Source organism: Conger conger, chromosome 5 (assembly GCF_963514075.1).
Source record: "Conger conger chromosome 5, fConCon1.1, whole genome shotgun sequence".
Lineage (NCBI taxonomy): Eukaryota > Metazoa > Chordata > Actinopteri > Anguilliformes > Congridae > Conger > Conger conger.
The window spans coordinates 2,797,517-2,850,537 of NC_083764.1; the positions used below are offsets into that span (position 1 = coordinate 2,797,517).

The 53,021-nt window shown below is 48.7% G+C and overlaps 3 protein-coding genes across 4 annotated transcripts; 2 read left to right on the forward strand and 1 right to left on the reverse strand.

The window, feature by feature from the left end:
• The first annotated feature begins 2,253 nt into the window (after window positions 1-2,253).
• On the forward strand, window positions 2,254-27,371 carry lpgat1 (lysophosphatidylglycerol acyltransferase 1). 2 transcript variants are annotated; one of them, XM_061244047.1, is made up of 9 exons: window positions 2,254-3,001; window positions 3,334-3,550; window positions 4,208-4,470; window positions 10,206-10,324; window positions 11,213-11,308; window positions 12,129-12,402; window positions 14,433-14,559; window positions 22,403-22,509; window positions 23,355-27,371. In XM_061244047.1, the coding sequence occupies exons 3-9, from the start codon at window positions 4,233-4,235 to the stop codon at window positions 23,504-23,506; spliced, it is 1,113 nt and encodes a 370-aa protein (XP_061100031.1). In that variant the 5' UTR covers window positions 2,254-3,001; window positions 3,334-3,550; window positions 4,208-4,232; the 3' UTR covers window positions 23,507-27,371. The 2 variants fall into 2 exon arrangements, with proteins under 2 accessions (XP_061100031.1, XP_061100033.1); XM_061244049.1 differs by lacking the exon at window positions 3,334-3,550.
• A 5,974-nt stretch (window positions 27,372-33,345) lies between these two features.
• Window positions 33,346-38,857, reverse strand: nek2 (NIMA-related kinase 2). The gene is made up of 9 exons (XM_061243278.1): window positions 38,527-38,857; window positions 37,951-38,168; window positions 37,251-37,491; window positions 36,744-36,826; window positions 36,501-36,627; window positions 35,803-36,049; window positions 35,152-35,206; window positions 34,437-34,516; window positions 33,346-33,750 (listed from the first exon to the last, which is right to left on the reverse strand). Exons 1-9 carry the CDS (start codon window positions 38,620-38,622, stop codon window positions 33,542-33,544), a joined length of 1,356 nt encoding a protein of 451 aa, XP_061099262.1. The 5' UTR covers window positions 38,623-38,857; the 3' UTR covers window positions 33,346-33,541.
• Window positions 38,858-44,278: 5,421 nt separating this feature from the next.
• slc30a1a (solute carrier family 30 member 1a) lies at window positions 44,279-52,235 on the forward strand. The gene is made up of 2 exons (XM_061244064.1): window positions 44,279-45,364; window positions 48,843-52,235. Exons 1-2 carry the CDS (start codon window positions 44,758-44,760, stop codon window positions 49,754-49,756), a joined length of 1,521 nt encoding a protein of 506 aa, XP_061100048.1. The 5' UTR covers window positions 44,279-44,757; the 3' UTR covers window positions 49,757-52,235.
• The last annotated feature ends 786 nt before the right edge of the window (window positions 52,236-53,021 follow it).

The window sequence follows — 53,021 nt, forward strand, 5'->3', positions numbered from 1 at the left end:
CTCGGTGGAATTAAATAAACAAGCAATAAACATAATGCTATGTTGAAATATATATTTATTATTTTCTATACTTTGTCTACAAAGGTGTTGTATGGGGTCATAGTTTTCTCATAGATTTGTAATATTTGGGGGTAAAATGCAAATTATGTGGGAGACATTAAGAAGGCAACACACACAATTCTTCTATTCCAATAATTCTGTGTCGGTTTGCACTGTTGCGGATGATTTGACCCCAAACATAAAAGGTGTGAAATGTTCAACAGAAACAAATTAAAATCAATATTATGAACTGAATGAGAATTAAAAGGCATGAATCCGATATTTAAGTCTGTTTATGGTTTGAATGGAAATCATTTGACTGCTCTGCCAGAGCGAACAAAGACCTGGCATGGACCTGGGATGGACCTGGGATGGAGCTGGGAGCCAGTTTGACCCAGACAAGGAGCCGGGAGAGCGAGTGAGGAGACTTCAATTGATGACAGACAAGTAAAATTACCCGTCAAAGGCGTAATTATAGTCTGTCTGAGATGCCACAATACCGTTCTTGTTGACTCCAAAAGTGAGCTGTTGCAGAATAAATATGGCCACATTCATGACTAAACATCCTGCTATTTTAAACGCTTCCTCTTTTCGTTGACGTAAAAGCCTCTCAATTGCTCCCATGAAAGGATTTATAGTAACGCTTTACAATAAGGTCCATGAACTGGCATGAACTAATGTAGTTGTTAACTCACTACTACTGAGAAGTGCATCAGTTCAGCTCCGTGAATGTATTTGTACATCATTAATTCATGTGAACAACGACATCAGTTAATGCCAATTCAAAAAAAAAGTCTGTTAATGTGTTTGTTAATGGCTAACTAATTAATCTAATTATTAACTAATTATAGTTAATCCTATATATATCCTGTAAAAATATCATGTAATACCTTAGTTAGTTTACAAATGCAGTGACTAATGTTTAATTTCATGCTTAATTAATGTATTTGTCCATCATTAATTCATGTTATCAACTGCGTTAGTTAATGCCAATTCATTAACCAAATTATAACCCGTTGTGACCAGTTTTATTAATTCATTGAAATGCATATTTTCATTTTAGTGGCATAATGGCCGACACTGGTTGTGAATCAATCCCTCAAGTCTACTTCAGCGAAACATTCTCTGAAATAGGTGAGCGTAGTTTTCAGTAGATTTATATTCATTTGTGCATGGCTGTAATTAATCGTGGTAAATCTGGGGATTCCCACCCACCTTTTCCGCTCACCAACCGCCAGTATTTACTGATTAAAACTTGCGATTTGATCTTTGGCACGTTCCGACTGATTATCAGTTCAAAGGAAAGTTTTGGACCCCACACACGTTCCGCTCAGCTGCTGTTGATTGACGTACATCGCAAACTACGGCGTGACCACAGCTTGGGGAAGTACGAAATATCACCACTGAACAAGAGGTCTACAGACAGCCGCGCTGAATAACTTGAATTGGGTAAATGTCTAGCTGAATAGGAAAGATGATAATTTGTTGAGGTCGCAGTGAGGCAAAGCGTCAGAAATAACCAAATTAATTTGGACAAAATAATCTGTCATACCGAGATAGTCCAGCGGATGGCAGTATCCAGTCAACTAATATCTACAACAGCAAAAGTGAACATACCCATACAATTGTCTCTCTTATAGTAATAATAATAACAAAATAAAAACATTAACAAATAATATTATTATTATCATTGGTATAATTATTTGTATTATCCCTACTATTATTGTCATCATTCTTATTTTAATACCACCAGGAAAAGGTGCATTCAAGGTAGTTTACAGTTAGACATGCTAATAACCTGCGATTATGTAGTGGGTCTGAAATAATAATAATTAATAATTATAATAATAATAATAATAATGATTCAGAAAGTCAGACTGTCACTGTTGTTCTACCCCAGAGCTATCGGAGCTGACCTTGAAACTAATAGACTTACTCCTTCTAGGGGCGCCTGCTACAACAAGGGCGTGCTCAAATAGAAATCATTCCTTGCAAATGTTCCCACGTTATCTCACCGAGGAGTCGGCCCTGCTTGCTGTCATCGCAATGCTAAGGGGGAGGCTTACAACTCGATCGAAGAGCATCGTGCAACCACAGGTGGTCCTTCTACGGTTGAAACGCCGCGGTGAGCGGTCCATGTGCGCGCATCGCACCCGGGCCACGGCGTCTGCGCACCGCCGCGCTCCCGTTTCAGCGGTGACGTCATGAAGAATCTCCTGGGGCGGCTGCAAGAGAAAAGATAATCGAATCTCCCATATGAGCAACTATCTGGCAAATTATTACACTGCCCCAGCCGTCGGACTGTCGCCGAGGTCGAACTTGCGATAAAAAAGGAGTTTGACATGGTGTCACTGCCAATGCACCTTTGCATTCGGGTCAGATGCGACAGAAAACGGAAAGGACAACTTTAAAACCCGGACTGTTAGCCCAAATGCTTAGTCGTCTAGCTGGATGCCATGAAGAATCATCCGCGGGTGCACGCATGAAATAAGCAGCTAGGCTGCTAGCCAAGGAATCGCAGTCTGAATTAGCTAACGGAAATGTGGTCCGTTTGCATAAGGAAATGGTAGCTATGATGACTAGGGCCCTGGATATGATACAACTAGCTAGCTAGCTACATATATGACAGGCTGTAGCTAACGTTACTGTCTATTCATATTTTAAGTAGTTGGCTGGTTACTATCATTTGCTGGCTACATCTGCCGGCATTTTCACGGCGGCTCGACTATAAGTTGGATTTAGGGTAACGGTAGGTAGCTAACAGCAAGGTAGCCGTACCGTAAGATATATTTTTTTATTGACGGCACTGGGTCATTTTGTATGCAAACGGGAAATTAACCATTCCAGATTAGCTACAATCGAGAAAGGGAGTTCTTTGTCATGGGAGCCGTTTGGAAGCGAATGGACAACATGCGGAGGAAAGTGTGAAAGCTTGATTCGCCGTTATTCCAGTCGCACCACGGTGAGTAAGTTGGCTGCTGTCCCCAAATCCGAATTTTAGTTGACCGTTAGCTGTACCGGGAAAAGTTGGGGTGAAAAGCCCCGCTGGTGTTCCTTGTCATGTAGCGTTAGTTGGACATTTTAAGCCGTGTCTGGCTGGGTGTCTGACTTGACTAATCCGCACAAATGGCTGGGCAGCTAACGTTAGCCAGCTAGGCAAGTTAGCGGATAACGCTAGATATTTTCAACTCGCTAGCTAGCAAGCCCAGTTAGCGCCTGGGAATGGATGATATTGTGGTTAGCGTCTCTCCTGCTGGCACATATTTAGCTAGTGCACGTCTGTTTGTCCAACAGAGCATCGGCTCTCATTTCCTCGCCGTTTCCCGGTTATCGCCGCTCCCACCATGGGCGCAGCCCCTGCTGCATAGCGCCGGGCCAGGAGACACGGTGTATGCGCCCGGGACCTCCTCGCCTTGGACGGTAATGCGAGGCTTGGAAGAGACTCGATTTGAACCCGGCGTCGGCCTCCGTGCGTGATATTTAACGGCTCTGCACAGACTGCAATATTCAGGTAAATTCCCAAGCTTGTTGTTTGCAACGTTATTTTCGCCTGATGTCAGGTAGCTTTTTATTATCGTGCGTTGTTAGCCACACATGGATTAATCGCGCCGTTTTAATTGAACACATTATTTCCTCGTTTATTATCAGCCGGCAAGTTAACGTTTCTCAACTTAGCAACCAGACCATTTCCGTCACCCACCCAGCTAGCTAGCTAACGGTAGTTTAATAGCTAACGTTTGCTAATAAGCGTTAGCCAACATGAATGCTGACTTTGTGGCTAGCTGAATTACTCTGATTTTAATGACAATTTACAATTAATGTCACTGCTATTGGCAGGATAGTTCTCCAGCTGCGAATTTCTTATGGGCCTTTGATATTCACTGATGGCTACATCCTGCCTAGTAGCTATAACCAGCAGAAGCGCACACGGAGGGCATCTTTCCTCCGTTCAGTCGGTCTGCATTAGCCTGGCTGTTGGGGAAACCGCTGACTAATTATCTATATGCCAGCAAGAAAGTAACGAAAAGGTTGTAAGTGTAGCTGACATGGCGAGTTTAACCCTGCGCAGGGATACGCAGAGCAACGTTTGTATTGACGGCGAAGGAAGGGTTTGTTTGCATATGCAAAAATGTCCTTGCTTCTGTTAACGGTGTGTTTGTCTCCACAGGCGGGGAGACTTCGGGCGACACAGCATGGCTCAGATTTTCGAAGAAGCCCGGAAGGTGGGCTGGATTCTGCTCCGGGCCCTGATACGCTTCGCCTTCATGTTCATAAATAACTGTGTAGCCATACCTTCATACTGCCTGTACCTGCTGGTCCTGCAGCCGCTACGGCTAATGGACAGCCGCGCTTTCTGGCAGATCGAGGGGGTCATGTTTAAGTGGATGCTGGCCATGGTTTCGTCCTGGGGATGGATCGCCGGTTATACAGGTACGGTCTGCGCACGCTGCAGAAACACATTGCCTAGCTGTGCTACCTGACGTGGGAGTTGTTCGTGAATGCGGAGCTTTGAAATGCACTTTGGATTCGGATTTGATTGGCTTACCTGTAAATGCATGTGAACTGCATTGTCTGCAGTGTGTAATTGCTGATAAGAACAGTAATCTTGAGGCAATGACTAACGCAACTGCCATTACCTTGTTTAAAAAGAAAAAGAAAAATCCAAGCCAGGCAAATTTAAAGTACCCCATCGCTGTTAGAATACGTTGACCTTTTGTGTTTTATGTACATAGCCTGCGCGAATGTCTTTCCGTAACAATGGTCCTGCTTGAATATCTGACGGAAGTTGTTTGCGAGTTACTTCAATGGACTCTAATCTGCAAGGGTAGTAATCACTGCGAGTCTCCCGTTTCAGAAAAGGAGGGTTTGAGTTTTGTATGCGCGGGGTGACATTGGGCACCTGTAGCTAATGCGGTGAGACTATGCAGCTTCCTTTCCGAGTCTTAATCTAATTCAGCGCAGACCTGTGTGTCCTCTCCGGGATGTACGTGTTCGACATAACCAGAGGAGGGAGGGTGAATTGGAGACACATGGATCTTGATGTCTGAATGTAGCTCGTCCGTTAAACCCCGTTAACACGGCGCTAGGGCATGGCTTTGTGGTGGTGTTGTGAAACGGGATTATTGTAATGACCAGGCAGGCCTGGTGCTGTTTAGTGGTTTTTACAACCCCAGTTGAGTTTCTCCAATCTCATGCCGTTTTTCGGTGATTATTTGGCAGCGCAGGTTGCATGTTTGGGACATTGGAATGCAGTGGTTTTCTGGACTCTGTGACTTGTTTGATCTGGCTCTCTCTGAACCACAGTGTTCTGTTCCTGGTAATGTGCAGGTGTGCCTGGTTGCATCACTTGTCAGTGTCCTAACTTCTCCAAAAGCGCCATGCCCTTTGTGTGTGTGCTGCGGGCACTGGCATTGCTTCACTCACTCTGGACGAATGGGGCTCTGTCACTGCAAACATTGCACTCATTCACATTTCATTACAGCCATTTAGCTGAGGCTTTTGTCCAATGTGACTTACAGTTGATTGGACTGAGCAGGGGACAATACCCCCTGGAGCAATGTGGGGTTAACACTGGGGCTTGAACCACCAACCTTCCAGGTTCCAGTCGAGCACCTCAGTCGCTAGGCTACCGGCTGCTCACACACATCTTTGGCGTTGTGTTTTTACTACGGAAACATTACATTACGTTATTGGCACTTGGCAGTCGCTCTTATCCAGAGGGACGTACAGTTGATTCGACTAAGCAGGAGAGAATCCTCCCCTGGAGCAACGCAGGGTTAAGGGCCTTGCTCAAGGGCCCAACGGCTGTGCGGATCTTATTGTGGCTACACCGGGATTAGAACCACCGACCTTGCGTGTCCCAGTCATTTACCTTAACCGCTACGCTACAGGCCGCCCCCACATTGACTCCGACACTCCTGAACTGCAGGAGTGAGAGGGAGAAGGCAGGAGAGGGAGAGAGTTTGTGCAGAGAGGCGCTCCTCGCTGCCCCGCGGTGGGTTTGGGACGGCCCCGCGCCCGCTCTGCGTTCCCGCGCGGCGACAAAACGGCGGCGTCTCGGAAACACGGTGCGAGGCGGCGCCTCATTCATCATGCAGAGCCGTGTCCCGTAACACGCGGGGGGGGAGGGTCACCTTTCCGTACTCCGAAAAGTCTGAACTTCTGCCAGAACCTTGTAAAACGAGCTGAGCAGTGGCGGGAGGAGTGTTTTGTGAGGCGCACGTGGAGGGGTCAGAGGTCACCGTTGTTTAGCTTCTCTGCTAGCGGGCTGCGTCTCGAGCGCTGTTGGGTTCTGCGTGCCGCTGCTGGCTGGAATAGCCGCGTGTACGATATATTCGGCAACACGTATGTACGATATATTCAGCCACACGTATGTACGATATATTCAGCCACACGTATGTACGATATATTCAGCCACACGTATGTACGATGTATTCAGCCACACTTATGTACTGTATTCAAGTATTTTCTGGAAGAGTCCATGTTCTGTTTTCGTAGCGGGTTGCTGTTTGATTTCCTCGAGGGGTCGACGGGTCTTTGGAGAGCGGTTGTGAATTCTTCCTGGCGCGGTTGCCGGGAGACGATGTGGGAGGTATAGGCGATAGGGAACGGACCGTGTGTGTGTGTGTGTGTGTGTGTGTGTGTGTGTGTGTGTGTGTGTGTGTGTGTGTGTGTGTGAGAGAGTGGCATGCTGCTGCTAAGCAGTAAAAACCAATGACCCAGCCGGTGATCAAGGCCTAACGGAGAGCCAGGCCATGGTCTCAATGTTCCGGAAAGATTTTGGTCACTGGGCCGTCCCGTCCCGTCCCCAAAATCCCCTTTTAGGAGAATGACAGTCGCAGACTGTTTCTAGTCCTATTTTTATTATTATTATTGCTTTTTAAAATTGGTGTACCCATGGTAACCAGTGATAAACTTTAATAAACAGCAGTTGTGGCTGAAGCCACTGACCACTGCGCTAAACCTTCCCTAGCGCTCGCACTCCTGCTCCCGCCCGGGGTCTGGAGGTGGCAGGGCTGAGCGGGGGGGTGTTATGGGCGTGGGCAGGATACATCCCCCTCTTAGCCAAACAGAACAAGTGTCTGAACATCAGGATTTTCAGCCTAATACCCGCATATGACTCATTTTTATAATTTTCTCACTCTAGAAGCCATTCTTTCTTTCTCATGCAGGTTGTGTAAGTTAATATTAAAGGGGAAGTTCACCCACAATGCGATGCTGGTATTGTTTTACGATCTACTGACGTCACACGCACATACATACACAGCGTGATCAACGTTAAATCACCATTATTTAGCTGATGCTTTTATCCAAAAGGACTTACAGTTGATTAGACTAAGCAGGAGACAATTCTCCCCTGGGGAAATGCAGGGTTGAGGGCCTTGCTCAAGGGCCAAATGGCTACACTGATCTTATCATGGCTACACCGGGGCTTGAACCACCAACCTTCCAGGCCCCAGTCATGTACCTTAGCCACTAGGCTACAGGCACTGGCACGTTAGCCGGTAGGCTACAGGCACCTTAGCCACTAGGCTACAAGCTGCTCCAACGAACATTCTCTTCCCTCCCACTAAAAGCTTCTCCCACACATCTTTGTGTAAAACATTTTTTGTTTTTTTCTTGTGGTAAATGTTGGTCGGTGGGACAGTTGAAAGAAGCTGCAGGGTGTTTGGCTGTGGGGAGGAGGTGCTGGCTGTGGGGAGGAGGTTGGAGGAGGTGCTGGCTGTGGGGAGGAGGTGGGAGGAGGTGCTGGCTGTGGGGAGGAGGTTGGAGGAGGTTCTGGCTGTGGGAAGGAGGTGGGAGGAGGTGCTGGCTGTGGGGAGGTGCTGGCTGTGGGGAGGAGGTTGGAGGAGTTGCTGGCTGTGGGGAGGAGGTGGGAGGAGATGCTGGCTGTGGGGAGCAGGTGATGATGGCTGGATTGTTTGTGCTCCAGGTTCTCTGTGTGTACTCCTCTGTACACGGCTAATCCTCCTGCAGATAAAAACACACTCCCTCCCCCCCCCCCCCCCCCGTTAGCCCCGTACAGACATGTTCCTTTAAAAATGTAAAACACGCTCATTGTGTGTGCGTGTGTGCCTCTGGCTCTGTGCCAGTGCAGCTTAAACACCTCTCTGTTGTGCTGTGGAATTGTTATTCAGAAGAGATCACACCGATGTGCATCCCTCAAACCCATCCTGTTCATATTCAAATCCACCTCCAGCCATATGCTAACGGTGTAGCATTCACATTGTAATTAATCCAGGTCTAAGTGCTTTACTGGCATTACGAACGCAAGCGCTTTTGTCAGCCAAGCATAGATCAGGGAAGAGAATAGAATCGTGTCAATTTCTTATAAACCCGGGTAGTGTCTAAATTATAAATATCATTTTAAAGACATGGATGTCACCAGTGTGTTAGTATTACTGTCCTATTGCATTACACACTGCTCCTTTTGGCCATTGTGACATTGGCCTTCTGACTGTGACATCACTGCTGCGCTATTGGCTCTGCTCCCGTGTGACCCCTGACATGACGACATGATTGGTAGTTGTGATTTCCTGCAGAGTTTGAGTAATTGCTGCTTGGCTCTGAGTTGCGTAACTTAATATTTTCTTAGTTTGGTTTTGGCGGCTTTGTTGACGGTACGCTTATTGACTTAATTCCCGCTACGCTGCTCACAATGTTTTCGCAGACATTAAAACACGAGTTAAAGTACACAAGCGGGTTCATTAAACGCTGAATAAACCCGCCAAATTCACCGTTTGGTTGTCAAAGCTTGGTAGAACTGGAGGTAGAAGTGATTGGTGAAATCCTCAGACTGCGTGGGTGGGTGGAACGCCTGGCGGAACGTTTTCTGAATCGCTTATGACGGACAGCAGGGTGTATCTCAACACCCAGAACATGGAGTCTACACGCGAGGGCTTCTGAAGAAGGTTCTTGTCCGTGGCACGTCCGGGAACGCATGGAACGCTGTGCGGTCACGCCGTCGCTACAGAGCAGCAGCAACAGCCCCTCCTGCCCGGTGATCTGATCTCTGTGCTGTACTACGGGGCGTACGGTGGTTTGGGGTATGGTTTCGTATGGTATGAGGTCAGATAAGATCAAGATCAGATAAGGTCAGGTCAGGACAGGTCAGGTGTTGAGAAAAGCCCAAGTTTTATTTTGAAATCATGTGAATGACGTGCGCACACAGACACGTACACACACTCTCTGTCTCTGGCTCACACACACACACACACACTCTTTGTCTCTCGCTCACAGACGCGGATAATTCAGTTTCCTCTCAGGATCGATGTAGGCCCTAACAGACAGATGATTAGATTAACACGTCCGTTTATCATCAGAACACACGCACCCACAATGCACTGGGGGGGGTTGAGCCGTTTCCCCCTGGGGCTAAACGTCACACCTGTGTGACCCCCCCCCCCACCCCCCCCAGTGCTCTTAACTGTCACGCTGTTGGACTTCGCTCTGTTTGCGGTTAGCAGAGCAGGTGAGGCGTGTTATTAGCAGTGGAAATGACAGTCAGATGAGTCGAGGGAGAGAGGAAGTCAGACAGACAGACAGACAGACAGACAGACAGACAGACAGACAGACAGACAGACAGACAGACAGACAGACAGACAGACAGACAGACAGACAGACAGACAGACAGACAGACAGACAGCGGGAAAGGGGGAGGGAGAGAGAAAGAGACAGAGTTTGCATTCACTTTTTCAGGTCTTGGTGCAGAACTTTGCATAAATGCTGCATGTAAATGCTATGAGAAGTGGGGCTGTGTGACAAACTGGTTCTCATGTCATGCCCTCGTAGTTTCAACTCCCAACAACATTTTCATTTTATCTATTGTTTGTGTGCAGTGATTGGTTGTTTTCTTGCAGTGATGAGGTGCGTTGATGTAAACTGTGTTGTGCTTGGTTTTATGCAGTGATGAGGTCATTCGTTTTTGCAATGATAATGTAAACTCTGCTGTGATTGGTGGTGGTTGTTGTATGCTGCGGTGGATGTAATCTCTGTGCTGTGATTGGTGGTGGTTGTTGTATGCTGCGGTGGATGTAATCTCTGTGCTGTGATTGGTGGTGGTTGTTGTATGCAGCGGTGGATGTAATCTCTGTGCTGTGATTGGTGGTGGATGTTGTGTGCAGCGGTGGATGTAATCTCTGTGCTGTGATTGGTTGTCTCCGCAGTGACTGAGTGGGGAGATGACGTGAGGCCCATCTCGGAGGAGGAGGCGATGGTGCTGGTGAACCACCAGGCGACGGGTGACGTGTGCACGCTCATGATGTGTCTGCAGAACAAGGGCACGGTGAGGGCGGGGCTTCTGCTGCTGGGGGGCGGGGCCTCTGCTGCTGGGGGCGGGGCCTCTGTGCAGTTTGGGGGGGGGGCCTGGTGGAACCCTTCAAGATTCTGACACGCTTGTGACTTTGAAAGTGATCTCAAAAAGAGACTGTACTTTATTTTATTTTTTAATTGCCTGTTCTAATTTTGTAACCTGTAATCCTCAGTTTGAGTTAATATCCAACGATCAAACCCAACGGGGTCAGTTAAAGCCGGTGTCTCTCTCTGCTGATAGACTGTTTGGCTCCGTGTGCAAGCTCTTTGATTTTCTATCGGGCGATGTTGACCCCGTGACCCCTGATTGGGGCGGGCCTCCTGGCCATGTCACTGGTTTCTCCTGATTGGCCGGGTGTCTGATCTCCCTTGATTGGCCGGGTGTCTCTGATCTCCCTTGATTGGCCGGGCGTCTCTGATCTCCTTGATTGGCCGGGCGTCTCTGATCTCCCTTGATTGGCCGGGCGTCTCTGATCTCCCTTGATTGGCCGGGCGTCTCTGATCTCCCTTGATTGGCCTGGCTGTGGCACAGCGCCTGGGCCAGCCTGGAACGGGTCCGAGTCCAGGTTCTGGACAGCTCCCTGGCGTTGTGTCAGAGCGCGCTCAGTGACTTTCCTTCAGGCTGTAAAACACTGGCGGTGACTTCCTCTGTACACCGAGCAGAGCGTTTACAATCCCCACTTCCTTATTCCCCTGTGCAAACAATACGCAGGTGTGTGCGTTAAACTAATCAGCATAAGTGCATGTTTATCTGTATGTTTTGAACTTCCAAATCCAAGCTTATAGAGGGTGCGCATGCTGGGGATGGCTTTTGTTTGGGGTTGAAGGGGCGAGGTCATGACCTCTCTCTCCTCATTGGCAGGTGGTGAGGAAGATGATGTGGCTGATGGACCACGTGTTTAAGTACACAAACTTTGGCCTGGTCTCCCTCATACACGGTGACTTCTTCATCAGACAGGTGTGTGTGTGTGTGTGTGTTTGAGGTTGTGTGTGTGTTATATGCAGGGGAAGGCTCAGTGTGTGTGTGTGTGTGTGTGTGTGTGTTATATCCAGGGTAAGGCTCAGTGTGTGTGTTATATCCAGGGTAAGGCTCAGTGTGTGTGTTATATCCAGGGTAAGGCTCAGTGTGTGTGTTATATCCAGGGTAAGGCTCAGTGTGTGTGTTATATCCAGGGTAAGGCTCAGTGTGTGTGTTATATGCAGGGTAAGGCTCAGTGTGTGTGTTATATCCAGGGTAAGGCTCAGTGTGTGTGTTATATCCAGGGTAAGGCTCAGTGTGTGTGTTATATCCAGGGTAAGGCTCAGTGTGTGTGTTATATGCAGGTAAGGCTCAGTGTGTGTGTTATATCCAGGGTAAGGCTCAGTGTGTGTGTTATATCCTGGGTAAGGCTCAGTGTGTGTGTTATATCCAGGGTAAGGCTCAGTGTGTGTGTTATATCCAGGGTAAGGCTCAGTGTGTGTGTTATATCCAGGGTAAGGCTCAGTGTGTGTGTTATATCCAGGGTAAGGCTCATAGTGTGTGTGTTATATCCAGGGTAAGGCTCATAGTGTGTGTGTTATATCCAGGGTAAGGCTCAGTGTGTGTGTTATATTCAGGGTAAGGCTCAGTGTGTGTGTTATATCCAGAGTAAGGCTCATAGTGTGTGTGTTATATCCAGGGTAAGGCTCAGTGTGTGTGTTATATCCAGGGTAAGGCTCAGTGTGTGTGTTATATCCAGGGTAAGGCTCAGTGTGTGTGTTATATCCAGGGTAAGGCTCAGTGTGTGTGTTATATGCAGGGTAAGGCTCACAGGGACCAGCAGCTGGTGATCCTGAAGGAGCACCTGGAGAAGCGCTACTACAGCCGGGACAGGAAGTGGGTGGTGCTGTTCCCCGAGGGCGGCTTCCTGCGCAAGCGTCGCGACACGAGCCAGACCTTCGCCAAGAAGAACAGCCTCCCGCACCTATCCCACGTCACCCTGCCCCGCCTGGGAGCCACGCAGGTCATCCTCAAAACGCTCGGGCCCCAGCAGGAGAACGGGTCGCTGGGGGTCGGCGACACGGAGCCCACAGGTGAGCCCCCGCCCCCGACAGGAGTTACACAGTGATGTCATTTCCTGTGCCGCCAGGAAGTCTGAGGGCTCGGGAGTATGCTTGTGCTGTCAGAGCTGAACATACACTTAAGCTGTGGCGTGTGTGTGTGTGTGTGTGTGTGTGTGTGTGTGTGTGTGTGTGTGTGTGTGTGTGTGTGTGTGTGTGTGTGTGTGTGTGTGTGTGTGTGTGTGTGTGTGTCTGGATTCTTACTGATGCCCGTGTCTTATGGACTGAGCTGGTTCACTTGTGTTGTGAACTCAGTTTCTCCGTGTCAGAGACAGACATCGTGACTCAGGCAGGCAGACGGCTTATTGAGTTGGTCGGCAAATCACTCAGTCTGGTGAGGTCATGTGACCAAAATTCGCTATGGAGCTTTTTCGCTGTAGCCGTGAGAAATGAATCAAACAGTGTTGTGCTAACTGAGGGTGTTTAACAGCAGCAGGTTATCCAGCGGAATATATCATAATGCCTCCTTTCTGTTCTGTTTCCATCGTGGGGCTGAAAGGCGGAACTGGCAGGTATATTAAACAGATTCCACAGAAAAAACACAACTGCACTGTTACAGAGACCAGGCAGGAGGGAAGAAGTGTCTTTGCGTAATGATCTGATATGTTGGGTATGGCAGCAGGGTAATTTCATTTAAAGGGCTTCTAAATGAACAGCTCAGACCATTAAGCAATATTAAATTTCATATCGTAATTATAAAATTGAATATCCAGGTGCAGTTTCAGTCTGTGCTGCTCTGTGGTATTGTGTGATGCGTGTGTGCATATGCGAGTGTGTGCATTTTAGTGACCTTACATTTAAAAAGCTAAATCTGCTATCTGGGTCCTGTCTCCCTGGCAGTGTGTGGGGAGGGTGTGTCGGGGGGGGGTGGTTGCTATGGGGGTGTCTGTGTTGCTGTCCAGTGCTTTAGGATCACAGAAAGTTTCCTTGGGCGATTTTCCCATAATTCATCCTGAGCAGAATTGTGCAGGGATTGAACTGGGGCAGGCTGGGTGATGGTGTCTCTCTGTCTCTCTCTCTTTCCCTCTCTCTGGGCCGGGGGGTGGTGTTTGCATGTGGCTCAGGGTAACGGGTAATACAGGAATGTATGTAAAGCAGGGGCTGATAGCTCCGCCCCCCGTGAGGAGCCCCGTGAGAGCTCTGTGTTCCGGCACAGGAGCGGGAATTCTGTACTCTGTGTTCTGGAATTCTGTGTTTCTGTACTGCAGCAGGAATTCTGTACTACATCTCCGGTACACATTGAGTGTGCGGAATGTCTGCTCCTATATACCACAAGACAGAGAGAGAGTGCAGAATTCCAGAACAGTAAGAGTATGGGATTGGTGTCCCTGCTCGAGGTTTGGCTCTTGGCCGGAGGGGAGCTTCATCTGGTCTTAGTGACGAGCTTCCCAGACCCGGCTCCTCCCAGCTGATATTCCCAGCGCTGATCTGGCTCTGTGTAGTTCATTACTTTAGAGCTCTAGCTGATTGTGTTTACTGGCACTCTGTACACAAACGCACTTCTGTTTACGCTGCTGAAATTCTGCTTGCCAGTTCCTCCAGCTGACAGTTCCAATAAAATAAATTATCTGAAAGCCATGGTTTTACTATTGTGTGTTATATTTATTTGCAAAAAATCGAATTAAAGTTTTATTGTTTGCAATGGTCATGCCAGTTGTATCATTGGCATAATTGTGCTTTTGTTAGAGACAGGCTGTAGCTTCCATGTGTCAATGTGTGTCTGTGCTGTGCACCTGTGCCTTTCAATTCCTGTAGGAAGTGGTCAGAGATCCTTCACTGTCAGATGTCTAATTGCTCCTGCTCTCTCTCTCTCCCTCTCTCCCTCTCCTCCCTCTCTCTCCCCCTCTCCCCCCTCTCTCTCTCCCTCCCCCTCTCCCTCTCCCTCTCCCTCTCCCCCTCTCTCTCTCTCTCTCTCTCTCTCTCTCTCTCTCTCCCTCCCTCCCTCTCTCCCTCCCTCTCTCTCTCTCCCTCTCCCTCCCTCCCTCCCTCTCTCCCTCCCTCAGTGCGGAAGCCACGGGGGCTGCAGTGGGTGGTGGACATCACCATTGCGTACCCTAACGCCCGGCCCATGGACATCCAGACCTGGATCTTTGGGTACAGAGACCCTACAGTCACGCACGTGCACTACAGGTGAGCCCCCCCCCCCCCCCTCTCTACTGCCCTGGAGCCTGTTTCTGTGTGTTTGTGGAGGGTCAGTGTTGGAGCACCGTGTCTGGGTCAGTCCAACTGGGGTCAGTGACCAACAGCATTTTGCCTTGCCAGACATCCTGGGGACCTCTCTCTTTCCTTCTCTTGTTCTCTCTCTCTCTCTCTCTCTCTCTCTCTCTCTCTCTCTCTTGTGCTCCCTCTCTCTCTCAGATTAAGACCACAGGCTGATTAAGGTGGTAATTATACTGCTTGAGTTTCAGAGCTCCATACAGGGACTCACACACACACACACACTCTCTCTCACACACACACACTCCCTCACACACTCCCTCTATCTCACACACACACACACACACACAAACACACACTCACTCACACACACTCACACACACATTCTCTCACACACTCACACACTCTCACACACACACTCTCACACACATACACTCACACTCTCTCTCACACTCACACGCACACACACACTTCGAGCCTGATGGAGCTGTTAGCTGTTTTGTTCTCTAATCCCTTTCTCCCTCCATCTTTCTTTCCCCATCTCTCTCTTCTCATTTCTCTCCCTTTCATCTCTCTCTCTCTCTCAGGAAGTCTTTCGCTTTGTCTGTTTCACTATGATATTCAGTTGCAGTGCAGTGTGCTGGGTTGTGTTAATATGATGCTGATATCTTGTATTTCAGAGTTATAGCTGGTTTCAGGAGGCTGTGTGTGTGTGTGTGTGTGTGTGTGTGTGTGTGTGTGTGTGTGTGTGTGTGTGTGTGTGTGTGTGTGTGTGTGTTTGGAGAGCTGATTTTCAGCGCTAGCCATGTTAGCGGTCCTGTCTGTGAGATCATGGCTCAGAGCGTAATCAGCGGAGCTGCTGACTGTGCGTAGTCTGGCCCTTATTCGTCCGGCAGACGGGCGCTGAATCTGCAGTGAAACAGGGTGACTAGTGCTATTCCCAACAGCGCGCTGTTAGCATTTTTCCCGTTAGCGCACCGTTAGCATTATTCTCGTTAGCGCGCCGTTAGCATTATTCTCGTTAGCGTGCCATTAGCATTATTCTCGTTAGCGTGCCATTAGCATTATTCTCGTTAGCGCACCGTTAGCATTATTCTCGTTAGCGTGCCATTAGCATTAGTGCTAAGAATGACAGAACCTCAGAGAGGGGTCTCTGACCCTCTCAGGCCACTGAACTCCATCAGCGTTCACGGTTTACATTTCCTTGTGTTCGTCTGGACTGTGTTTCAGCAACAGTGTGTGTGTGTGTGTGTGTGTGTGTGTGTGTGTGTGAGTGTCTGCCTGAGAGTGTCTGCATGTGTGAGAGTGCGTGTGTCTGTGTGTGTGCATGTTTGTTTGTTTGTAGTATGAGTGTGCATGCATTGTGTGTGTGTGTGTGTGTGTGTTTGTGGTGGGTTTATGGTGAGTGTGTGTGTGTGTGTGTTTGTGGTGGGTTTATGGTGAGTGTGTGTGTGTTTGTGGTGGGTTTATGGTGAGTGTGTGTGTGTGTGTGTGTGTGTGTGTGTGTTTGTGGTGGGTTTATGGTGAGCGTGTGTGTGTTTGTGGTGGGTTTATGGTGAGTGTGTGTGTGTGTGTGTGTGTATTTGTGGTGGGTTTATGGTGAGTGTGTGTGTGTGTGTGTTTGTGGTGGGTTTATGGTGAGTGTGTGTGTGTGTGTGTGTGTGTGTGTGTTTGTGGTGGGTTTATGGTGAGTGTGTGTGTGTGTGTGTGTATGTGTGTGTGTGTGTGTTTGTGGTGGGTTTATGGTGAGTGTGTGTGTGTGTGTATGTGCGTGGGTTTATGGTGAGTGTGTGTGTGTGTGTGTGTGTGTGTGTGTGTTTGTGGTGGGTTTATGGTGAGTGTGTGTGTGTTTGTGATGGGTTTATGGTGAGTGTGTGTGTATGTGTTTGTGGTGGGTTTATGGTGAGTGTGTGTGTGTGTTTGTGGTGGGTTTATGGTGAGTGTGTGTGTGTGTGTGTGTGTGTGTGTGTTTGTGGTGGGTTTATGGTGAGTGTGTGTGTATGTGTTTGTGGTGGGTTTATGGTGAGTGTGTGTGTTTGTGGTGGGTTTATGGTGAGTGTGTGTGTGTGTGTGTATTTGTGGTGGGTTTATGGTGAGTGTGTGTGTGTGTGTGTTTGTGGTGGGTTTATGGTGAGTGTGTGTGTTTGTGGTGGGTTTATGGTGAGTGTGTGTGTGTGTGTGTGTGTTTGTGGTGGGTTTATGGTGAGTGTGTGTGTGTTTGTGATGGGTTTATGGTGAGTGTGTGTGTATGTGTTTGTGGTGGGTTTATGGTGAGTGTGTGTGTGTGTGTTTGTGGTGGGTTTATGGTGAGTGTGTGTGTGTGTGTGTGTGTGTTTGTGGTGGGTTTATGGTGAGTGTGTGTGTGTGTGTGTGTTTGTGGTGGGTTTATGGTGAGTGTGTGTGTGTGTGTGTGTGTATTTGTGGTGGGTTTATGGTGAGTGTGTGTGTGTGTGTGTTTGTGGTGGGTTTATGGTGAGTGTGTGTGTTTGTGGTGGGTTTATGGTGAGTGTGTGTGTGTGTGTGTGTGTGTTTGTGGTGGGTTTATGGTGAGTGTGTGTGTGTGTGTGTATGTGCGTGGGTTTATGGTGAGTGTGTGTGTGTGTTTGTGGTGGGTTTATGGTGAGTGTGTGTGTGTTTGTGATGGGTTTATGGTGAGTGTGTGTGTATGTGTTTGTGGTGGGTTTATGGTGAGTGTGTGTGTGTGTGTGTTTGTGGTGGGTTTATGGTGAGTGTGTGTGTGTGTGTGTGTGTTTGTGGTGGGTTTATGGTGAGTGTGTGTGTGTGTGTGTATTTGTGGTGGGTTTATGGTGAGTGTGTGTGTGTGTGTGTTTGTGGTGGGTTTATGGTGAGTGTGTGTGTTTGTGGTGGGTTTATGGTGAGTGTGTGTGTGTGTGTGTGTGTGTGTGTTTGTGGTGGGTTTATGGTGAGTGTGTGTGTGTGTGTATGTGTGTGTGTGTTTGTGGTGGGTTTATGGTGAGTGTGTGTGTGTGTGTGTGTGTGTGTGTGTGTGTTTGTGGTGGGTTTATGGTGAGTGTGTGTATGTGCGTGTGTGTTTGTGGTGGGTTTATGGTGAGTGTGTGTGTGTGTTTGTGTGTGTGTGTGTTTGTGGTGGGTTTATGGTGAGTGTGTGTGTTTGTGGTGGGTTTATGGTGAGTGTGTGTGTATGTGTGTGTGTGTTTGTGGTGGGTTTATGGTGAGTGTGTGTGTGTGTGTGTGTGTGTGTGTGTGTGTGTGTGTGTGTGTGTGTGTGTGTGTGTGTGTGTGTGTTTGTGGTGGGTTTATGGTGAGTGTGTGTGTGTGTGTTTGTGGTGGGTTTATGGTGAGTGTGTGTGTGTGTGTGTGTTTGTGGTGGGTTTATGGTGAGTGTGTGTGTGTGTGTGTTTGTGGTGGGTTTATGGTGAGTGTGTTTGTGTGTATGTGTGTATATGTGTGTGTGTTTGTGGTGGGTTTATGGTGTGTGTGTGTGTGTGTGTGTGTGTATGTGTTTGTGGTGGGTTTATGGTGAGTGAGTGAGTGAGTGAGTGAGTGAGTGAGTGAGTGAGTGAGTGAGTGAGTGAGTGAGTGAGTGAGTGAGTGAGTGAGTGAGTGAGTGAGTGAGTGAGTGAGTGAGTGAGTGAGTGAGTGAGTGAGTGAGTGAGTGAGTGAGTGAGTGAGTGAGTGAGTGTGTGTTTGTGGTGAGTGTGTTTGTGTTTATATGTGTGTGTTTGAGGTGGGTTTATGGTGTGTGTGTGTGTGTGTGTGTGTGTGTGTGTGTGTGTGTGTGTGTTTGTGGTGGGTTCATGGTGAGTGTGTAATTAGCGCTGTGTAAACACACTCTGTGCTGGCGGGTTAGGGTTATTCCGGCCCTTTCCCCAGGAATCTGGGAATGACCCAGCGGTTTGTTTATTCCCGGCGTTCGTTCCTCTCTGCCGGGGACGCCATCTCACCTCGGTAAAGAGACACGGATCAAATCTCACCACACACAGATTTGTGTAAACCATCTACAGACACGGCAGTCTGTACTGGAGTCTGTGGCCCGACAGACAGACCGTATCCTCACTGACTCTGTCACAACAAGCCGTCTGTGGTTAGAATGAGGATAATGAACAGACCGACCTGCTTGTTGACTGACATACAGACCTCTGTGTGACACGGTGGGATTGTGTCTCATTTACTAGCACTTATTTCTTTATTTGAATTGGAACCTCTCACTGTCTCTCTCACTCCCTCCACCTCCATCCTTCTCTTTTTCTCTCTCCCTCTCTTTTTCCCCTTTCTCCCTTTCTCCCTCTCTTTCTCCCTCTCTTTCTCCCTCTCTTTCTCCCTCTCCCTCTCCCTCTCTCTCACTCTCCCACTCTCCCTCTCTCACTCTCCCTCTCCCTCTCCCTCTCTCCCTCTCTCTGAGTGTGTTGTAATGGGTGACGTCTCTCTAGCTCTGTTGTAGTGGGTAAGTGATAGCTTACATTAGCCGCTCTGATGTTACCTGTAACGATGCCGTCTTACTGTCGGACATTTCCAGAAACGCTCCCCTGCCCACCCACCCTGCGACTGCCACGCGATTGGTTAAGCACACACAGTTGGTTGGTGTGTGAAATGGCGGTTGGTTCCTTGCCAGGGGGGGTCGGTTGGGGGTTGAGCTGCTCTGATGTTTGTGGTCGTTTCTCGAGTGTTTTCCTCTGATTCCGTTTTGCATCTAAAGTGGTGTGAAGGGGCTGTCTCATTAGTTGCCATGGAGCCCACAAGGTGAGGGGGAGGGGGGTGGGTGGTTGTGTGATGTGATTATAGGGGGGGGGGGGGGGGTAGGACTATAGGACTGTGTGCTTTATTTGGACAGGACCCTTAGTTGTGTGTTTTGATTGGATGGAGCCTTGCTCCGTGATTGGGTGGAGCTTATGGCTCTTTTGAGTGAAGCGATCATGGAGATTTACCTAAAATGGATGAACCCAAAAACACAGGAGACCGGACCGACCTCGCTCCACTGGAGCCAGAAGCCCTGGTCTGTCTCCACATCGACATGTCCGAGCTGGAGACTGGATTTCCTCACACCTCTCCCTCACACTGAGGAAGTCTGCCAGTGTCTTAAAAATCAAATTGCTCCGTGACAAAGAATGTCTGACCCCCCGGGGCGCCCCAGAGCCTTCTGGGTGTTTTCCGCTCAGTCCGTTTCTGATAAACAGCTGCTGACAAACGATCCTGATTTTAATGATATAATGATAATGTGTTAATTAGCTGATGTTTTTATCCACAGCGACTGACAGTTGATTAGACTAAGCACGGGGCAGTCCCCCCTGGAGCAATGCAGCAGCTGCACTGATCTTACAGTAGCTACGCTGGGGCTTGAACGCCAACCTTCCAGGGTCCCGGTCATGTACCTTAGCCACTCGGCTACAGGCACCTTAGCCACTAGGCTACAGCACCTTAGCCACTAGGCTACAGGCACCTTAGCCACTAGGCTACAGGCGCCTTAGCCACAAGGCTACAGGCGCCTTAGCCACAAGGCTACAGGCGCCTTAGCCACTAGGCTTCAGGCACCTTAGCCACTAGGCTACAGCACCTTAGCCACTAGGCTACAGGCGCCTTAGCCACTAGGCTACAGGCGCCTTAGCCACAAGGCTACAGGCGCCTTAGCCACAAGGCTACAGGCGCCTTAGCCACTAGGCTACAGGCGCCTTAGCCACTAGGCTACAGGCGCCTTAGCCACTAGGCTACAGGCGCCTTAGCCACTAGGCTACAGGCGCCTTAGCCACTAGGCTACAGGCGCCTTAGCCACTAGGCTACAGGCGCCTTAGCCACTAGGCTACAGGCGCCTTAGCCACAAGACTACAGGCGCCTTAGCCACTAGGCTACAAGATTGTGGATGCTTTTCTTTTTTTTCTTTTCTTTTTTCCTGAATCAGGTAGAATCATCCAGACACATTCCAGGAGAGATACATGCACACACACACACACACACACACACACACACACACACACACACACACACCCCCCTCCAGCTGTGTGTCAGGCGCTGGGCCTGCCATAGCCTCGAGCTGTAAAATTAGCCGTTAGCGCGGCTCACTGTTAAATATAGACTCACAGGAGTGTGTGATCTGGGGATGAATGTGTTTGCTGAACACAAAGAACCGGAGAATGACTCACTGTTATCCTGAATAAAGAGCTCCACTCCGAACGCTGGGATTGCACACGGACTTCTGGAGTCGGGGAACAGCCGGTAACGCCGTCACGTCAGAAACGGGAAGTGGGGAAAACGGGCGGGAAAATGTACCACCAGAATCCAGCAGCTTTTTCCTGAACAAATAACGTAACGGTGGGGGGAATCACGGGCGATGGTCCCGGTGTTTACTGCAGCCATCGGTGTTCCTGGTGGAGAGGGGACCTTTGTCCCAGGTGCAACAGTACACCCACGTGTCCTAAACACGGTCACAGTCCCAAACCTGCCCCCGTGTTCCAGACACACACAAACCCCCCGTGTCCTTACCTGCACCAGTCTCACACACACACACACACACACGTATGCACACAGGGGCGATGTTTAGTGTATAGTAGATCCGTTTTTTTGCCTGGGAGGCGTTTTCTTTGAAGTGTTACAGTTTCACAGCGATATTCCAATGCATCCAGTGACATCACCACACCCACTGTGAGTTTCACACACATCCACTGTGACATCACTGTATCCACTGTGACATCACCACACCCACTGTGGGTTTCACACACTTCCACTGTGACATCACTGCATACACATCCACTGTGACATCCATTGTGAGTGTCGCGCATCCACTGTGACCATGTTGCACACACACACACACACACACACACACACACACACACACACACACACACACACACACACACACCATCAGACATCAGAGACGGGGCTGTGAATATTTCAGCTCTTTACAAATGGCTTCCTCACCGGAGTCCAGAAGCTAAACGCTGGAAGCACCTCTTAAGTGCCGTAAACTAGAGCCTTCGCGTGCTGGCTTGGGTTACCGTAGAGATCGCTTTCCAAAGGGGCGGGGCCTGTAAGGACAGCCGTGCTCAGTTGGGCTCGAGATCATGAGCTGTCTGTGCGATGACTTTTAAAAGTGTGTGAGCGATCCATATCGAAATGTCTAGTGTGTAAAGTTTCTAAAACCATGATCAGATCAGAACTATCTTCGGGACAGACCAATAGCCAACGCCCTCTTTCCGGTTATGACCCGGTTCTTGCCCGTAAATAACTGTCCAGCCAGATGTTCTCATTCGTCTGTCTTCGTCCTGTTCCCATATCCCTCACAAATTACCCAGCATGCTCCTCTCTGAGCCAATCAGCGCATCAGCATCTAACTAACCAAACTACCGCTGCCCCCCATCAGGAAATTCCCCGAAAGCAAATTTCCCCGAAAATTTTAGCAGCGAGACATTGTAGGGAATTTTGCCAAAACGCTTTTGCCTTTAACCTTTTTGTCTTGTCTTCAGTACATTGCTCGTCAGTAACGGGGCTTGGGGTTATTGTGCAGCCGTGTGTGTTGGGAGAACAGGGTGTCCCCGCCTTCAGACCATAACCTCTATCCGGTTTGAAGGTGATGTGCAATTCGGGAAATGCGCCTTTGCTTAATGCCTGGCGACATCTGCTGGCGGAGACCGGAACTGCAAGTCTGTTTCATTGTGGCTGGGCTGGGCTGGGCTGGGCTGGGCCGGGCCGGGCCGGGCTGGGCTTCCGGGGCGGGGGCGGGGGCGGGGGCGGGGGGGGTTGGGGGTGTTGGGCTGGGCTGGTCCAGTCCAGCAGGCCTCAGTGCCAGGTTTGAGGTTTGATTTTGGGCTCTGGTACTGATGCTCCCCGCTCCGTCTCTCTGCAGGGTCTACCCCATTAAAGACGTTCCCATGGAAACAGAACTCCTCACAGACTGGCTGTACCAGAGGTTCGTGGAGAAGGAGGACCTCCTGGCACACTTCTACCAGACAGGTCAGTCATCTCTCTCTCTGTCTACCACTCCCCTGTCTCCCTCCCTCCCTCCCTCCCTCCGTCTCTCTCTCTCTCACGCTGTCAGGGTGCTCCTGGCACTGATGCCTGTTGCCAGGTGATGTCTGTTGCTAGGTGACCCCTGCCAGGAGCGGGAGTAGGTTTGTGGGTCAGAGAGGGGAGGGGGGGGAGGCTGTCCCCCTGGGGGGGGGGGGCCTTTAATCTGAGCAGCCATGCACACACAGCCGTCGCCCCCTGGGTTACACACACACTCACACACACACACACACTCACACGCACACTCACACGCACACTCACACGCTCACACACACACTCACACACGCATACACACATGCATACACACATGCACACACACACATACACACGCATACACACACGCATACACACACACACACACACACACACATATACACACGCACACACGCACACACACATACACACACACACACACTGCAGGTGTGTCTGCGTCTGTTAATTATGATGAAATTACTGCCACTACAGACCCGTTTCAGATGCTTTATAAATGACTTCTGTTCATTGTACTGTTTGTCAGTGTACCATTGAGGAGAAAACAATATAGGCTCATGGGATATGTAGTTTTTGAGTATAGCCTATAGCCTAGTGGCTAAGGTGCTTGACTGGGACCCAGAAGGTTGATGGTTCAAGCCCCAGTGTGGCCACAGTAAGATCTGAGCAACTGCCTGGCCCTTGAGCAAAGCAAGAGGAAGCTGTTTCAGATGATGCACGTGTGTTTGCATTAGTATTACTACTGATAATCGCTTTTTTGGATGATGATGTAATAGTTTATTTTCCCTTGCTCTCCCCAGGTGCTTTCCCTCCGCCTAAGGGTCAGAAGCAGGCCGTTTCTAAGGAGATGACCCTTGACCCCGTGTGGCTGTGTGTGATCCAGTCGCTGGCGTTTGCGTCGGGCTACATGTGGTACAGTGTGCTTCAGTACTTCTACTGCTGCCTGTTCTGATTGGCCAGCTCCGCCCCCGGTCACTCTGCTAACCAATCACCATCCTCCTGAGGTTTGAATGTAAATTAGCCACGCCCAGGGAGGCGCCACCAAACGGAACAATTCTGTGCGGAATTTCCTCCGAGCGCCCGTACGCAACGCACACACACCCAAACACACACACACACACACACACACCCAAACACACACAGACATATACACACACTCACCCAAACAGACATATACACACACACATACACACACACACACACACACACGTAGACAAGCAAACATGCCCACGCACACTTTGACACAAGCATACGCACACAAACGTAGACATACACACACACACTCTCTCTCACACACACACACACACACACACACACACTACTAAACTCAAAGGCTCAGGGTTAACCTGGAGAAGGATGTGGATACTGAAGCCCCGCCCCCTGTAGGACGATGTGAGAGGAGGCCCCGCCTTCCTCCCAGGCCCTGCCCACTTCCTGCCCCTCCCCTCCGCAGCTCGCCCTGGGACAGGGGGCATTCTGGGACACCTGGACCTCCACGACCCCTCCCCTCACCTGGGTCAGCCTCATCCTCCCCGCCCCTCCCTCCTCGATTGCACTATAGATCCGTACTGCCCCCCCCAGCCCTCCTCCAAAACCCAGCGTCTTTTAAAACAACACGCACTGCAATACGATTTTATTTTCTGTCTTTATGGATTATTGTTGTTGTTGCGCGTCTTATTTTTTATTTTTTAAACGTTTATTTTAGACCGTACCCCTGCAAATTGCCTCAGGTGTACGGTGTCCCCCCTGTTTACACTGGTCAGCCATTTTAAGACTAACCTGGGGAGGTCAGGGAGGGGGCTGGAACGGACCCCCCCCAGACGCACTGATGAAGGAGCGCTGATGGTGTGTAGCCCCCCCTCAACCCCCCCCGCCGCCGGGACCTGTTCTCCTGCCACTCTGCTTCAAACTACATTTTAAAAAAACTACAAAAAAAATAAATGTAAAAAAAAAAAAGAAAAGAAAAAGACAAAAAAAGACTTTTCGACACCTCCCCCCGTCAGCCAACAAAGACATTGGCGGTCACTGATTTTAACAAAAAAAACAAAAAATTGATGGGATAACAGAAATGGCTGTTTATGCCAAGCCGCGGCAGACTGCTGTGCTCACTAATGTGTAAGCCATACACACTTACAGTCCGTGGAACTGCGATCGACGACCAAAAAAAGAGAATGGACTTTTTAAAAATGAAACTACCAAAACCGCGCGTTTAAAAAAACTAGGTTTTTTTTCCCCCCTGTACCCTTTGCTTTCCTGCATTGTTAAACCCAGATTTCGCAGACAGGACTTTGTAGGTGTTCTTACTGTAAATTTTAACAGCATAACCTGCCTATGTGAGTGTGTGAGATTCCTGTTCTTTTTGTTTTGATTTCGTTTGTTTATTTTATTTCCCCGTGTAATCATTGCAGTTCGCTAAGTGAAGTCCCGATTACTGATGAATGCACAGTTGGCTGTCAGATATTTCTTCTTCTTTTGAAATTACTTGAAATGTTGTCCGAGTCCTGATATGTTCAATCTTGTACAAAGAGCCAGGCAGGAAATCCATGTTTATTTGACTAGAACCGTCGTTTTATGTCTAATGCTTCTGTTTTAGTTTGAAATACCATGAATGTTTAAAAGGTGTAGACCTGTCATAACTAAGTGGGTTTTTTTGTTGTTTTTTTTAATATAATTTTTCTCAGACAGTCTTGACGGTTTCAGCAGCTCCGTATCTTTCCACAATTTGCTTCCACGAACGCGTGCCATGTACAATAATGGTGGCGTTTTACCGATAGCAAAAAAAATTTAACCCGCAAGAAATGTAATGCGTGAACCAGTAATGTTTGTGATTCGTGTTCTGTCCGTTTACATGCCTACATTTTAAAAAAGTGACCCAAATATCAAAGAATATGTTAGAACATGTTAGGGAATGATTATCCTTAATCAGTAAAACCGTCGCTTGCCCTGGTGAACAACAAAATTGTTGTTAAAATATGTATGGAAAGGTTTTTTTTTTTTTTTTTTACCTCTAGGAATTCAACTTATAGGAATTGTCAACGTAGTCCGTTTAAAACCGTAATGTACGGTTGCGATGCGCAAATCACCTGGTGTGTAAGCTGCCATTTTAGATGAGCACCTGACCGTAAAGATGCCAAGCAGTTTGAAAGCAGTGCATTGTGGGTCCGTTTACAACATTAATGGCAGTTCATGTCAAAAATTCCGTTGGGAGTTTGCGAAACACGCAAGTCTCTTTTTCAGATAAATGGACAGTGATTATGGCCCTTGTTGTCTGGACACATGGCTGTAGACAAATTAGGAGTCTTAAAGTATATCAGAGTTGTGGATAATCGTTTTTTGCTATCTAGCTTGTCATTTTAGGAGACGTTTCGTGGCTGGATATAAACAAAATATTTGACAAATCTCCTCGAGGGTTGTAGCTAATACACGTCCTTTCAGTTCGGGTGAAATGAAGGGAAATGTTAACTTACATTGACTTATTGAAAACCACTTAACTATTTCATTTTCGCATTTTAACAGTATTGAATGGTGTCGTTCGGCCACTCCCGTCCGTATCATTTCCTTGTCAGTGGTGTCAGGTCAGTGAATTCCGTTTGAATTAGTTTCGTAACCCAAGCTGGGCAAAACATTGAAGGGGGCGACCAACAGCATTAAAGAGGTAGTAAATTGCCCGTGATGACATTGGAAATGTCCTCGTCTCAGAGTTCTGTAAGACCAATAAGGTGTAGTTTTCGCATTCGCAGCTCGCTGAAATGTTTACTTGTTTCGCCGGAAATTGCTGTTTTGCACTGTCCACTAAGAACCAGAAACGAGCCACCGTGGCGCAAACGGAGAATTGGCTCGCAGTGTGGTGTGATTTAGCCGATAAGCTAACCCCAGTTTACGCTCTTCGTGCTCAGACCCTGGTTTATAAGTACATGTCGTTCGTTATAAATGGAGAGTTCGTTGCCACAAAGACCCCAACCGTTTGGCCTCGCATCTCCTCAGCCATAATCAATTGCATTGGTTTGATTTATGCAGGAAAGCCCATTTCCACAGTAGCCTCCCTTGTGGGCTGACGAAGTTGTTTTTGTTTAGTGTTTTATAAGCTGGAAGAATGATTCTGACCTGTTAGTTCGGGTGGGGTGGGGTCTGAAGGGAATGGTCTAGTCTGACAAATGATGTTGACGTCGCAGCCACTTAAGTGGTTCGTTTGCGTTAGTTTTCATGTGATTCTGATGGAATTCATGTCATTTGTTTTTTTTTTGGTTGTTTTTTTCATTTTTTCATTTTTTTGTGCAAATAAAGGAAGTCTCGTCCAACTCCCCAGTGAAAGCCGTGGTTTGAATCGTTGTCTCGTATGGGCTTGGCTGCTTTGACGGCTGAATACAAGCTGTCAGCTGAACCCGTTTGCGTTTTGTGGGCTGGTTTTTGAAGGTGATGGTTGGACCAGGACACTTGACCAACGTCTCTGTGGATTTAAGAGGCACAGAGGAGACCCACAGCTCCAGGCAGGACACCCAAAATGTCCTGGGAGAAAGCTTTCACCAGTCTGTCTCATGGCTATTGTGCTCATCTTGGAAAACCGACTGTTTATCAACCATAGTCATTGGAAATAGTGTTAATGTTTTTGTTTAGTTTAAAAAAAAAAAAAAAGATTATTATTATTTCTTTATATTTATGAAGAATGAAAGGAGGTGTCTGAACTTTGGGAGCTGAGTCACATTTTACTGGTTTAAAAAAAAATAAACAAAAATAAATGAGTTTCAAGATTGTTGTCTGTCGCATTTCAAAAAAAGCAAAACCCTGTTTCACAAAATATTGCCAATTCAATAAATCTTCTTACCTAAAAAAATAAAAATGTTTAAAAAAAAATAAATGAAAAAAGTCTCTTGTTCTCTTTCCGATGTGGAGGATTCCATCTCCACATACCTGTCTGCAGGTAACTGATCCCTCCGTTTGATTGGCTCTTCTGTTACATCCTTTTGTTTACAGTTGAATGGACCCACAGGCAGAGGCCTGGTGTCGTTACGGAGATCCGGTGTCCCTGTGCGGAAAGAACGCTTCCACAGGCCCTGGGTCTGTGACTGACCAACCCAGGCTGCTCCGAGCGAGTGCTTACTGGCGGAGAAGCTCATGAGGGGGCCCTGGGTCACAGTGATGGGTTTAGGGTGCTGGGTCAGTGATGGGGTTTGGGCGCTGGGTCAGTAATGGGGTTTGGCTGCTGGGTCACAGTGATGGGGTTTAGGGTGCTGGGTCAGTCATGGGGTTTGGGCGCTGGGTCAGTAATGGGATTTGGGCATTGGGTCACAGTCATGGGGTTTAGGGTGCTGGGTCAGTAATGGGGTTTGGGCGTTGGGTCACAGTGATGGGGTTAGGGCGCTGGGTCAGTGATGGGGTTTGGGCGTTGGGTCACAGTCATGGGGTTTAGGGTGCTGGGTCAGTGATGGGGTTTCATTGATGAAGTACTGAGTAACAACGAGAGCCCTCACGCCCTGCGGCTCTCCAGGACCAGGGTTGCTGAACCTGTTGTAATACTGAAGGGTGATTTGCCTTCTTAGTCCACATTCTGCTGGAGAAATGGAGCAGACGGTCAGCCCGACCGCCATGCCCATCTGTGCAGGATCCCATCTGGCTGCATCTGTCTGCTTTTATGGAGAAACACTAAAGAAGGACACCTTTTAAAAACGAAACCGCTCTGCAGGTCATGAAGAATAAGCGTCTTGCGTCCTGTTCTCACATCCCAGGACTTTGACAACTGATTCCTTTAAAAGCTGTGAGTGTGAGTGTGAGTGAGTGTGAGTGAGTGTGTGTGTAAGTGTGTGTGGTGGGGGGGGGGGGGGTGTTGCTTGCTGTGTCTGCTGGTTTTCAGTGCAGTTCAGCACAAATCTTTCATTTAAGTCATTGATTGGCTGAAGAATCCACACACAAGGCCTTAATAGGCTGCTGATTTGATGGCTGGAACCACTGTGGCCCCCCAAGACTGGAGTGTGACACCCCTGCTTTTGAAAGCAGTTACTTTTGAATTGCTTGTCGACCGGCAGGTAAAATCATTTGTGCATTTGCATGTATGTGAATTGTGTTGTATGTTTTTCTGTGTCCCCATGACACATGTGTGAATGTGTTTTAGAATGTGTGTGAGTGTGTGCGTGAATGTGTATAAGTATGTATGCGAGTGTCTGTGTGTTTGTGTGTGTATTATTGGTTTATTGGCTCTGCATGTATCACTTTATGTATTTGTTGAGGGGACGACGTTATCCAGACCTCTTCCTGATCTCCACTTCCTGCGACCCTGCTCTGATTCAGCGGGCTGAACGATACCCTGACGGGGAGGTCATTCTCATTGACTGCTTTTTCTTCCCTCCTTATGCTTCTAATTTTATTTATTTATGCTGGAATAATTGGGCTGTTGTGCACATTTAGGTCGGAAGAGAGTCTGTGTGTGTCTGCACTTGAATCGCTGTGTAAATTTGCCAAATGTGGTATTTTCTTTCTTTGGGGGGGGTGAGGGGGCATTGCAGGAGCCAGCATGCCTACAGAATGCAGAACCATGTGGAATTCTGGGATGTCCCGTGCTGCAGGCAGCCAATCAGAGGCCACGGCACACTCAGGGAAGTGGAGTGTAAAATGAGATTACAGAAGGGAGCAGATTTCATTTCCCCGGGATTAAACAGGACAGGATCTCAAGAGCAGCAATGGACGCACTACACATAATTATACTGTCATTTCACAAACCCTTTTACCACATTGGAGGTGTGTGGTGTTTGCCATTTATATCACATATGCCCTGTGTGACCCCTCACAGTGTAGAGCCACTGTCAAGCACAGAACGGTGGTGATGGTCTCATGGGGTGAAATTAGGGTACGTTACACAACTGGAGAAAAGGAAATAGAGTAGTTTAACGTGTATGTCTGGGCACCTCCTGAGCACAAGCTGCAGATTAATGGTACAGTCCAGAGGGGAGCACAGGTGAATGGTACAGTCCGGAGCAGGGAGCAGGTGAATGGTACAGTCCGGAGCAGGGAGCAGGTGAATGGTACAGTCCAGAGCAGGGAGCAGGTAAATGGTACATTCCGAAGGGGGAGTAGGTGAATGGTACAGTCTGGAGGGGGAGCAGGTGAATGGTACAGTCCGGAGCGGGGAGCAGGTGAATGGTAAAGTTTGGAGGGGAAGCAGGTGAATGGTACAGTCCGGAGGGGGAGCAGGTGAATGGTACAGTCTGGAGCAGGGAGCAGGTGAATGGTACAGTCTGGAGCAGGGAGCAGGTGAATGGTACAGTCCGGAGGGGGACACAGATGAATGGTGCGGTCCGTGCCGGTTAGCTACACGGGCTGACTCAGCAGCAGTAAAACACCCAGCTGTGCCCCTGAAGGCTCACCTGTCTGGGACAGGAATAGCAGCACCTGCAGGGGGGGTCACTTCTGTGAGCACTGAGGTGCGCTGTGTTTCTGCTGCTCCATCCTACACCTGTCACAAACAGAGATGTGGAATTGCACTGATCATGTGTGTGTGTTTGTGTGTGTGAGTGCGCGTGCATGCACGTGTGTTTGTGTGTGTGAGTGCGCGTGCATACATGTGTGTGTGTTTGTGTGTGTGAGTGCGTGTGCATGCACGTGTGTTTGTGTGTGTGAGTGTGTGCATGCACGTGTGTTTGTGTGTGTGAGTGTGTGCATGCACGTGTGTGTTTGTGTGTGTGAGTGCGCGTGCATGCACGTGTGTGTTTGTGTGTGTGAGTGCGCGTGCATGCACGTGTGTGTTTGTGTGTGTGAGTGCGCGTGCATGCACGTGTGTTTGTGTGTGTGAGTGCGCGTGCATACATGTGTGTGTGTTTGTGTGTGTGAGTGCGCGTGCATGCACGTGTGTGTGTTTGTGTGTGTGAGTGCGCGTGCATACGTGTGTTTGTGTGTGTGAGTGCGCGTGCATACGTATGTGTGTTTGTGTGTGTGAGTGCGCGTGCATACGTGTGTGTGTTTGTGTGTGTGAGTGAGCGTGCATACGTGTGTGTGTTTGTGTGTGTGAGTGCGCGTGCATGCACGTGTGTGTCTGTCGTGTTGTGCAGAGGCAGACCAGAGAGCTCTTCAGCCGAGTTCAGCTCTGATGTTGCCATGACGTCCTGCGTCCCGCCCCGCCCCGTCAGAATCTGCATTCCCAGCATGCACTGGTGCATCTTCACCCTGGGGGGCGTTCAGCAGAGCTGTTGGAAGTCAGTCACCGAGGGAGGGGCGCGGGGGGGCAGGGAGTGTGTCCCACAGTGACCCCCCCCCCCCCCCGTGAGCCGCCAGCCATGTGACCTTTCTGTGATTGGCAGCCCGTTGCTGCATCTTGTTGGCAGTTGCCGTGAGCGATGGCAGGAGATGAGCAGCTGACAGGCAGCTGTTAATTTGGGCGACTCGTCAACCCGCCCCCCCCCCCCCCCCCCACGTGAAGCCTCTTCCCTGTCAGCAGAACGCTTTATTTCAGACGCAGAGGGAGGACTCGCGTCCAGAACGCTGAAACACACCCTGATAACAGACCTTTCAGCCATCACTGCTCCAATTAAGAGCATCAGGGCTTTCTTTCTTTTCAATTCCTTCCAGACTACTCCAAAGATCACCTCTTTACCCCTCTCTTTTTATAACAAAGCCCTTATCCCCACAGCGGGGATTGGCCCCTGCTTAGTCTAATCAACTGGAAGTTGCTTTGGATAAAAGCGTCACATAACGTATTCATCTGTAATGTGACCTGAACCTGTATGTGGGTGCCCTGCAGAGAAAGAATATGCCCTCTCCTTTATCTCTCCTCTATCTCTCCCCCTCTCCTCTATCTCCCTTTCTTCTCATCTCTCTCTCTCTCCCTCTCTCTCAGCCTCCACAGCTGCTGCCGGCTGCCCTGCCCAGTTAGCGGTCAGTGAGATCAGTGAGATCATGGGTGAAAGTAATCCAGGACCCCTGACCTTTGTGAGATCAGGATGGATTGGCCGGAGCAGGAACCCCTCCTCGCCCATGAGCACAGCCCCGCCCTCATTCCCGCTAAACGACCCCGCCACACCGCCAGGTCCCAGCGTCGCGTGACGGTCACTCGCAATCCCATCATGCCCCGCTGTCAGGCGGAGGAGATGCCCCGGCAGGGAGCGACCACCCACAGATCACTTTCACACACACACACACACTCTCACACACACACACACACACACACACACACACACACTCACACACACACACTCACACACACACACTCACACACACACACTCACACACACACAATGCAGACATTTGCCACCAAGAATATAGGACATAGAACAAACACTTGTTGGGTTGTAACAATGCTAGCGTATGGGACTGGACCCTAAAAGCATATGGTGTCAGTTACATGGATCCTTTGAACCCTCAGTATTTGGCCATGTGAGTGTAGGTCTGAAATGAAGTTCTCTGATTGGTGGATTACACACCTCGGTTGAGGACCCTGGCCAAAACTGAGCAGATCACCAGAACTTCACTTCAGGTACGTCGTGTGGCACGTTTTACAGAGACACCGTCCCCGTGATGGGGAACAGGAAATGTGAAAATTGGGAAAGTTTGGATCTGAATAAAAGTCTGGTGCGAAGAAATCTCAGGATTGATCAACGAGAGGCTGGGATTGAAAGACAGCGATGGTGTCGTGGCGATAAAGAACAGCATCTCCCTGGTGTGAGTGACGATGTAATCATTCATCTGCGTTCAGCGCCCTCTGCTGGCAGCAGAAGGGAACACGTTGGCTGGGCAGGTTTAGGCTCTTATTTTAGGGCTGGTTTGACGGACACAGATTAATCTAAAGCCACTAAATCGAGTTTAATGATGCGGAAACTGCGGAAGTGGACAAATCCAAACCTACAAAACAAAACGACTCACAAAAATGACATTAACCCCATGAAGCACTCTGGGAAAACAACATTTAATTAAATTTCTTTTTACAGTGAAAGAGGAAAAAAGAAAATCAACTGTACACATAATTACAGTGTCTGAATAACGACCACCATGTTTGTGCAAAATATAAACGTAAATCCAGGTACAGCCAAAAATGGATCTACATTCAGTGAAAACGATCAAGTCTTTAAATAAGGCTGAAAAACAGAGATGATGTTTTCAGCCTGTTAACCACCATGTAGGGGCGGTGGGGTGCAGCTCCAAGCAACACGTAGAACAAACAGACAAAAAAAGAGGGGAACAAACGCATGGAGGAGAGAGGGCTTGAGGTGATGAGGGAGCGGAGGTCAGACCCCCCCCCCCCCCCCAGGGGGTCCATTACGGTCTCCTCAAGTTTCGGACGCAGCCCAGCAAAGGAGGCGGCTACAATTCAGGTGGAAATATAATTCAGTCACAACGGAGGGGAGTTACAATTCAGCCGTCAATCACTCACGTGTCTGAATCGCTGATCTGACACGATCGTTATTGGTTCAGATCAGCGAGGGGGCTGGTCGCTGTTGAGATTTCCCAGCAGCACCCAGGAGAGAACGCGGCCCTGGGTTACCGAGGCACTATTCCCACTCTTCCCATGCGGTTAATCCCGGAAAACCTGCCCTTTAAAACGACGTTATGACGGGCGACGTGGTAACGGGGCGTCCTGCCGACGGAGCGCTGGACTGAGCGCGCTCAGCCGTCCCCCGACGACATCACTTCCTGTTCACCATTCACACCTGTCCCTAGTTAAAACCTCGAAGACCCTCTTGAGTAATTGAAACGTCTTTGGTTCGCATTCCAGGTGGGTCCACACAAGCGCTCACCAGCAACCGTATAAAATTAGACGACATTCATTCACAATAAAACATTACACCCATCCAAAACAAAAATATATATTTAAAAAAAAGGCCCCAAATTCCTACAGGGCTTTTAGATTGTCAGCTTGCGTCTACGCAGGGTTTGTTTCTCCCTTTATATGACAGTATGTACATGAACGAGCGAATGTGACGCCCGGGTGAACCAGCCTCAGAGTCCAGCCTGCTGGGGCCCTCCCTGATGATGCGTATCTCCCGCGCCGGCCGGCTGAAGGACCCCTCTAGCGTATGCCCAGCAGCTGCCTGCTCTGGAGCTGGTAGTTGCGCTCCACCAGGTCCAGGGCCTGGGCGCGCACGGTGGCCGCCTGCAGACGCTTCTTCAGCTCGGCGTTGCGGAGCTTCAGGTGCCGGTCCGGAGCCCGGTTCTCCTTACTGTCGCCCGCGAAGTGCACCTTCTTCTTACCTGGAGACGGAGACTCCGCCCGCTCACCTGCGGGAGAGAGAGAGGACCGTCAGCCACCTGGCAGCCCGCGGGCTTCACTGCACATGTCCAACGGCACAAATCAAACCACCCAAAAACCTCCCGTCACTGTTACCATAGCGACACAAACACAATGAGCCATCAATCACGGACTTGTTTGAACCAATCGAATGGCTGCCCCACCTTGTTGTCGCCCTCCCTATAATAGAGTAAACAAGCACAACAGTGCTACACGGGTGGGGGTTTGGTTTCTGTTCCAGCCTTTAGAAAAGGGGCACTTCTGGAGTTAGTGTAACTAAAGTCATCAGTTTTAGGGAAGGCTTTGGGGTTAGGGAGTGACTTTTTTTTCCTTTAAGAATTCCAGCATTCTCATTGGATGAAAATGCACACACGGTCAGTCTTAATTCCGTGATTGATGGGTACAATGCGTGTATTCGGTTTGATGACAGGAAATCTTTTTTTGTATTTTTATTTATTAAAAGTAAGCAATCATTTTCCTGCTGGGCCAAAAATAAGTCTCAAATCTCAAGTCCCCGGCTCCATCAGTGTAGATTCAATGGCTTTACCACCACAGGGTAAATAAAACGGTTTATTAAGTTAGTGTATGTACAGACGTAGACGCATTAAAATGGCGGGAGGGGAGGTTAGAGGTCAGCGGTTGAAGATGGCGGCCGGTCGCGGTTTCCCGCCCGTACCCAAGATCTCGTTGGAGTAGAGCGGAGTCAGAGCCTTCTGCTGCCGAACCAGATTACAGGTCTTCACCAGACCCTCCGCCCTGAGGGAGAGAAGACAGGGGGAGAGAGGAGAGATAAAGGAGAGAGTCCTTAAACAGAGAGAGAGACTCACTCACTCACTCACTCACTCACTCACTCACTCACTCACTCACTCACTCACTCACTCACTCACTCACTCACTCACTCACTCACTCACTCACTCACTCACTCACTCACTCACTCACTCACTCACTCACTCACTCACTCACTCACTCACTCACTCACTCACTCACTCACTCACTCACTCACTCACTCACTCACTCACTCACTCACTCACTCACTCACTCACTCACTCACTCACTCACTCACTCACTCACTCACTCACTCACTCACTCACTCACTCACTCACTCACTCACTCACTCACTCACGTACGTGTGTACAGGATATTTTTCAGAGTCATTATTATACTTGCACTGCATGTGTGCTTAAAATGCATAAATATCCACCAACTCTATTCTGCAAGTTCGTGCTCTTAATCCATCACAGGCAGAGAACCCTCCAGAAGGGACCAGTGTTCGCCCACACCCCGTTTGTAGAGCCAACTGGCATTTTTCCGCATTGTGAACACGAGCCGAAGTCAAACATTCCTCAAGCGGACGGGGAAGGCGACAGGAAGTTAAACATTGCTGAACTCACCTTGCCAACTTCTCGTCAGCAAGCCTCTCCCGGGCGCAAAGTTCCTGTTCCCTTTCTGCGGGGAGAGAAAAGAACAGCGATAAACCTTTAACCGGGACCGTTTGCTTATTCTGCACGACCTGCGGAGTCCCCTCTCCAGCAGCTCTGGCCTTCAGCAAGGTCACGCCAAGGTCACGCCGCAAACCCAGCTGCAGCCCAGCGCACCCCCAGGAAAAAGGGTGATAAACCATGACCAGGCAAAGAAATGAATCAAGCTTTTCATTGCCCTGGTCTCCAACACACACACTCACACACATTTTGTCACTACTCCACAGGATGTGGAGCAGAGGTGGAAGATCCAGGTTCAGAAAGTAAAATTCCTCACCGGTATTTCGTTCCAGTCACCCGGACACAATCCTTCAGCCAGGATGCAGAACCAGTTTGTGGAATCAGCTGGTTCATGGGTGGGCAGTCTAGATCAGTGCAGCCGTTGGACCCTCAACCCCACATTGGGTTGGCCCATATGTAGTCTAATCTACTATAGTTATTTAACTGATTTACAGTTAAGTAAAATACATACAAGGCAGGGCTTTTACTCCCCACCCCTGATGTTGACAGGGCTGAAACGGCTGAATTTAAGCGGTGGAGCTGGGTGCGCAGGGCGTGACTCACGCTCCAGTCTCTCCTCCCGGTCCTTGAGGGCCTGCTCGCGCTCCTGCAGCCGCTGCTCCTTCAGCCGGAGCTCCGTCGCCATGGACACGGCGGCGGCCGTTTCCGCGGGGACGTCGGCGGGTTTGGGCCGCTCCAGCTCCGCAGACTTCCTCCGGACTCTCTGCTCGGCCTTCCTCTGCTCCTCCGACACGGCCGACGCCAGGAGAGCGCTCTGCACGATGCTCTCCACCGACGGCCTCATGTAGTCCTGCAGAGACAGCACTAATCAACCACCGACGGCCTGGTGTAGTCCTGCAGAGACCGCACTAATCAACCACCGACGGCCTCATGTAGTCCTGCGGAGACAGCACTAATCAACCACCGACGGCCTCATGTAGTCCTGCAGAGACAGCACTAATCAACCACCGACAGCCTCATGTAGTCCTGCAGACAGCACTAATCAACCACCGACCGCCTCATGTAGTCCTGAGGAGACAGCACTAATCAACCACCGACAGTCTCATGCAGTCCTGAGGAGACAGCACTAATCAACCACCGATGGCCTCAGGCAGTCCTGAGGAGACAGCACTAATCAACCACCGACGGCCTCATGTAGTCCTGCCCAGACAGTAATAAGCAATTCCCTGCTTAGTCTGACGGATAGAGGCATCAGTAATGTAATGCAGCCAATTGGGAAGCTCGAGGAGAGGCGCCTGTACCTTTAAGTGCAGCATTCTGCACACCAGGGAGTTCAGCTCCTCAGAATAGCGGTACGGGATCCGCCGGAACTTCCCCTCCCGGATCCTCTCCGCCAGCTCCTTCTGGTTGTACGCCGTGAACGGCGGCCTGGAGGACAGGAACACAGGTCACTGAATCACACGCCTGCGACACACTAAAGACAGACACGCCTGCAACACGCTAAAGATCGACACGGGTCCGTGACCCTTAGAGCAGATACTCACGAAAGGGCGCACAGCTCATACACCAGACACCCCAGGGACCAGATATCAGACTTCTCATTGTAAGATGTCCGATTCATTTGCTCCTGTACAAGAAAATTGGAAATGGTTTCAAGCTAAAAAAGGGCACACACACGCATACATTGGGCCAGTTTCACAGACAGATTAAGCCTAGTCCTAGATTAAATGAAATTTTATAGTAAACCCAATTTACTCTGGGGGATATATCACAAAGCAGAATTACAGTTAGTTGGTTAAATTTAATAATAACAGTTACAAATAATAACTGGAACCCTTCCAAATCTGGAACATGGTCTGACGTACAAAGAGCCATTCCAGGTTTTACTCGGAATACATCCAGCCAACTCTGTGATCCTGCTTTATGACATGCCCCCTCAGGATTGAACTTAATCTGCATCTGTGAAACTGGCTTTTAGTGATCACGCCGCTAACGGTCACAACGCTAACGGTCACAACGCTAACGGTCACGCCGCGCACGGAGGGTCTCACCGGCGACATGTAGTACGGCGTGCCGACGAAGGTCTTGGCGAAGCTGGTGTCGTGGTTGAGGATGCGGGCCAGGCCGAAGTCGCCCAGCTTCACGTTCTGCCTGGCGTCCAGGAAGATGTTGGCGGGCTTGAGGTCGCGGTGCAGGACGGTGTGCCCCCCGTCGCCACGGCGATGACACTCCTTCAGCGCCAGCGCGAGCTGGGCCAGCACCCGCAGGACGAAGTCCTCGTCCAGGTAACGCCTGCGGTCCAGGTAACGCACGGGCATGACTCGCGGCTGACATGTTTATAGTTCACGACCCTGGCCAAATAAACTTTTAAAAACCCACCTTCATGACTGAGGGAAGGTAGTGGAAGATAAAAATAAAAAAAAAAAGTCTGAATAAGGCCCAATTGCTTAATATATAACATGCATTCCATTGAACCCCCATTAATTAATGTGCTCAGCATCCTAGTTCGTTGCCAATTAGCAGTGGGCAGCCACAGTGCGGCACCTGGGGTTCTGATCAACTCCAGTTGCCTTGGTGAAGGGCAACGGCAGGAGCACACCTAACCTGACATGCGGATCAAGACCAGAAACAATATATTCAGGTTGAAATGGATGAAAGTAAAGTCAATTCTAATGTTCAAGGTAGGGGTGTGTCACGGCTGTGTGTTCGGACACGACGTTATGGGTTTGGCCGGAAAGTGGGGAGACTCACCTCTCCTTGATGCACCTGGTGAGCAGACCGGACAGGTCCCCGCCTTCGCAGTGCTCCATGACGATGTACAGAGTGGTGTTCGTGCGGTCGATGATGCGGTCGTAGTACCGTACAATGTTGGGGTGCTTCAGTTCGCGCAGGAGGTTCACCTCGGAAACCAACATCTGCTTCTCGGCTTCTGCCATGGTGCCGTAGTCCAGCTCTTTCCAAACTAGAACCTACAAATAACAAACAAAATGTGGCAAACCACATGCACCAATGCACCTTGAACACTAGCTACTAGCAATTACAGGAACTTTGGTTATTAACATTGCGTCACAGTTGGCTAATGAGTAGTTTGCTAACGTTAGTATGCAAAATGTTAACTGGTGCTCGTTACTTGACTATTATAGCTACGTAAGCCTAGCGAAATCACAACTTCAGCCAAAAATGCACGACAGCAAACGTACTTTAGCAACGTTTGTAAATTAGCCATAACGTTAGCTACAGGTAGCTAGCCAACTTAGGTAACGCTAAAGATCACCTTGACGCACGTTAACAATCAGCACGGCGCTGCTACGTTAGAATTACGCTTACCTTTCCATCAGATTTCCTCCTTATCTTCTGACATTTCCCATAAGATCCGGATCCTATGGTATACAAGACCTCATAATCTTCCACCCGTGATGGCATCTTAATGGCAGAATTTGTTGAAGATATTTCTGCAATATCGCCAACTAATATTTCTACATAGAACCCAAACCGCTGTCTTGTTATTTTTCCAACTCAGTGACGGCGAGGCCGACGCTTGGTGTCCTTTTGTGTTTTGAGTTACAAACTCTTCTGTGTTAGATTGATTGCTCGTTGCGAACAACGTGAGAATTTTCTAATAGTTTTGCTAAATGTGGCGTTCGGTATAAATGGGCCTCCTTAGCAAAACAGGTCAAGCCGACGTTTCAAAATTGGTGCTGTAATGCGTCAATCTGATTGGTCTCTCTTTTTGGGGAAGCGAGGCTTTCATTGGTCGTTGCATGGAAACAAGTCGAGGGTTGCTATGCGTCAGATAACCGCGAGAGAACGGCGCGCATTTAAAGGGGAGGTTTAATTTTGTCGACAATTTCGTTGATAAATGTATTTTGTAACTACTATCAAAATGAAAAAAAAGAAATGTATTTAAAACAATGTCATTAAAAATGGAAAAACGTATGTATCAAATACTGTGGAAAGCTTTTTATTTATTTATTTATTTATGAAAAAGCATTAAAAAATCGGTAAGTATCATTTAAACTTTTTACAAATAATTTCAGCATATGTGCTAATACGTTATGGGCATCAGAAACACTGCAGCTGTTCCTTCTCTAGTGGAGTTTGTTTAAGTTACAAGGGTTACACAATGCCAATTGCAAATAGAAATAAGCACATTATGCTCATGTTTACAACATTAATTGTTTATGAATCCACCTCCTCAATTAATGCCTCACATTTTCAGATGCCCAAGACAGTAAATTCAAAACAGAGCAGAGCAGGTGATACGTGAAAGCGTCCAACAATACAAATGTTGCCGTGCAACAGATCTTAAAAGTTGTTCCGTCTGTAAATTTTGTGAGATCCAACAAGAAATAATACATTCGTTCCACAAGGGGTCTCCAAAACTCACTGTGCAGTCTGCAGATGCATGATAGCTGAGTTTGCATACCGTAAGTGTCCAAGATCAAGAAGGCCTCTTATTACGCCTCATGATCACCATACCCAGGTCATCAGTACGATAAGAAACCTGATTAGATGCAATATGTACAAACTTGTAACACACACACACACACACACACACACACACACACACACACACACACACTGGTACAGGCTGGTACATCTAACCAAAGGTGTTCACTCAGTGATCCAGGAGATAGTGTTTTAATGGTGTTGATGTGCAGAAGTAGAACACTCAGGATGACCTTCCAACTGCCTGTAAATGAAGCTTACAGACGATGCGGATCCATTATCTGAGTGTCTGTACTGTGCTGACAGACCTTCACTGTTTTACATTCCACCTGTTGCTACAGGGCAGCAGTTATGTAACATGACCAGAGAACAGAGTGTTATATAACTATTATTTTAAAGAGAACCGACCATTATTTTATCAGCATCAGACTGCAAGAAGACTGATGAAATTTTCATCATATTTATGTTTTTTTTAATATCCGCACACCCTTTGAGATGAGCACGAGTTGGGTTTACAGAAAGCACACACACTGAATAACTCTTTGTAGGTGCTTTTATCCAAATCGGGAGAGTGAAAACCTTGCTCATGTACTATTCACTCTAAAACACATCTGATGTATTTACACCATGGAGCTGATTATCATTTATATGCTGGGTGCTCATCTGATGACATCAGACACTGCCATCTTCATCTTTGGTGACCCACGTAGGGTCAAAACATCGACCAGTCCTGATGCCTAATGAGCCAGATGTGGTTTGGAGCAAATTATTTTATTCTTTATTCTTTATTATTTTAGTATTTATGGAAGGTTTTGTCTTGTAGTCTAGTGGCGAAGGTACCTAACTAAGAAGGTTGGTGGTTCAAGCCCCAATGTAGCCATAATAAAATCAGTACAGCTGGGGGGCCCTTGAACAAGGCCCTTAACCCCGCATTTCATCCAGGAACAGGGCCCTTAACCCCGCATTGCTCCAGGGGGGATTGTCTAATCAACTATAAATTGCCTTGGATATAAGCATCGGCTAAATAACAAGTTATTTACACATTTTTTAAATGTTGGTCTCCTAACTGTCACCCCCCGAAAATCCCCACCTGCGTCTGTTTCCTGTTCTCAGCACTGAGGCTCGCTTTGTCAAAGACGGGGCTCGCTTATCAAGCAACTAACCTCCAATTAGCGTTCAGTCACCCGAGTGTCAGGCCTGGGGGCTTCCTGATCAAAGCCACAGTTTACGGTTTCATTCGCACACCACAGAACAAGAGTGCGATAATTCACACACCACAGAACAAGAGTGAGAATGATATAATCCCACTCGCCGCCACGTTCCTCTCGGAAGTCGTGGTAAGCCACGCCGGCCCAACATCTTTGCGCAGTTTCAACAGAAATCGTATATTTTTGAAGGAAATCAGTAATCTAATAGCTTAGATAATCAATCTTTCTCTTATCTCAGTCTTCATTATCTCTCACGGTGCAGGATGGCCCTTTACCCTCCTGGCCCACGCGTACGGTGACTGCGCGGCTCTGATCATGCATTTCCCCGCAGTATCTTATTTACTGTAGTCAGGCGCTGGAGCAAACGCCAGGTTACGACGCCCTAATCGGCCTTTGCCGCTGCAGCACTGATGCGTATCGGGGCGAGCTGAGGGATCCTCGTGTTAATCTCCTCCAGTGTCGACGATCGACGGCTCCAGAAAAACACCAGCAGGAGGACGCAACTCCTGACTGCACCTCCATCTTAGAGAGGTCACATGCCCGTTAGCCTGCAGGCAGAACACATTCTGCTGATACCACATCAAATAGAAAAGGATTAAAATGTGAAATTAGTCACGGGACGATCTAAAAGTCTGTTGCCAGAGCACTCCAACAGATCTATTTCTGTCACATCTGTTTGATTGGCCAGTTTTTCATGAACATTGTTTTGTGGTTTGACCAAGACATTTCACTTCCTGTTCCAGTTTTTTGTTCAATTGTGTGGACAGTAACACACTTTTTGTTTTGTCCCTGTATTCCAACACGATGGATTTGAAACAGAACAATGAACGTCGTTTTCTTCTTTTTCTACATGACATGTAATTCAGATTTCAAATTAATATGACATCATCGACACTTAACAAACTGCTGCCCTATTGGAATAAAGGACAACGCACCTGGTGATCATTCTTAACTTCTGATTGGCCAGTACTCAAACATCGCAGCGCTCCAGTGTGACTAGTGTGATCATATGACCATACCATAAAAGGCACTGAGATTAGCGTGACCAACAAACAGCTACAAACAGCGGTCAATAACATCATGTCATGACATTAATGTATTTGACCTCAAAGATCATCTTTTTTTTAGTCAAACACAAATATTATGGGCTGCGCATCACAGCTCCTCGATAAAGCCCAAGGCTTTGACACTGGAGAATGAAAGAGAAACAAGCAGTAGAATAATCTGCCTCATATCGCATGGGCCACACGGCCCAAGGTCTCTGTGGGACAGGGGAAGCTCAGGCTGACTCTCCTCTACTCCAGCGATGAGAGGCTGGCTTATCTTTAAGGTAAGATGTGAACTTTGACTGGGCTGAAGACCAATTTTAGGTTAAAAAGCACCAACTCAAATGCTCAGTTTTTCATTTTATGACAGAAACAGAACTGTAAAAAAACTGGATTAGCAACAGCTATTCAAATCTCTGAAATCAGCATTTGCTGTTCTGGCTGAAATGCAGTGCTGTGGTCTGAGGGGTTAAACCTGAGGTTCAAAATTCAGCGAAGCACACTGCAATGGATTCCCCTGGTTTCTGGTGATAATAACAAGAATGTGTTATTTAGCTGACACTTTTATCCAAAGAAATGTACAGTTCATTAAACTAAGCAGGGGACAATCCCCCCTGGAGCAGTGTGGGGTTGAGGGACTTACTCAAGGGTCCAACAGCTGCACTGATCTTACTGTGCCAACACCGGAGCTTGAACCACCAACCTTCCTGGGCCCTGTCAAGCACCTTAGCCTCTAGACTACAGGCTGTCCATCTCATGCCATGATGTCACTGCTGTGTATTTATTAGATTTTTTGAATAAAAGAGAATGGGTACAATGAGTGAACAGTCAGCATAGAGCCAATCGCAATAAAGGACTCCATTATTGTGAGTAATATGTGTGTCAGTACAGTGCTTCTTTTGTTTGTCATATCACAAATAGAAGAGTATAAACCATGTACAAGTACCAAAAGTATTGACGATTATCTTAATTTCAAATGCAAAATATTCGGTACCTGTTGACTTTTGACTCTGGTAATTATCAGAAAATAATTATGAAAACAGCACAAAAAAAGTGACACATTGAATCAACAATTCCAATGCCATTTATTTAAATTGTGTGTGTGCTGTTCACACCACTCTTGAGAAAAATACCCTTCAGTTCTTAAAATGTATATATTATTACTATATCATATAGTTCCTTCTCTCACAGAGAGTATCTGGTTGAACTTCCACGGCCATAATACATGATTTTCTACGATCTCTTCCGTCTGAAACACTGTCCAGGTGCCAAACAGCGTTTCATTTCTCAGCGACACTGTAAACGCCAGTAAAAAGCCGTGGGAAAGGCCTGCACTTCCCCGGCTCGTCTCGCGTTAATACTGACTGCTGATTAATTCAGAAGTAACGCGTCCCTTTGAGAGGACCGTGAAGCTGCATTGTCGCAGAGCCTCGTAACACGAGCGTGGAATTGGCTTTCAGTAGTTGCTCGCGCCGTGTGATGAAACGTCCCTGCCCTCACTGGCTTGAAAAAAAAAAAACGAAAAAAAAAAACAAAACGAAGACAGTCATGACTCATGAATTATGAAGTCGGGGGCTGTTGTCGTCCTCATTATGTTCACCAGTTCCCACATCTAATGCTCGGGTGAAAATGCCTGTGGTTTAAATCGCCTGTAAAAGCTATGGGATATAATTGCAGATTCCTCTTTGTTATTGTGTTCCTCTGTACTCATGTACGTGTTTATTTACGTTTTTTGGAAACAGGCTTCATTCACTCCAGTAGATCACGTGGCTACTCTGTACTGTCTAAAGTGCAAACTATCAACCTTGCTGGTCTTGATGCATATATTAAACATGGAAATACATTTCACATTCAGCAAAACTCTGAATATTGTAACCAGCTTGTTGACTGATGCCATTTCGTTTAGATCATGTAGGCCAACAATTGTTTATAAACAGCTGCCAAATGGAATCTATTTCTGGCTGATTAATCCCTGGATACATTTTGGAAATAGATTCTTGCACACAGCACACATACGGTAAACTAAACTTTTTACTTTTAATGAGAACAACGTCCGTGAAGCAAGACTGCGGCTCCGGACATTCGTGGGGTCGTCAGAGAGGCTGTGGGTCGCGGATAGAACAAAAAAACGTGTGGAAAAAAACCTAGCATTTTACCGTCTCTGAGCCTTTGTTGGTTTTAACAGTGGATTCTGCGGGTTTGAATGATCCGCCGCTCAACCAATAGGGCTCTGAAACGTAACAAGCTACAGGGGCTGACCGCACATAGCAACAGCTTGCTCGCCCAGGCAGGAAAAACGGTGATTCCTCGATTCCTCACGAGCGCGACGCGCATTTGCCCGAGCGCATCACGTGAGGTGTTCCGACCAACCACAAATGAGTGCACGTTGCCTGCGATCAGAAAAGAAACTAACCGTGTCGCTTATCGATGTCGCCTTGTTTGTGAAATCGGTGGAGGCATCGACAATCCCCGGACTCCCAGCAAATGGTACTTCGCTCTTCCGCTACCAATCGCCAAGGACCGGGGCGTGTCTCCCCAAATCGCCTCGTTCCGTGTGAAAACTTTGCCGGTTTCGGGTGCAAAGTTACAACCGTCTGCAAACAGCTGAGCGGTGTGGAATATGCGACGGTGTGGAAGCTAATCAGGACCAGTGTTCTTCCTTTTTTTCCCCCAGACTGAATTAAATCATCAAATGGAAGGACGGATAAATGATATGAGCTAGCTAGTATATTAACGTACAATTAGCGAGTTAGAATATAACGTTATACATAGCTGTTGTTTTTTGACTGGTCGGGGTTCGTGACGGTTTCCAGCTAACGTTAGCTAACCAGTTTATTCAACCCCTAGGTGGTAAAATGGCTTGCGAGCCCAACTTTGTTCGGCTGCTATGCATGCTCACGCTGACTTTTGGGTTTTTCATTGTGGAGGTGGTAGTCAGTCGAATTACGTCGTCCTTGGCAATGTTGTCGGACTCGTTTCACATGCTCTCGGACGTTATAGCGCTGATTGTCGCTTTGGTGGCCGTCCGCTTCGCGGAGAAGACACAGTCGACCAACAAAAACACCTTCGGATGGATCCGGGCGGAGGTGATGGGTGCCCTGGTAAACGCCGTGTTTCTCACGGCTCTGTGCTTCACCATCGTCCTGGAGGCCATCGAGCGCTTCACCGAGCCCCACGAAATCGAGCAACCCCTGGTCGTGATCGGGGTTGGGGCGGCGGGGCTGCTCGTTAACCTGCTCGGGCTGTGCTTGTTCCACGGACACGGGGGTGGCGGACACGGACATTCTCACGGAGGCCACTCGCACGGGAATAAAAAGAACAAGAGGAATAAATTGTGTAAATCGGACCGGCCGTCCGGCAACGGGTCATCCGGCGAGGAGACCAACAATCTGGTGGGGAACTGCAGCAGCAGCCCGAACGGTGTCGGCACCGACAGCAGACCTCGGCATGGAGCCCGGCACGGTATGTCTCTCTCTCCATCTCTCCCCTATTGTCTTTAGGGAAGGATTTACTCGCTTAGCTGGCTAAAGACCGACCCTCACAACCCAGTAGGCTAACGTTACAACACCCCTGCCACGCTGCCAAGTGCTACTGGGTCAAAATACGCCGTCTAGTCGACCTGTGCTCATGGGTATTCCGTGAGGTGATGTTAATTCATCGCCGTAAATCAATGAAATGTAACGACCGAGCCGAGTAACTCTAGTAGACTGGCTAAAATACAGCGAACCGTCGCTGTAAAATCCGTGTAGTTTTAAAATCCCGCTCCATATGTATTCATTGACGTACTTAATACCGACATACTAACCTTAGTCTACCAATTAGCCGTATTCTCTTCATAAATGAAAACAATCACCGTCTATTGTTTATTGTTTTTACATTTGAACAATTAATTATCAGTTAGAGTTGGAAACGCTTTTGAATCTAGCCATGTTGGCTAGCTGGAGTCCAGCGCCGATTATTCAAATGGAAAGAAAGTAAGCGGTCCTGAATGGGCAAAAATGAACTGTAGCTAACACTCCAGCTATACTCGACAGTCAGCGGTTAAAATGTACAAGTAACCACACCGGTGAAGCAATAACATATTTTCAGTGTCCTTGTTTCACTTGGCGACTCTACCTGGCGAAAAACACACGATTTAAGCGTGTAAATTAAGGCCAAGGTATTCTGGTATTCCCTCACGTATACATGCGCGTTCGGGGACTGTTGGCGGAGTTTTGATTTGGGTACAGTGTGCAGACTCCCGAGTGCAGTCGGGTGCAGAGGAATTATCAACCCCCCCTCCCCCTTCCCCGGTTATACGTCAGGTGAGAAGCTCTCTAGACTTCGTTGCAATTTGTCGGAAGTCTTCTGTTCTAATTCAGTAATTTGCCAAACCACACGAGAAGCCGGATGATATGGCTGATTGAATCAAGGGAACATAGTCCCTAACCATAGTCCTCTGCAGACCACAGTGGTATTTATGTGTGATTGGTGTAAACCCAGCATACAGTACTTACGTTTGGGGGTAATAATTATCTAGTGTTGCCGAGCGCGTATGTGTCGAAATATGGGGCCTTTAAATGAAGTATTTCTTTTCTTTTTTTTCTCCAGTTTTTACTCGAAAACTTTAGTTTTTACTGAAACATACATTTAGGTATTTCACACAGTCTACTCCAGAGCTATGTGCGAAGTGCGCACTCTGGTTTAAGGAACGGAACAGAGGTGTCTCCGAAAATCAGAATTACATAACCTACAGCGTAAAGTTAAGAGCTGTACGGGCGGAAGAGGGGGGTGAGGTTAGTAGCGTGTGAATAAAAACAAAAGGGGAAAAACGCGGTTGCGTTTGTCCTTGAGTGTCGTTGGCCCAGCAGAAGGCTGTTGACTCACTTTCATGTGCTCATGTTCCTGCCGTTCTACACACTTCTTCAAACCTAGCAGCGCCTTTTCTGCTGTGTGGTGCTGTCTCCCTCTCCTCCTCACCTCCCTCTCTCCCCCTTTAAACCCTGCTTATCTCTCTCTCTCCTCCCCACCTACCTCTCTCCCCCTTTAAACCCTGTCTATCTCTCTGCCTCTCCTCCCCAACTCTCCCCATCTTTATCTCTCTGTACCCCGTTTCTTTCACCCCTCCCTCCTTTTTTGTGTACTCAGTGAAGGAACCTCAAAATCAGAATACCATCTCTTTCTCCCTCTCCCTGTCTCTGTCTCTGCATCTCTCTGTCTCTTCACTCTGGAGACTGGGCCTTCCCGGTTCTGATGGATGACTGGATTTCTTCAGTTGATTTTGCATGTGAAGGAATTTGTGTCTGTATGTGTGCGTGCGTGCGTCTGTGCATGCGTGCGTCTGTGCGTACGTGCGTCTGTGCGTGCGTGCGTCTGTGCGTGCGTGCACACCTCTCTCCATGTGTCTGTGTGGTGGAGGACTCTGCAGTGTAGCGGTTAGGGCATTGGGTCTAACTCTGGGCATGTGGGTTTCATTTCCAGGCTGTATATTATTTTGTAAAGGAAGTTGAGCTGTATCATTCTGGCTCAGTGCATCTGCTGCTTGCCTGAAGTGTACCGTGCTCGTCATGATGAGTCGTCACTACAAGTCCTTACATGCAGCAGCACTGTGCTCTGTGGAAACTGTGCTCTGCAGAAACACAATGGCGCCCAGAGCTGCACTGCTGTCTGAGGAAACCCCCATTTCAGGAAGTGACATTCTGCTATCAGTCAGAAGGTGTCAGCTAGGTGGTGGTGGAAAAAAACAACTTCACATTTTATTCATTTATTTTTTCATTTGACACCCTGAGTCACCAGAGCTATGTATCTATCATTTTTACCACGCTGTCCTGTGTATCAAATATCTGCCATTGTTCTTTTTTCTTTTTTTGTTTGTTGTTTTCTTGTTGCTGGGAATTGTTGAGGTTAGATGCAATATAGCAACCGGTAGTGTCCTCATGCAGGTCTGTTTCAGCATAAATCACGTGGCAGACCTGAGTATCATTCTCCGCACAAGGAGCAGTCTCTCTCTAATCCTGTCCGTGGAAACGGCTTTGAGGAATGTGTCTTGTAGCTTTATTTTGATAAGAAATGGAAGTCGGGTGACCACCAGAACGTGACGATATCGTGCCGACGATATCGTGCCAACGGTGCATTTCCTTAGACCCAGCTACTGTTTCTCCTCCATTCCTGGAGTTCTCCTCCCTCTCTCTCTCCCCGTTATAGCTTCATCCCCCTTTCTTTCACTCCATTAGCGCTGTGTTGCTAACGAGACTTTATTTCCTTTTTAAATACAGCTAATTAATCTTTACATCAGTAAAGACTGTCTGTTCCTCAGTACAGTACCAACAGGAACTCCCTGCAAGTGACAGGAAATGACATGGCTACTGATCATATTCTCTACGGCAGTGGTCCCTAACCCTATTCCTGGAGATCCTTTAGGTTGACCCTAACTTGGCACACCTCATTCTACTAATTATCATCTCAATGGAGGGGGGGTCCAGGCAGATTTATTCCCCCCGTTCATCTGCCCAATTCTGTCCCCATTCTGTTCTGGGAATGCTGCTGTTGTAACAAAAAAAAGTAAAGTGTAAAAGTTATTAATTTGTATATTAATATGTTCAGCTATGAACCAGAAAAGCTGACCATAACTATTTTTCCGAGCAGTATTATGAAAATGAGTTTAAAATCTGAAAGTGGACAGAAAATTGTGTCAGAATACACAATTTCAGATTTTTCCCTGCTTTTGTGCCAAAGATATGATTCCAAAAGCAGCTATCAGAACAGCTATCTATAGAGTGATCATTCCAATGAGGCTAATGGTTTGGATATTCTTTACTGAATATATAAAGAAAATGTACACAAAGTTTGAGCAGAATTGCAGTGGTCAGTGGTTGATTTTTCCCCACAGTGAGGTTGGGATAAAGGCGCTGTCTGCATGCGGTCATTAACCCCCCCCCCCCCCCCCCCCCCCTCTCCTCAGAGGTTCAGCGCAGTGACAGTGTGGAGGTGCAGATGAACGGGAGCGCTAGCGCCCCCTACGAGGACCTGGACGGCGGCGCGTCCCAGCTCAACATGCGCGGCGTGTTCCTGCACGTGCTGGGAGACGCGCTGGGCTCCGTCATCGTGGTGGTCAACGCCCTCATCTTCACCTTCGTCTGGCAGCCCTGCGATCCGGTCCTGCCCTGCATCAACCCCTGCGTCAACAGCCACTGCACCGACCACCAGCACCTCAACCACACGCTGGTGGGCCTGCCGGGGAACGGCAGCGCGGACGGGGTCCGCCTGGGCCGGGCGGGGCCCTGCTGGGTGCTGTACCTGGACCCCACGCTGTGCGTGATCATGGTGCTGATCCTGCTCTACACCACCTACCCGCTGCTGAAGGAGTCCGCGCTCATCCTGCTGCAGACCGTGCCCAAGCAGATCGACGTGCACCAGCTGAGCGAGTGCCTGAGGGGCGTGGAGGGCGTGCTGGCCGTGCACGAGCTGCACATCTGGCAGCTGGCGGGCAGCCGCATCATCGCCACGGCGCACATCAAGTGCCAGGACCCGGCGTCCTACATGGACGTGGCCAAGCGCATCAAGGGCTTCTTCCACGACCAGGGCATCCACGCCACCACCATCCAGCCCGAGTTCGCCACCGTCAACTCCGACTCGCGCATCTCGCTGTGCGAGCTGTCCTGCCGGACGCAGTGCGCGCCCAAACTGTGCTGCGGGGCGGCCGACAAGGCCGGCGTCGGCGCGGCGACCGCCCCCGTCGGCACGGCGACCGAGCCCGCCGTCGCCCCCGGCGACGGGAGGAGCGCCCCCCTGCAGGTCATCTGCGAGGCCACGGGGGCGGAGCCACGGCCGGACGCTGAGCTGCCCTACTCCAGGGAGGTGGAGTCATCTCTGTGAGGGGCGGGGCCTGGCTGTGTAGCCCCTCCCACATACATAACCCCCCCCCCCCCCGGCTCTGGCCACGCCCACTGCAGTTCTGTCACAGCATCATGATCGTCTCTGATTGGTCACTTCGTATCTTCAGCTCACTCTTGCTGTCAGAGCTGGCCGCAAACTGTGTGTGTGTGCGCGCGCGTGCGCGTGTGTGCAGCATCATACAGGACACGGGCTGTAATCTCAGTAATGAAGAGAGGGCAACAAAGTGGAACCACACACACACATGCACGCACACGCACTCACACACACGCACACACGCACTCACACGCACACACACGCACTCACACACACACGCACATGCATGCACACGCACACACACGCACACACACGCACACAAACGCACACGCACACAAACGCACACGCACACGCACACGCACACACACGCACTCACACGCACACGCATGCACACGCACACGCACTCACACACACGCACACGCACTCACACGCGCACACACACACACTCACACACATACGCACACACACACACACACACACTGCTGGTCGAAGCACACATGCTGGTTTCATGAACATTATAAAAGCGATGCCTTTCCCCTGATATATTTCTTTTTTTTTCCTTTTTTTTTGCTTTGCACAATATCAGCCCTCCTGCCCCCAATTTAAAATTATTTTATTAAAAAAAGAAGAAATAATTTATGTATTTAAGTTGTTTGTCAGTATCTTTATCTAATACCTGCTTTTTTTAAACGCTAATTTAACATTAATGCTGCCTCTGAGTGATGGAAGAGACTAAGCGTCTCTTCAGCACGACTCTAACAGCCTCTAACGTTTCTGTTAGCTCTCGCGTCTCACTACATATTTACAGCGTTTCGTAGAGATTGTGGCTACGTCTTTTTTTCTTTTTTTTTCTTAGATTACTCAAAAAGGCCAAAACTCATTTGCTGCCAGTTCTGTGCATTAGCGCCCGGTTCTGTGCGTTAGCGCCTGGTTCTGTGCGTTAGAGCCCGGTTCTGTGCGTTAGCGCCTGGTTCTGTGCGTTAGCGCCTGGTTCTGTGCGTTAGCGCCCGGTTCTGTGGTTCTGTGCGTTAGAGCCCGGTTCTGTACGTTAGCGCCCGGTTCTGTGCGTTAGCGCCTGGTTCTGTGCGTTAGCGCCTGGTTCTGTGCGTTAGCGCCTGGTTCTGTGCGTTAGCGCCTGGTTCTGTGCGTTAGCGCCCGGTTCTGTGGTTCTGTGCATTAGCGCCCGGTTCTGTACGTTAGCGCCCGGTTCTGTGCGTTAGCGCCTGGTTCTGTGCGTTAGAGCCCGGTTCTGTGCGTTAGCGCCTGGTTCTGTGCGTTAGCGCCCGGTTCTGTGGTTCTGTGCGTTAGCGCCCGGTTCTGTACGTTAGCGCCCGGTTCTGTGCGTTAGCGCCTGGTTCTGTGCGTTAGAGCCCGGTTCTGTACGTTAGCGCCTGGTTCTGTGCGTTAGCGCCTGGTTCTGTGCGTTAGCGCCCTGTTCTGTGGTTCTGTGCGTTAGCGCCCGGTTCTGTACGTTAGCGCCCGGTTCTGTGCGTTAGCGCCTGGTTCTGTGCGTTAGCGCCTGGTTCTGTGCGTTAGCGCCTGGTTCTGTGCGTTAGCGCCCGGTTCTGTGCGTTAGCGCCCGGTTCTGCGAGTTAGTACCACAGTTCTCTGCGTTCTGTGCAGCTGTCTGTGCGTTTGATGGTGAAATACGGGGGGGAACGGGACAGGGGGGCTCTGGCTGTGGAGTTGTCCTCTCGAGGGTGAATTCTCCCCTGTTCTGGGAAAGAGACATTCTGCTGCTACTTTGCATGACCCAGCTGTGTGTGAATCACTGAACAGAACCCCCCGACACTTTTAAACGCGTAAAACACAGCGCCCGATTCGCTGCTGAGATTGGGGTGGGCGGTGCAATGTGGACATCAGTCCTGTCGGCCTCTCTGTCTCAGGGGTCCAGGTCGTCTTTGTGGCCCAAAACTCATCCATGAGTCTCAACCATCATAGCTCCACCTCCCTTTTTTTCTAAAGTGTTTAAAAAAATGCAATCTTAAAAAAAAAAAAAAACGTGGTTCACAGATGCATTTCAGATTTCCACGCAGATTAAATGTATGCAATACAGATTAACGTTCTGAAATGAGAGAGAGAGAGAGAGAGAGAGAGAGAGAGAGAGAGAGAGAGAGTGTGTGTGTGTGTGTGTGTGTGTGTGTGTGTGTGTGTGTGTGTGTGTGTGTGTACATATACATACACATGCTTCTCAGTCACAAAACTCCCTGTTGAAATCACTTGATTGGATTGGAGCCAGAGTTGGGGAACTCGCTGTCTGTGCAAGATTTAATTTCATGTAATTTTTGGATTTTTTATGTACCTGGCAGTTTGAACAGTTGTTTTTTATGGTAAATATTCCTGTAAAAAAAAAAAGAAAAAAAAGAGAAACAGTGTTGTCATGGTGAATTAAACGCGGCAGTTCGGAGAACTGCCTGACTCCTGACTCCTGTTCCCTGTGTCTGTGTCTGTGTTCGAACATTCCGCTTCAGGAAAATAACACCCCGGATTCCTGGGGTGTTGGTCGTGTGCGTGATAAAGAGTGTTAAATATAAATGCGTTTAGTCTCGTAATGAACAGAAATGATCGCTGTGTACTTTATACCCTCCCATGCTACACCTGCACCCGAGATGAGACCGGGCCTTCCACACTGTAGATCTGCGCAAAGGAGTTCCAACGATCGAAACAAAAACGGACATGAAAAACACATGTCTCTAGGCTCTGATCGAGTCTCTCATTTTCCTCTTAAAGTGCAGCAGATTGACACCTTAAACCAGGGGTGTCAAACTGAATCCCCAGGGGGCCGCAGTGTCTGCGGGTTTTTGCGGTTTCCTTTCAATCAGCTGCCAATTAAGGCCTATTAAGGCCTTGAGAACAAGGCGTGTGGATACTTTAACCAATCAGTGACTTGAATGAACCCAGAACACCCCAAAAACCAGCAGACACTATGGCCCTCCAGGACTGGAGTTTGACACCTGTGCCTTAAACTGTTAAAATGTACAAAATCCTGGGGGTGAACATTGAAACCCATTCACAAAAACCAAAACCAAAGTAATTGATGCATTATGGTTGAATTCAAACCTCAAAAGAACATTTCGGCCTCACGTTGACCTGCCACATGTGGGTTGGGGTGTGGGTGTAGGTGAGGGTGGGGTTGGGGTGTAAGTGAGGGTGAGAAGTGTCTGAAAGTGTGTGGAGTGATTCTGTACACTCTGAACGTGTGTTGTGTGAT

Excerpts from the sequence above, each read along its gene's own strand:
- slc30a1a (XM_061244064.1), top strand. The coding sequence starts at position 44,758 with ATGGCTTGCGAGCCCAACTTTGTTCGGCTGCTATGCATGCTCACGCTG. Across the intron at positions 45,365-48,842 it reads TCGGCATGGAGCCCGGCACG|AGGTTCAGCGCAGTGACAGT; the intron begins GTATGTCTCTCT and ends CCCTCTCCTCAG.
- lpgat1 (XM_061244047.1), top strand. The coding sequence starts at position 4,233 with ATGGCTCAGATTTTCGAAGAAGCCCGGAAGGTGGGCTGGATTCTGCTC. Across the intron at positions 10,325-11,212 it reads GTCTGCAGAACAAGGGCACG|GTGGTGAGGAAGATGATGTG; the intron begins GTGAGGGCGGGG and ends CCTCATTGGCAG. Across the intron at positions 22,510-23,354 it reads GGCACACTTCTACCAGACAG|GTGCTTTCCCTCCGCCTAAG; the intron begins GTCAGTCATCTC and ends TGCTCTCCCCAG.
- nek2 (XM_061243278.1), bottom strand. The coding sequence starts at position 38,622 with ATGCCATCACGGGTGGAAGATTATGAGGTCTTGTATACCATAGGATCC. Across the intron at positions 36,628-36,743 it reads TATGAGCTGTGCGCCCTTTC|GCCGCCGTTCACGGCGTACA; the intron begins GTGAGTATCTGC and ends CCTGTCCTCCAG. Across the intron at positions 34,517-35,151 it reads GCTGACGAGAAGTTGGCAAG|GGCGGAGGGTCTGGTGAAGA; the intron begins GTGAGTTCAGCA and ends TCTCTCCCTCAG.